At 41.7% G+C, this 51,025-nt stretch overlaps 2 protein-coding genes and 2 non-coding genes across 4 annotated transcripts; 2 read left to right on the top strand and 2 right to left on the bottom strand.

Annotated features, from left to right (window-relative positions):
- Positions 1–1,169: 1,169 nt before the first annotated feature.
- LOC122625701 (segmentation protein fushi tarazu-like) lies at positions 1,170–2,943 on the bottom strand. Its single transcript, XM_043805792.1, is given in 3 exon segments — positions 1,170–2,032; positions 2,180–2,612; positions 2,614–2,943. Coding segments are annotated over 3 exon segments (1,260 nt in total). The 3' UTR covers positions 1,170–1,535.
- Positions 2,944–19,079: 16,136 nt separating this feature from the next.
- LOC122625700 (homeotic protein Sex combs reduced-like) lies at positions 19,080–43,542 on the top strand. Its single transcript, XM_043805791.1, is given in 4 exon segments — positions 19,080–19,177; positions 26,092–27,074; positions 42,762–42,866; positions 42,869–43,542. Coding segments are annotated over 4 exon segments (1,335 nt in total). The 5' UTR covers positions 19,080–19,130; the 3' UTR covers positions 43,069–43,542.
- Positions 43,543–45,387: 1,845 nt separating this feature from the next.
- Trnak-uuu lies at positions 45,388–45,460 on the top strand. The gene has a single exon. It is a non-coding gene; the product is annotated as a tRNA-Lys (tRNA).
- A 784-nt stretch (positions 45,461–46,244) lies between these two features.
- Positions 46,245–46,317, bottom strand: Trnak-uuu. The gene has a single exon. It is a non-coding gene; the product is annotated as a tRNA-Lys (tRNA).
- Between the last annotated feature and the right edge of the window lie 4,708 nt (positions 46,318–51,025).

Below are 51,025 nucleotides of genomic sequence, written 5' to 3'. Positions count from 1 at the left end.
TTAATGAGTCGGATACATGGCACATGGATCCCTTTGCCTTTGATTCTGATTCCGATTCCGATTTCGCATCGGGAACCGGCATTCCTTTTGCGTGGAGTTACCCATAACTGTCACTGGTGTGCAATGAAAAATGACCAATCAATGTCTCACTTCAATAGAGGAACGCGCAGCGGCGAGGGAGGAAGAGAAGAAGGGAGCAGAAGCAGGGATGCGGTGGTAGATATGCCCTGAAGGCCGACCAGAATGTGACATTTTCTCTGGCGAAAAGAGTGCATTTTGTAGAAAATCGGGGGACAGCAAGGGGTCGGGGATGAGGAGGACTGAGCCGAGGAAATGCAGCTGCTCGAATTTGCACGATTCAAACATTAAATCGTTTGCTTTTTGTATAAGTTCAGAAGTAATGTTTCGAACATGTGCTATTTATCGAAAATAAATCAAGAGATCTCGTAAGCTTCTCAGCGAAACATTTTTGCAGGTTGCCAGTACTATAACACTAGTTCCATTTAAAGGTTAGGTTTTAGACTTAATATATAAAACAGCTTTTAACTGCTGCCATTTTATATATTACACAGTATGTAAATAACCAGAAGTTAAATTTTTGCGGCCAAACATTTTTGAATGTTATTAGGGTCGTAGCAATCGATTACATATCATTCCAAATCAGTTGAATTATACCCGTTACTCGTAGAGTAAAAGGGTGTACTAGATTCGTTAAAATGGATGTAACTGGTAAGAGGAAGGGTTCCGACCATATAAAGTATATATTTATATTCTTCAGGAGCAATAGTCCGTATGAACGTCGAGATTTCAGACATGCATATTCCAGAGATTTAGACTTATTTTGGCCAGGCATACTCTAATGCTCACGAGCCGCTTAACCTTAACTTTTTTTTTTGCCAATTTTTTATCTGATATGCCAAAATAATATTGAACTTTCGCGTTGGCGCTCATACCAGCTGAGTAACGGGTATCTGATATCGAGGAACTCACCTATAGCGGTTCTCTCTTGTTTAGCGGTCGAATTGCGCATGCCCCACATTGCGTAACACAGATTCCCAAATTATTGTTCAACTTGATTTGCTTAAATTGGATCGATTTACTATATATTTTTAAATAAGAACTATATGATAGGCTTATCATAACTGATATCTGTACAAAAACATGTGTCAGTCTCCAAGTCTTTTGGCATTATCACTCCCAGCTGAGTGTGTTGGGCTTTTGTTTAGCCGCAGCTAATCGATCGCTAAGAACCCATCATGGCCAGCCACTGGGTTCCGCGCGCAGCAAGGCTCCTTTTCCTTTGCGCTGTCTTGCCTCTGCCTTTTGCACATGCGCACTCGTCCTTGTGCCCAAAATGTCCTGGGCACAGTAGGGAGTGCGCCCTCTACTGTGCAACTCATCGTGTCGCAGCTTCGTTCTCGGCTGTGTCATTTGCGTGTCACCAACAAATGGTCGAGAGAAGTGCGCTTCGGTTTCGTGGCGGTACGGCTTTTGGTTTCGCTCTGGGGAAGAGAGTATCTGAGCATCAGCGGACCTCAGGATAGATGGTAGAGGTCCTGTGGATGTTGCTGGTAGCTGCACTGCTGTTGGTACTGCTGCGGGTAGGCATCGTACTGCTGGTGGGTCTGCTGCTGAGGGTAATCATTGAGCAGACCATAACCATGACTGTGACCGTGACCGTGGCTGTGGCTGTAAGCGGGATAGGCGGAGGTGGTTTGGTGGTGGTGGTACATGGGCACTGCCACTGATGGTGTCCCGGTGCTGGCGGTGGTTGTGGCCTCCAGTGGCGGCAGCAACGCGGAGTAACCAGCACCACAATGCTCCGGGGAGCTCTCCAGCGTGCGATCCTTCTTCGACTTCATGCGTCGGTTCTGGAACCAGATCTTGATCTGCCTTTCGCTCAGGCTCAGGGCATTGGCGATATCGATGCGTCGACGCCGGGTGATGTATCTATTGAAGTGGAACTCCTTCTCGAGCTCCAGGGTCTGGTAGCGGGTGTACGTCTGACGGGTGCGTTTTGAGTCTTTGCAATCTGTAAGCATAAACAAAAAAAACATTGGTCAGTTCATGACTTTTTAACCTGTGAATCGTTTGAAAATATCAAAAATATATACAAAAACATATTTTCAATATTTTATAGGTGTATTTTTAGGGGTTGCTAATCATGTGTGACGCCTACCTGATGCCAAAGTCTCCTCGATGTGCGACCAATTGAAATCGCCGGCTCCATTCGGGGCTGTCACAATTCGATGATTGATCTCCTGGCCGACAGCTGACGAGGATTTCTCCCCCGGCGATTGGGGTGGCGTGCTGATGCCTTCGACGGGCGGAAGAGTGGTGGGCGTGGTTGGTGGAGGGGTGGCAAAGTCGCCATTCTTCAGTTTCTGCGTTTGGGACTGGGGCGAGTAGACGTCCAAGTAGTCAACATCCTCGGAGGCGCTGGGCGTGGGCACAGCCACGTACTCTTGTTCGAAGCTGGGGGCGGGGCTGGCGGCGACCTTAGAGATGACGGCGGGGGCCTTCTTCACCTGCTCGACTGTGGTGTAGAAGTAGTCGGGGGTGTACTTCAGCTTTTTCACGGGGTTAGTGAGCAGGGCCCTCAGTGTGCTGGGGTCGCTCCTCCACGGCGGCGATTATGGAAGCAGCGTCTTCTTCGGCCTTACGCTTGGCGGCCTTGGGCAGCGGGGTGGTGGTGGTGGCTGGCACGGGCGGTACAGTCTGGGTGGTCACCTGCTCCTGGTTGTTGTAGTAGTAGCAGCTCTCCGAGTAACTCTCCTGGGGATAGTAGCCCTGATAGCTCTGGTAAGTGGAGCTGTTCTGATAGTAGGTGTTGCAGCCTGAGTTTTCGTAGTAGGTGGGCGGCAGACTGTGGGGGTGATACATGTTGTACATGTTCATGTTGTCGGCGTAGCTGTAGTGGCTCTGGCTGTTTGTGGTGGCCATCTCGGATGTGTATTGCTAGATTGCTTCTCTAACTCTCGATGTGCACGCAACGCTGGTGAGTTTGCGAATGTGCTGGTCCTGCGACAGATCCTGCATATATAGCAAAATCTGAGAGCTCTCGGCACACGCTCGCTGTTATAGCGCATAAATATCCCTGCGCATGACACTTTGCCGCCTGCTGTTCGCAGCCACCCCTCTGGGGAAATGGCCTTGCAGGCACGGAGAGGGGAAATTATCCGAGGTCCTGGCAACTTTATCCGTACGGGGCCTACCTGCTGCGTGGCTTATTACCTACCCATCGCGCCCATTATCATCGCGACTTATCCACCCGCGCACTTCTCCTCCTCGGCGACCTTGAGACGCTGCTGCAGTAATTACGGCCATGAGGTGCCTACCTATGAGTGCGCAGAGCGAGAGGGCGCGACTCTCAGCCGATCTCTCTCTAATTGCAATAATCATAAAGACATAAAAACTGTATACAGTATATGTAAACTGTTGATGAAAACGTTTCTTCGGCGCAGAGGCTATTTCCCCGACCCGTTTATGGTTCCCTAAAAATGTATCTGGATTTTTGCCAGCGCGCAAAACACCGAGGACTGGCTGGCAGTTGTTCCCGGAATCCGCTGCCCTTTCCCGCCGAATTTATTTCGTGGCACTGGCGGCCAAAGGATAACATTACGTCCGATCCCTGGGACCAGGACTACGCGTGGCCGAGGGTCGCGTGTTTGCGCTTTTTGTTTGCCCTCGTGGCCAAGCAAGTGCGCAACTCCCGATTTCCAAACTCACTCCTGTGCCCGGTATTTGCCTAAAAACCAACCAGACGCACTTCCCAAATGACTAGTAAACAATAAAAACGTTATGCCAACAAAAATATTACCAAAAAATGTAATATAATTTAAAAGCCAGCTGATCAGATCATTTTGAAACTTAACTAATATTATTTTATTTTTTACTTTGATTTCAAGTCTTATACATTAAATACTTTTTAACGTTATAGTTTCTAAAGGAGTTTATAATAGCCAAAAACAGCAACATTTTAAAAGTACAAGAACGGAATCCATCTTTAGATTGGCAGAACGAAGTTGCCGTAAACTTATTATAACATGATTATGAATATACAACTTGTACAATTTTCCAAGGTAGCTGAGTATATAGCCCTCCTATTTTTATATTTTTCTTTTGAAATACAAAACATTTTTGAAAGTAACTGGTTTGACCGCTATTTCGGGTGTATTGGTGGTCATGGAAAAAATTATACATCAAATAAAAATCTGAATAATTTCATAAAAGTGTGGAACCGAAAGCTTAAGGCGGCTTGCAGGCGATGGACAGGGCTTGGCAAAAAACTGGCACAGTGTACTATGCACGCTTAATCTCAACTTTTTAGATTTTATAGTTCCCGAAATCACAGCGTTTATACGAACAGGCAGACAGACATCGAAAAACGAACGACTAGCGCCCCTAAGCCTTCCCTCTTCCTTTTACCTGTTACATTCTTTTCAACGAATCTATTCCTATATCAAATTTGCTTAGAACCCGGAGAACCCAGCGCAGCTTAATTGACTGCTAAAAACAATCACTTCTGAGCCACTTTTGGTGATTACATGACTTTCTGATCGGCTTACGCGGCCTGGATAAATTTTATCAGCCACCCCCGTTGCACACCCCTAACATATCGATTGTTCTGACATATGTGTGCATGTGCGAATTCTACCCTTACCCCATCCACTGATATCCGCATGCGCTGGAAGATTCCATTGTTCTACAAAATTTATGGCGTTTTTCAGTTTGACAGAAGATACTGCAGCTCGCATCTCTCCGATGTCCTGTGATTGCTATATTGCCAATGAATGTAAGCCTCCTTTCCGCTTTTAGAGTAGAATTTGCAATAAGGGTGTAGAGTAAGACATGAACTATCCGACCACTTATGATAGCTAAAAACAGCTCTCAAAAAAATAAAATTCTTTCCAGACCGAATAAAAAACATTTTCATTTCCACTAATTAAAATAATGTTAAGGGCTAAATCTACTAGTTTTGACAAAGTCCTTGAATTTAGATGTATACTTTTGGATTATATTTTAAAAACTTGTTTTACCGTGCTTTACTTGGACGAAGTTTCAAAGATTATTTGGTTGAATTAGGTTTCATGGACATTGACCAAGAGTCTAAACTAATTAATGTAACTAACTTCAATTGAATGGTTAATTTTTGTTGAAATTAAATGATAGGCTTACGTGGCATAAAGCGTCTTAACTTTTTCTCTTCCGCCCGATTAGATTTCACAAATTCCTCTGTTAAGATAAACCCAAACCCAACACATGGCCATATAATATTTTGCGCACCCGGTTCTCCAAGGAAATGCAGCGGTCTCATGTCCAGGACCCAGGCAACTTTAATTGAGTTGTAAGGCCCACATGCGAGTGTCCGACCACAACACACCCCATCGCAAGTCCGCACCCAAACCCAACATAGAATGCGAATCCGGAGCTCGGCGCACGAACTCGTGCGTTTTTATTGTCGAATTAATAAATTACCTTGACAGTGAATCGGGACCATCCCATTGTGCCCGACTAGCTGCATGTCCCTTGTCCTTTATATCCTTTGGAGTTCGAACCCCTCCCCAATTTAGACCATCCTTCCTGCCGTCCTTTCGCTGAGCGCGTTGCACATTTTTGGCACTTCCACGGGGGTTACCAGCCAGATAGCTATCTATAGAGCTATTTTGCCGGCGGTTCGGTGGGGCGGTCCGGCAGACTTTTGATAAATGCACGGGAAGGTGAAACAGGCACGCGCCTGGAGGAGGCCAATGTGTTAATTCGCAGCCCTGAAATATATTCTGGCTGCTGTTGCAGTCAATCTCGTCGTTATTTTCCACCGAAGCAGCATTATCAGCTGCCGCGGGCCAAGCGATTCCAAAGTGACCAACATCATTAGCAAACTAAACTGCCAGAAAGTTGTATACCATCATCAGTCACAAATATTATTTATTATTAACTTATCACCATACCAAAATTGGACATAAATTGGAATGAGTGCACATTAGTATATTTAAAAGTTCCCGAAACACTTATTGCAAATATTTCTACCCATTTCCAATTAATAGTTGTTCAAGTAATTCAAAATATTTTAGCATTTTTATTAGTATAGAGAAGTCAAACAAGTTCGTAATGTGTCTCGTTTATGCAGATAATAGAGCATTGTCTTTTTATTGGCTTTTCGATTGGCGAGCCTGCTGATTGCAGCACATTAATACTTGAGGTTTCAAAAGCTTGTTAAAAGTGGCCCAATACAGCACCTGTTAAGAGTGGCAATGTATCCAAAATTCCGTACTTGTTCAGTGTCTTGTTTACACAGGTAATGACGTATTGTGTTTTTATTGGTCTATCGATTGTCCTGCTGCTTGCAGCACATTAATATTTGAAACTTCAAAAGCTAATAGAAATAGGCCAATACAGTGCATGCCAACAGTATGGCATTACATAAGATATCCCAATAGGAAACTCCAGTATCAGTTGGTCTCGGGACTTGTTTATTTTCCTAGCTTGAGAAAAACTACAATGATCACATGCTGGGGCCAGTTTCCTTTGAAGTTGCTGCTGATCTTCTCTGGGGGGATTTTCTCATTACAAACCAAATACCACATAAATGGGGAAGGGGTGATAAAAACAATCGACTATATCGCACTCATTATCAGAGTGAAGCAGGCGACGACCCGCTGGGAATAAAACAGTAAAGGGCTGAGAAAAATTATCAACAAACAAAACAAACAACTCGAGATTGGTGTAAATTCCCCGTACTATTCCGATACACCGTCTATATATAGTATCAGCGTCGATCAGTCTAATGTGGGTTCGGGGATCCCAGCGTGAGCTTTTCGTTGGCTCGGATCGCAGGCAATCAATTTGATTGCCTCAATCGGCGGTTAATTACTAGCGATGCTCGAAAATTATTCAAAATTTCGTTGGCGTCGTGGTATTTGTTTGAGTTAACAATTAAACTGCACGCAGATCGGATCGAGTCGTTAAGTCTGCGCTGGGGAAATCATCTTGATGAATTTGCCAGATGTCTGGATAAATGAAGTATTTTTCAGCTTCTAAAATTCATCAAAGACTGAAGAGAAAGCTAGCAGGATGCATTTCTTGGTGACCTTCAATCGAAGGTCCACCGATGACTCCTCCGGAGGTCATCTCAATGGGTGGATATAGCGTTTCGCCCTTGGATCGGCATCAATCAAAGTCAAGGATGATGAGACGCTGTGCTGCTTTCGAGATTTCCTCACTGTTTTGTGCAAATATTTTCTCAATGCGTCACGCGTCGCCTGTGTCCTTGGCTTCTGTTCGAGGTCCTGTGCGTCCTACATATCCTTGAATTGCCTGCGATGTCTTGAGCACTGTTGTGTTGACATCGAAAACATTAGGATCAGGCTGTAATTGCTCCTGTCACACTTATTCGAATTGTCCTGCCGCTTTTCAATAGCGATTATGACCCCGTAAGCTGAATGAAGTGGGAATGGTACATTGCAATGGTTCTGTTTACGGGCCTAGATATACATTTCAAATTGTTTAAATCTCAGCTTGGACCTCGTTAACACCTTCAGTGACGGACGCCCCAACTGAGCTCAAAGATTAATGGCTTTTTGAAAAATGTTAAAATGCCATAACCTAAAGTGTATATTAATAAATAATGTTACGGCTAACAATATTTTTTCATTTAAGGATACCCTGTGTAGTTATTTTATTATAAATTTCGATAATTAAAGCAGGACCCGCAGGTCCCAACATCATAATTTCAATAATTTAAATGACAAAATTGTAGAGATCATACAATTGGGTTTATAAAATGGTGTCACGGAAAAAGAAATCACAAAATTCACATCACCTTTTTTCCATTATGTCTAAGTCTATGATTTAACCACACTTCTTCGACAACATTTAATGATGATGAACAACAACTGAATCACATCTAAATAACTAAGGTAAGGAAAGCGCAAGCATAACTATTTTTTAGCAAGACAGATTTGCCGACACAGACATACATAGTTCACATCGTGGGACATCAACAGCTAATAAGGACAAAGGCCATTAACAATGATCGGAACGGAGGTCTCCGGGGAGTTCGGCGTAGACTGTCAATGCGATTCCGCTAACGAGTCGTACGCCGGGGAATCGAAGTCGCGCGCGCTGCTCGGAATTCGGCGAATTCGCTGATGGCATTGGATGGTGTCAGTTTGGGTCTCAGAGCTCGCATTCCGAGGTGAAGAACTAAACTGAACTGGACAGGAAACCGGAGGAAGGAGGAATGGGGCCCCCTGCGGCCTGTTTTATAGTTTTATGATGTGCCAATAATATTTCCGCCTTGGAAACCAATTGCGCTGCTCGTCGGCGAAGGATACGCGGGCAATTAAGACGCTTAAGGACCCATGACACGGTGCATTTACTATCCATAAACAGACGACTCAAGTCGGTCCAAGTCGAGTCGCGCGAGCCTCGTCCTCGATTTAGCGAAGCACCTCCAGTACCGGTACCGTCCTTCAACAGAACATCACTCTAATGCGAGACACACGCGTCTTCCTTTCCCAGGTAGGCCTTGATTCGTCCAAGGAAATCGGAGAAATCAGAGGTGGAAATGCCTGGTTCGTGGGCGGGGGCGGTGGAAGGGATTTTCGCTCTGTTTACCCAAAACAGACTTTCCTTCAGCCAACGCCCCCGTCTCGCAAGAAATTGAGCTGTGATGGCAGAAATGGTTACGAAAAGTATTAAGCTGTCAGAGTATAATCGTAAAAGGGTTTTAGTCGGGAAAAACCATTACTGTAATTGTTAATAAAATAAATAATATCAGTCCAATATTATAATTTTTGAATATATTTATATTATAAAAAACTAAGAAAGAAAATCTCGTATTGCAAGTATGTTTGTTTTGTCCAGCGTTGTTCCTTAATTAAATAATAAGCAAGAGGGAACTCGAGTATCAGATATTCCTTACATAGCTAGTGGGAGTGCTATGAAGGAGTCTCTACATTTTTGGCCGTCACCAAGTATTCTTTGGCATAGGGAGTATAATTGACAAGTACAAAAATAAGTTTTTGCTACCTGTTACATACTTTTTATTATAAAACCGGCTAGAACGCTATAGGCGAGTTCCCCGACTATCTGATACCCGTTACTCAGCTAGTGGAAGTGCGAAGGAGAAATTTCCACACTGACAGTTTCTGGCGGTTTGTGGGCGTTCGCGTGGGCGTGGCAAATCTAGAGAAATTTACAAGATTGACAAAAATGTAAAAAATATCAAAACTGCGTCAATGTCTCTGAAGTCTGTATGCCTAATCTCAACTTTCAAGCTTTTATAGTTCCCGAGATCTCGACGTTCATACGGACGGACAGACGGACATGGTCATATCGACTCTACTATTGATCCTGATCAAGAATATATATACTTTATATGGTCGGAAACGCTTCCTTCTGTCTGTTACATACGAATCTAAGGGTATATATTTATTCTACGAGTAACGGGAATAAAAAAGCCGCAAATATAAATTAATAAATGATTTACAACTTTTCAACATGAGTTGTATGCTAAAAAAATGTAATATTTTTCTATTAAAATCTAATTTTAATTACAATATATTTTAGCTTAAGTCCTGAATACATCCAAAACATTGTCTAGTGCGATTTGAATCAGTCCAATTCCATCCGCGAATCATACTTTCAATTTACCGATTTCGGAACCCTACACCTATTCAAAAAGTCGTTTACAACATACAATTATTTAAGTTCGCGGAAACTTGCACCATTTTTAGGTCTTACAAACGAAAGACTTGCCCGAAAATATGTAACGAAAAGTGTGTGGCGTAAATTAGGTTAGTTTTTAGGAAACATTCCAAAACAATGCAGAATAGTAATTTAAATTAGAGCAAACGGCGACTACGAAAGGGCATAATGCCCAAAACCTTTTGAGAACGCCGAGATAGTTCCTAATCCCCGGCTTTGCAAAATTGTTGTGAAATATTGTGTAAGAGGTGAAGGTGACGTTTTATTGACTGTCTTCCCGGCTCGTGGGCGGTACCGGGGTGAGGACAGGAACAATGCCAACAGGACAATGCTAACTAGAGCAGTTCCCAGTTAAACAAATATTTACCTCATTTATGCAAGCCCATACGTTGCATAGACTTGCATAACTCGGCGCGTCCTTGGGCTGTCTTAATTCGCAGGATACGCACAGATCCCGAGGAACCTGACCCTGCTACAGTTTTGAGTTCTGCGGCTACCAAAGGAGGCCTACTACGGTAAGAAACTCGAGCAGAACTCCTACGACCGCCGGCAGCGTCAATAAAGTTTTATTAGAACCTCCGGTCATAAAGCGATAAAAACATAAATTCGTTTAAAAACTTTTGTGCGTCGCGCATTTTAAATGGAAAACGAGGCCAGGGTCAAGAGAATCCTGGAGACACTACGGCAAAAAATTGTGGGTCGACCCAAAAAAATGCTCGATTTTTTTAACAATGACCAAAATGCGCAAAACACAACGGTGAATTCGGTATAAAACGCGTAGTTTTTTTTATTGTCCCGCGTATTCTAGTTTCCATTTTTTCCCTCCGAGCGAACAGAGAGTTTCTCGAAAGAAAACTAGAACTGAGGCACATTTTTTGTGTGCTTTATTTTTTTCTAGTTCACGGGTGTATTTTACGACGATTTTTAGCGGAACTGACTTTATGGCAGTAAAGGACGGGTCCATGGCCAGGTTCCAGAGATCACTGTAAATTGTCACAATTTTTTGTAGCAGTTCCGGCGAAGACATCGACAATGGACTCAAGCGGCGTAGATAACTTGACAACCTTAGGAAGATAATGGAAGTACAGCTAAGGACAGTCAACACCCGATGGGTGACATAAATTAAAAGTAGAGCAGAACATAATGACCAGTGGATTTTAATTAAACATTTTGACTAGAAAATCAAGGGAAGTAAATATTGGTTTACCTTGAGTACTAGGAGCATTGATTGAATATTTCCAATTACACCCATTACTGAAAGAAGAAAATCATTTCCGACATCATAAAGTATATTCTTGATCAGAATTACTGGCCAAGACGATCTGGCCATGTTCGTCCGTGTGTCTGTCTGTATGAATACTGGAACTATACAAGCTAAAAATTTCTTTTTAAGCATAAAATAATATGACCAATAATTATTAAATGTCACTACATGCATATGCTTAATAGCAATCTTGCCATTTATGAACCTCGACAAGATTACGTTCAAGTATTTTAAGAATACTTTAATGTTATTTTAAAAAACATTGTGAGTTTGGACAGTACATTTTAAATATTTTTTAACTGTTCAGCGAGGTTTTAATAAGTGCATTCCTTGTAAAATATTCGTTAGGCATTCAAATTAATAAAATACAACATATTACAACGACAGTTTTATTTGCACTCAAATTCTAAAATGAAATGCAACGTACAGAAAATATATGTAAAATGTATTTACGCAAGTACTATCTGCATGTATCAAAAACGTTGTAGATATTAAATCTTTTCTTTAAACAATCCTTGTAAGATAACAATAAATATGTTTTAGCCCGACAGAAACCAGGCCTTAAAAACAGCTAAATAACACATTGCCGGGGGAAATCAGTCGCATAGAAGCATTGGTGGTTGTTACAAAAACCTGAAAAAGTGCTTAAACTTTTTCAACTTTCTGATGGCAAGATAAGTATTGCTATCATTATGTGTTGCCAGGCTTTTGTTGATGCACATTCGGGTCTCGGCAAAATGTGGCTGCAATTAAAAACTGTTACGCCTCATGCTAATCAGCCCGGGAAATTTCGGTCGGAGATGGGTGAAACGAGGTCCAATCCCTTTACCAGTAAAGCAGCCAACCAGCCAACTCCGACTCCGAATTCAACTCCAACCTCGAACGAGAAACATGCCAGAGACTGGCAAAAGAAAGAATTCATTATTTCAGTTTTAATTGCTTTTTTCATACTTTCGAAAGTTACAGCGGCAGGCCAGATAGCCCATCCTTTTCCCTTCAGCCCCTTATTTCTGCGATTTTGCATGTTCGGGCCACATCTTTCACAACCAACAACTGTTTACAAGAAATTCAATTATGACTTTTAATAACCGACAGCTCGGGTCAAAAAGAGCGTTCAGCTCGGAATTATGGCAAATTGCATGTGACGCTAAGCGGCTGCAAAAGAATCCGTGAAATGATATTTGCACAAGGGCGGTGCAGATACGATCCTTAGGTGGGTTGGTATGGGGCTGTCTGTGGTGCCACCTTTCATGCTAATTTAAGGAATTATTCAGTTTAGTGATACAGAGAAGCTTACTTAGCTCGTCGAAAGTTAGTTTCGTCAAGAAACCATAACCAAACCTACTATATAACACTTTTATGAAGAGTTATGAATGAAAATGAATAAGTTGATTGCAAACGAACTTTAGTAAAGAGCTCTTGGTAGTATGTGATCAGTTTTTCCCTTGTTTGATTGATTGAGATACGTCAAACCAATCAAAAATATATCCGTTTTTCGTTTAAGTATTTACTTTGTCCTCAAGTATTATATGTAGCTTGTGAGATGTAATGTAATAAAAAAACGCTATTTATTTTTACAATATACATATATACATATGTAATACTTTCGTTTCGAAAACTAATTTTCCCGAATAAAAACTTAAGCTTACACCATTTTACCCATATAGACCCATGTTCGTATTGCATCAGGCTTGTGTATGTACCAAGGTGTCTCCGCTCTTGAGTTTATGGGCCTATATGAGTGCTGGGTCATTAATTTTGATCATACCCAAATATGTGTCAGTCAGTCAGTTCGCACACAGAATTTTCATTTTCAGACACACTCAAATTCTGCTCCTGCATGTACTTAAATATAACAAGGCGCCAACCTCCCAGCCTCACAGATTTTGCCTTTCACACCCCATGAAAACCCTAATTCTGAGCAGAGGAGTCGTTGGCCTCAGCTCCACGGCAATGGAGGTTGGAAAACTTCAGTGGGTTCGCTTGCACATGTGTTGGCGTGTGCGGAGGAATTTTCTAATTTATTTTTAGCGCCGGTTCAAGGCTTTTCGTGTTTTGTGTGCTTCACGTTTCAAGTTCGCCAAAGCAAATTGTTAATGGAAATTCACGCGTTCGGAATTATTGATTTTTCTGCTGACGCGTCGGAGGCTGGCTGAAAACTTTCTCCATTGACATTCGAATTGTCCAAATTTGACATGAATGGGACGATTAATGGCCAAGGTCGGTGTTCGATTTGACAGCTCAAAAGGGGAGTTTCGCCCCCCTGAAAAATTTAAATATGTTTGGGGTTGGCATTTGTTTCAAGTTTATATCGTACCTTAATGGTTATGCCAAGAAAATGTTACGGAATGTTCATACGGGATAGCGAAATAAGTATGTGAACAGAAGTCTAGAAGCAATTCAGGGATAATATTTTTCTATTTGGATCGATGAGAATGGAGTTTAAAGTTCAGCTGATTAGAACAAATAATTCCTTACATTCTACAAAATAGTTTTTTCAAAACCTCATATTCATCTGTCCTGGACACAAACCCACCCCTCTATAACTATGGGAACGCAGAGCAGGATGCACTGCTTGCAGCGGTCCTTACAGCAACATTGTTTCAGATACATTGCAGTAAATGTTGCAAATGCACTGTACACTTGCAACACTTAGCAACATTGTTAATATATTTAGTACTTTATTTAGTTTTGAAGGAAGCCTTAATTAAAATGGCTCCAACGTTTTCGGTATTATATTCTGTAAGCAAATAGCTTTACATCAATATCACTGTTGCGGCAAAAATTTATATCCACGAATATGAATAATATGATTCAATGATATTGAAATAAATTGATATTATAAAATTTAATTAAAAACGAGAGTAACATTTTTTTTGCTTTAAAATCAGCTTGTATAGTATTAATTATTGGTTAGGGAATACAAAAATATTAAACCATTAAAACCTTTGATAACATGGCAGATGCAACGCCTTTTTGTCCGAATCTTTTGCGCAGTTCAGCCGAAGCTGGAGTATCTTGAAACCGTGACGAAAGTGACTCATTTGCTAATTCCGAACTCTGCTGCAATCCTTCTTTCCCTTTAATGTGACCTTGATGAGGTGGACTAATTAAAGCGACGCTGATTAGCGGCGGCAGGAGGCCAAAAGTAGAGCAAAAGGACACAATAGAGACACATGTAGCTTAGTCCTGCGAGCAAGTGAACGCCCGCATTGTTCACACGCATAGTGTGGGCGAAGAAGGATAAAACTACGGAACTGCAATAGAAGGATTTCGCTGGCGGCGCGCCGCAGGACGATAATGAACACAAATGAGCCTCGGCTTCGAAATCCGAATTCGAATCGGGCGAAAAGAGTTTCGGCTAAGAAATTGGCAAGCATTTGTTAAAAACTACAACTGGAACATGTTGAACAATGCCAAGAACCTGTTAGAAGGATATCAGCTGAAAGTTCGACCTTGGCGCAGTATTTCAAGAGCAGACAGTTGGATTTTTTGGTTTCCTCTCTTTTTTCTGACTATGTATCTTTTGTTGCGATCTGATTGATTGCTGTCAGGATTTTTGCTGTGAACGAATCCTAGGGGCTGCTTGAGAATGAACAGCTGCATTTCATCACTTGGCGGCCATTTTAAATAATTCACTTCTTAGTTTGCACTTTAAGGATACTTTAAAGTTACCTTTAGGTTCGTAACAACTTTCCCCGCTGTCCAGAAGAGCCCCACAATTGCACAAGTACGTAGCTTGTACCTAAGGACATGCGCAACAATCTTCTCCCCCTTCCTCGACTCCCGCTCTCCCGCTTTTCTCCTTCCGAAAATCATCTCGTCCTGCAACAGCTGCGGCCAAAGCGAGAGCAATATACAGTTAAAGCTTTTCCCACTGCGGAAAAAGCTTCGTTATCTGGCTGGCTGGCAATGTGTCCTGAGGTTCCTTGTACATGTATTTCGGGGGATGTGTGTATGCGAATAAAAATTCAATCAAAATGGCGTTTTCACAGCGTCGGATGCTGTATGATTTGCTCTGTTTATTGTTGATTTATTCATGCATTCCCAGAACGGCCTGAAAATATTGAAAATTGAATCTTTAAAGGTTTGATGTAATGCTGTAGGACATGCATTATAAATATATGCATGTAACGTAGTAAATTGCACTTTTAAATATTTTTATGAAATTAAATAATATACTCTAATACAATCTTACGAAGCCTAAAGTCTGTTGAATAATTATCTCTTTCATCGATTTAGTTAAGTATCTTACTTTGCATAAAACATATTAATACTGAAGTATGTATAAATTTATGTATTGCAACTTTAACAATATACAAAAGACTTTACTATTTTTACATAAACTGGTCATAAGAATGAATTAGGTGGTAAATTTTCATTTTGAATAATATTATTATTAATATTAATTAAACTATAGAATTGATATGTAAGTGCGCCACACAAAATTTAAATTACATAACATTTTTTGAAATATTCACGTAAAGATCACATAGTTATACTTCGTGCCTTGCTGCTCCTTTCGTGTGTACCTCCTACTGCCCTGGCCCATCGCTTAAGCTCAGCTGTTGTCTCCTCCTAATGACCTCCAAGGCCCTTCTCCGCAGATCCACTCACCCAGTCTCGAGACCAAGAAATCCTCCCCCACCCCTGAACATCTTGGCCAGCCATCTTGTTCAACTAAGTAGCTCGCCTGACAGCTGAGCAACGTTTGTCATAATCAAATGTGAATGGACTGACACTGACACAGGGGCTCAGGAGACCGAGGACTGAAAACTGAATACTGGTAGCTGCCAAAAAGCAGAGAGAGGAAATTAATTTAAATTGGCCTTTAATGTAAATGCATCTCTCAATGCATCGCCAAGTGCATTGGTTCTGTAAGAGTTTGCTGCGCTCCAAATACAGCTTATATCCCGACTAACACCGACTTGTGTTTGCCCCCAAATGGAGGATATTTATCAACTACTCGTAGACACGGACGTAGACACGGACTACCCATCCTCCAACCAATTTCGAGAACCCCCATTTCCATTACGGATGCGTGAAGAACTCAAATGGCAAGGTATTAACGAATTGTCGTGAGTTTGGTTCGGGGAGGGGCATACATTTTTCTTGGATCGTTTAATTGGAAACTGTTGCTGTTGCATTTCCGTAGATGCACTGATACAAATTATAATAACATTGGTTCTAGCTTCCATAATTATTTATATATATAGCACCAAATAAACTGAAAATGTTTTTTTCATAAATAGTATTATTTATTTATATATTTTATAGGTAAGAAAAGTAAAAATTTAAAAAAAAAATGTGCATTGATTTTTAAGAATAAGAGTGACATACAAAAGTTACAAAGTCTTTCTTCGTGTTTTTTCTATGTCCAGATTTGCATACTTCGCGTTACGCGCTGTTTTCTTTAACTAAAAACAAACTGCAAACGCTGCTGATTGTTTCATATTAAAAATTGAGCGAGTGTGTGCGAGGGGCAACATTTACACTCGGAGGCAACATGCAAGCGATGATGAAAAATCGCCTGCAACATGTTGGATGCTGTTGGGGACCCTCCATGGATCTCGAATGGAATGGGATCCGCGCGGATGGTATGCTATGGATTGGGATACGAAAGTCTGGTTTTGACTGCCCGCTGGCATCGCCAACATCAACTCCAATTACAGAAGTACACGCAGGCGTCTCTTTTATGATTTATTTTTTAGTTTTTCATTTATTTTCCAACTTTTTTTTCTATTCTTTTATGCTTTGTAGAGGATATGCGGGCAAGTAATAAGATGCTGACATGTGTGTTTGAAAAAGACATTGGAAAACATATGGCTATAAGTTCCTAAATTTTGTATGTAATGTATGTATGAAAGTGAAATGTATTTACTTTTGAATAAGTTTATATACGAAGAACTTGCATTACCGATTTAAGTTTCCGGGCTTCAAAAAGATTTAGCAGGCTTATCGTAACCGTACATTAAAATATCATTTTTGTTATAAGTGCGTTTCAAGTAGACGTTTTACTTTTTTAATTTGTTAATATTGAATACACTCACTTAAAATACCTAGCACTGCTCAGAATTTTATAAAACCACCTTTTGCTTCTTCTTATGTATTACCTATGACCTATGCTATTTATGCGTTGATTTTGTACCGTTCATATGTTTCTGGGTTTGCAACACAAGCATTTTATTCAAAAAAATAAGTTCAAAACCAAATTCTCATTCAACATCTTCATTGGGTGTGTCTTCGCCAGCAACACGTTTTTATGAAAAAATTGGTAGTCAACCTTTAAAAAACGGAGACAAACTAATCAATTGAATTCAAATTCAAATGGCGCCGAAATCAAACATCATTTGTTCAGCTTTAAATGTGAACCTGGAATGTTGGTAGCAAATATGAAATCGACTTTTAATTAAGGCATTTAGCCAAACAAATCAAAATCGTTAAGCCCCGATACAGAATGAATCATGAGAACTTGAACTTGGCTACGGTCCAAAAAGAACCCGATCCGCAGCCCCGAAACCGACCAATAAATTTAAATTCAGAGACAACTGCCAACGAGCTCGTTTTAAAGGAGGAATGACTTAAGCATCAGGAGGAGACTTTGCATTTGCCAGGCCAATAAAAATGGAAATGAACGCAGAGCGGAACGTTTATAAAATAATAATGCGAAATAATAATGTGGCGGTGATTTAGCGGAACAGTGCCACGATTGAATACAAATAAAGTGGGGGAGACGCCTAATCTAGGATGATTTTGGCCTAATCTGGAGCGTGAACCATGGGCAGATGTGTCCTGGAGTGGCTGCCAACTACCTGTTTTTTCTCGCTTTTCTCCAATTTTCTCGCTTTTCCCGGGAGCGCGTTTTCCCCAAATCGAGGAAAAAGCTGGAGCGCCATAGGCCGGTTGCCGTGGCACCCTCGTCGCATAAATCAAGGCTGGGGGCGGAGTCTGCCGTGGGTGCAAGTGTGACAGCAATGTTTTCGAAAATGCGCACTGTCCGTCCTCTCGCTCGCACTCGTTGGCCGCGTCCTCAAATGATTTACAGTGTTCGAAACGCACACAAAGGCAACGAAGTAGAGGGTCGTTTTGTCGGCTTTTATGGCTCAAACGTGAATCGAACGTGGCGCACATCAGTCGCCAAGCACCGCGCTCGGTCTCTTGCAAATATAAAAAGATTCAGATACACGTACTCGTATTCGTACGCGTCTGCAACCCGCGAAGTTTTCGCTCGTAGGCCAGTCTTGTGATTCCATGGGAAGCTCTTTGGCGACGGCAAGGTGCCATGGTCTCCCCATAGCGTATATTTTACCGACTAACTCCTTTACATAGGAGCGGAATCACCTACTCACCTTAAATCATTTCTCAAAGTGCTTATCTTCGCAAATAACTAAGATATTAAAGTGCATTGCTAAAGGCAAATACAATTAATTCGAAAATAAAAAATATTCAGTGAAGTGCTGGCAAAGAAAACTTATTAAATTACTACGGCTAGTTCGTAGCCTCTGATTGGATTTCCCCAAGTCGTCCACCTAGAGGTAAGAAAATAGCAAACAAAGAAATACTACATTTTGTATGTAAGAGAAAAAAAAGTGTAGCTCTTACCGGTATCACTTTAAATCAAATTGAATCATTTACCATTTTACGTTTTATTTTAAAATTAAGATTTGTATTTCTTAAAACTTAAGTCCCTCTGAAGTAAAAAAAAGAATGGGTTCTAGACGTAAGATGATTTTAGAGTCACATAAGCATTCGTTTCAGTTGTCGTCATAATTTCAAATTTCTAAAATATATTTCAATATAAACAACTTTTCCTACGTTTGATCTTATGCCGAACAAATCAATATATATGTATACATATACATGTATATATATACATATGTAAGATATATTATACATATGTATATATAAATATACTATAATTATACTATAATAAATATACTATATTGCAAAAGGATCTCTATTCACTTAACTTCCTTCCAATACCTCAAAATTATAAATGTATGTATAAACCAAATGCACATTTAACTAAAATATTACAAAATTCATAATATAAGTAGATAGTAGGCTGCTTTTAATTCACCAAAAGCCCAAAATAAGTCCCAAATTCTTGATTTTATTCCAACTTGCCCGTCGTGGCCAAAACTACGGAGTTCGAATGTTTATGATTTGTAAACCGAAATCGATCTCACACGGACAGTGTCGGTGAGAACAATAAGAATTTATTCGCAGTTCGAAACATGTTTTTCGAACTCCGGAGTAACGATCTCTCTCAATAGGAACTTGTTCGAAAAGCGGAGAGCGGTGCTTTTCTAACAACCGCTCTTTCGAACTCACACACACACACCGATGTCTCGTATACGTATCCGTGAGATACACTTTGTGGCAACGAATTTCAGGTTTAGCGGTTGATTCGAAACGTTCTTCGCGTTCGCAAAGGTAGTTTCAGCACTTGCCCAAGAGCGAGCGAGACGGCAGAGCAGCGCAATGGCCGTTGTCTCTCTCGCACACTTTTCGAATAATGTACGCTGCACTTGGACGTCGATATGTAGCTCTATTTGCTCGTACTCGCAGATACAATTGGACGGGGGAAATGGAGAAGTGTGAGTGAGCCAGAGCGCTGGCGTATCTGTGTTTTTTATTGATGCTCAGAAATTTGAATTATGCCCAGGCAGTCAAAGTGAGACATTGGCGCTTCGAGCACGTATCTGCGGATACACCGGAATAACAAAAAACAAAAACACACAAATAAAAAATAGCTTAAATAGCTTGAACGATCCAGCACTCAGCTGTGCCGAGTGTTAGATTTTGGGGAAAAATGGATGGACTGCAAAGTGCTTGCATCGTGGCTGGCTCTGATGGACAGTCATAAATTCGGCGTGAAATTCGCGCAGATACTTAGATACTGATATACGAGAACTGTGACAAATTGCGGGTGTGTGTTTGTGATACCAAAAGCCGTCCAAATTCGTAGCTTTGCCCTTTGCGACCAATTACCCAATAAAATCATCAAAAACATTCGCCTGCAGGTAGAACGCAAAAGTCTAGCCAGTTCGGCCTCAGGATGCCATCGGATTAATTTCCCAGATATCCTGCTGGTTGTGACAATTATACCTTTGTGATCGTCCACGGCGATTTCCGCACTCAAAATAAGTGAAATTCGTGGTTCAGTGCAGTGAAAATCAGATCAAACTCACTTCAACGGAGGTGAACGCCGTCGGCTAACTAAAATTGTGAGTAAACGAGTTTTACGGCTGAAAATATTTTGAACGCTTTGGAACAGGTGAAAACAGTCATTGAAAGTCTAAAGGATATTTATACGCTTTTAGTTTTTGTTTTGTATTTTTGGTGTTTTTTTTTAAGTGTTAACATATTCTAAAGCGATTTAGAAAAATATAATTTTTAGAAAAAAATTATCTATAACAAATAAATAATTAAATGTTTTTTAAGTAAAGTTATTATTACCAACTTAGATTTTATTTTTAATCTTGGTGAAGGTTACAATTTGCATATTCGAATTTTATTGTAGCATCCCAACAATAGAAAAATTTTCAATAAAACAAATTTTGTAAATTGGAATTGCTTTAACTCACTTGAATATTCTTAAAAGCATTCGTTAATCATATTTATATTTATAATTATTTGGGCTGATTGCTTCCTAAGATATAAATATATATATATACATAAATATATATTTTTATCGCCAGTTACCGAACCCCGCTTTGTTACTGTATTCTGTGTTTTAGCAATTTTTTATAGGGTTGCGTGTGCGGTATCAACGCAAAGAATTTTCACTTCATTAAAGCGAAATGCAGCCGCTTTTGAAATAATTAAGAGGCACAAAGGCGAAATGTCACAGCGAATGAAAAATGCCTAACAAGCGCCGCAAATAGAAGGTTAATCCAGACACATAGCGTTATATACCGAGCCCAAGTAGGGATAGGGATGAAGAAATACCCACAATATATGTATGTAGGCTTGGCTACTATCCGGGGAACTCGAACTCATGCTGGCCAAGACGCCATGGGGCGAACCTGAAATTATGTAAAATAAAAGAAGACGCACTGGGCTGGAACTTCATGGGACTTTGCCAATGACCGAGGGAAGACGATGCTCCTGGGCAGTATTCCACATCCCGGCATGGCATCCCACATGTGCTCTAGTCGTAAGTGGATGAAATTCCACTTGATGTAGGTCACTTTCATTCGCCCATCTCGCCAAGGGTGGGCCAAGATCAAAGAGCTGTGGAACTGGCTGCTTCGATTGCATAATATGGGCACAACACTGAGACAGTTGCAGGCCCTTTAACAATCCCACTCCGAATTGCAGTCTATACTGCTAATTGGAGGGAAGAGGCCAGTCCAAAGTTCTTCGAGTGTCTTCTGCAGCGCTGTAATTTATTTGGCCTGCGCCTTGCGGAGACATTCATCATGGCCTAACCCCGGCTCTTCCTGACGCCCCCTCAAACATTTCAACTATACTTGTTCATATTTATAAATCAAAATCTCAAGCACGCAAGCTGAAAATTTGTGCCAGAGTCGTTGATCTATTGGCCGCAAAAATGGCAGGCACTTCTGTCAGGAATAGAAAACCGTACAATAAATGCTAGAGTAACAAAATGAAAAGACACAAGACCTCAAGACACACGATGAATACGAGACAGCTTGAAACAGCATTAATATATTTCAAGCCATTTCCTTAGACATAAAACAAATTTATTGAACCTTACTAGTTTACTCTTCATTATCTGAAGCCAAATCTAAAAGTAGCCTTAAATAAGTCAATCCGCTCTCTACCCCAATCCGATTAAACTCCTCTCCAAAAATACGACTACAAGTCAAGGCTACAAGACTACAAATTTATGGGTAAACAGTGGCCAAACCATGATAGATTACAGAATGGAGATGTCCTTTGCCAGAAACAGGACTACTGTAAGGATAATTCCGACTCGAACATTACGCAAAAGATCATAAATTATCGGAGTGGAATGAGATGACAAGCTGAACCACAAATGGCCGCTTGCAGCGAGGATCGGAATCGATGATTGGTTTTGAGTTGGGAAAACAATTGGAGAACTCATAAAAATTATGAGAGCCATGACAAACAAACAAACAAACCACAAACAGCAACTGTGACGAGGGTTGCCACGGCAGAAGGAGATGCATGTTTAGGGAGTGAGAAAAAAGACACAAAAAGATGAAGAGGAATAATATTTATTACTATTTTTATGAGGTGCTTACAAATTTTTATGACTTTTTAATGGGTCCGCACACTGTGTCTGCCCCTCTCGCTTCCTCTTGGGCCTCCATATGGGCACCGTGAGCGGGACAACAAGTGTTGCCAATGAGTGTGACTGCGCGTGCGCAAATACCTTTTATTTATCTTTTTTGTTCTGCTCTTTTTTTTAGAGTTGAACTCGTGCGTACCGCAGATTGAGGTACTAGAGCGGCGTGTTTACATGCACACAAGCTACGCCCCTGTTGACAACAAACGCTAAAAATTATGATTTATGGCCAGGGCTCGTTTGGGTACAAAATCCGTAATGGTGACGACAAACAGCTCAGTGACATTCGTAGGAGAAATAAACGCTGTGGGTGCTGTGTTCGCCCCATAATTAAGATGGTGGCCTCAGGGCCGGTGACGTAGATGATGACGATGATGGAGTGCTCAGAGTTCCTCGATTGTTTGCTAGGAGAGTCTTTAGGCAAAAACGGATTAGGATATGCCTGAAATTAGTCGGGCTGTCAGTAGAACTAGTAATAGTGTCAAAGTTTTTGAATTTAGTACATGGCTAAAAGTAAAAGGGCTTAGTTAAAAGCGACCGAACGATTTTTCAGTCAAATATACATTGCAATCAATACAATCAATAAGTTTATATGGAATGGAAAAATGCGGTGTAAAGGTAGATAAATAAGAATCAAGAAATTATTATTAATTCACAATTGACCACTATACACTAAATGCTCCTCATGTTAAATGATCCTAAAATGTACACATTCTTTTATTCATCAGTTCTTGGTCTAAGGACTTTTTTTAATGCTATTTTTTTGTTTTTTACATTGCTCGAAAACAATCGATATCTGGCAGAATTGTTTGTTGACTAATCCTAACTTCGTCTATTGATTATGCAAAAGTTAATCATCTTAATTGGGCAGATGCTCAGCGGCTTGCTCACAAAAAGTTCGAATAGAAGAGTCAAGACCCCCTAAAACATAACGTCAATGTCTGGAATGAGGTCCGGGAAAGAAAACCCTTTTCAGCTGTCGCCCTGAAATAATTCCCCAATTGATTTATGGCATCGCCAGACGCATGTGCAACTCAATTGCTGTTTATTTACTCTCACTCTGGCCGACTCCTACCCTCCCCTGTGGCTTAGATAGGGTCTTATGCTACCTGTGGAAATGTGAAATGGAAACGCCGGGGACGGGAAAAGGAAATTCGTTCTGCGGTTTAAGTATCGGGGCAAAGAGAAATTTCACTCCCATTTGGAGGCATATTAAAAGTGTTTATATAACAAGGGAGGAACAAAGGAAAACTCTGTTGCCCGAGTCCAAAATGTCGCTGAGTTTGATCCCGAAAGAATTGTCATAATTTATGGGTTTCTTATGAGCTCGACCGACGATCGCCAATCTAAGACAATGTCTGCCCCTCCCCTCCCCTCCCTCTCCATCTCTCTCTCTCTCCCTCTCCTACTCCATCTCTTTTTCTTCCCCAGCCCCTTGTCTCTTTCGGTGCCCGCAAAATTCGTCTGCGTATTTTATTATTCATGGATTTAATTAACACCAATTGAACCGCTTGTCGCCTCAGCGCCGACTTAAACTATTTGGAAAACAATTTTCGAATTCGTTTAATTTATGGCTTCTGTTTATATGCCCCTCTCACAGTTTTTATAATTTTTAATTTGCTCAAAAGTGAATTGTTAATCGAAAGACGACTCTTGTTTGGTTTTCCAAAATGCATCTGGAGTATAAGAGTTATTACATGTTCGTATGATTGTAACAAGTGGGAAAAAATTAATGGGGAATTCTCTAGCAAGTTCCCTAGGTACATATGTATGTCCCTATGTACATACATATATTTATATACTTTTTATTAAACTATGAAAACTTCAGCAAAATAAAAAAATTGTTTTATTTCCACTTGCAAATCAATTTTCATTATGAACTTTGAAACTTGGGCGGCTGTGGGTACTTTTGGTTTGGACGCTTAAAAGTTGTGGTTTTTCACCCAATCAATTTTCACCGCTTTTACTCGAATTGCCACCAAATCGATTCGACCCTAGGTTGTTCAAATATCTGCCAGTCAAAGGTTCAAAGTCAGCCAAGACCCTGATCCTATAATTTCGCTGATTTCGGCCTTGTTCGGCTTAAACACGGGCGCTTGTCTACAACTATAATTCTCATTTGCCAGGTCGAAATGCTTTTCTCCAAAGCACCGTTACCGGGTCCTAAAGCCTATAATCGCTGGAGATCGAGAAGAGCTTAGTGGAGTGGGGAGGGAGAGGGGGGTGGCAGACTCCTGAGGGCAAGCTTACAACATTTCCTTAATTTGTGTTTTTGTTGTGTTTTCCCCAAGAACCCTGCTCATCAAATAAATCTCTGTCCAAAGTTGAGCATTCGCTCCTTGGGTTCTTGGCCAGTTTCGAATGGCGTACGGCATTTTAATTTAAGCCCAAGTTGAGAGCTCCTTTCATTTGGCCAACATGCTAAAGGGTTAAATTGCCCACTGAATCAAAATTATTGGTTTCAAGCCTCTAAAAAGGGCAGCGAAGTGCGGGGCTTGCATTTGGTGCATTGTTTTTGGCCCATGCTCTCCGTTCTCTGCTGTTGTTGCTTATTTCGATACCCTTCAAGCTCGGTATTATCTGCATACATAAACTAATTACAAGAATTGTCAGACTCTCAATACAATTTTCTCACATCCTCAGACTAGGCTTTCAAAGGGACTGGGTAAATGTTATATTTAGATCGGCTTGAAATGGTTTTCAATCTTTGTACATATATTCCATACTAGATTAAAGTGTATTTTGAATTCGGCTATTACAGGTAATTTTGCCATCTTCGTTTTTAGTTTTGGGCATGTTCATGTGCAGCGGCCGCGCTTGGCTCTTTTGCCTTATTTCCTTTTTGCACTTTTTCGGCTCTGGGGCGATTCGAGAGCTCCTTTCCTTCAGCTCCTTTGGAAGCGGAGGGTCAATGCTTTTGTTTGCTATCTGCGCAGCGGAGAATACGAGTTTTCCGCCATTGAACAAACATGCCCAAGACCAAGCCAAGACTGCAATATCTGCGATGGTTGCATCGCGAGGAGTGGGTCTGGCCAGCAAGTGCAGCCGCAAGAAGTTTCCGCCAAGTGTGTCCAGAAGAGTGGGCGGTCCCTCGGCATTCCTCGGCCAACAGCTCTGGTACGTGAATATATATAGTATCCACTGCGGAGGCTAAAATTGCATGCTTAGACAGACCCAGCTCTCTCCATCAGCGGAAAAGGGGAAGAAAAAAACTCTTTACCGTTCTCAAAGAAATAATAATAATAACCAAGTAAAAGGCAAGTGAAATTATCAGCGGTTAAGGAAACACTTCGGGGGAGTAACCAATCAAGAGCAGTAACTGGGACAGAGGCTTTCGGGTTAAGTTTCTACAAAATCCTGTAACCAGCTTCCTTAGCTCGTCTGTTCAACGGGTATTATTTTTTCCGTTGCCCATAAAGTTGAAAAAAATGTGTCATATTTAAAAAAAGAGGCTTAAAACACTATCCTGGGGATAAAAATGAACAATACAAATACATATTCACGAGAATCTATAGCCTCGGGGCTTGTATAGCGATCCCTTTGAAATAGGTTGGAGCCTAGAACTGGCTCTCACTCGAGTTATCTTTACTTAAATGGAAATTCTTAATCCCCCGCAGCTTGCCAATCGCAAAATGAGATTTCAACGCAAAAAGTGAGCAGCAAGAAAAAATATTTTGGTATTTTCAGAGTTTTTTTTATCAATAATTGCAATTTTTTCGATTTGATCTACTCTAAAAATATGGCAAGGGTGTATTAGGCATCAGCAGCCGTATTGTTTTGTTTTAATAATTTTAAAATGCAGTCCCCATCTAATACCCCATCCTCTCATTTCCAGACTCCAGTCCACCACTTCGACCCCTGGCTTCAAAATGGATCCCGACTGCTTTGCGATGTCCTCGTACCAGTTCGTCAACTCGCTGGCCTCCTGTTATCCGCAGCAGATGAATTCGCAGCAGAATCACCCGGGGGCGGGCAACTCGAGTGCGGGCGGCAGCGGTGGCGGGGCGGCCGTTAGCGGGGCCGTGGTGCCCAGTGGCGGTGCAAATGGAAGTCAGGGCAGTGCGGGGGCGGGCACGCCGGGAGCGAACGATTATTTCCCAGCCGCGGCGGCCTATACGCCCAACCTGTACCCAAACACGCCGCAGGCCCACTACGCCAATCAGGCGGCCTACGGCGGACAGGGAAATCCGGATATGGTGGACTACACGCAGCTGCAGCCGCAGCGACTGCTCCTGCAGCAGCAGCAGGTGCAACAGCAACAGCAGCAGCAACATGCGCATGCAGCGGCAGCAGTCGCTGCCCAGCAGCAGCAGCAACTCGCCCAGCAGCAACACCCGCAACAGCAGCAGCAGCAGCAAGCAAACATCAGTTGCAAGTACGCCAATGATCCAGTGACGCCGGGCGGAAGTGGGGGCGGCGGGGTTCCCGGTGCTAGCAACAACAACAACAGCGCCAACAGCAACAACAACAACAGCCAGTCGCTAGCCAGTCCACAGGATCTGTCCACCAGGGACATTTCGCCAAAACTGTCGCCCAGTTCAGTGGTGGAGAGCGTGGCCCGATCACTGAACAAGGGCGTCCTGGGCGGAAGCTTGGCGGCCGCCGCTGCCGCTGCCGGTTTGAACAACAACCACAGCGGATCGGGTGTGTCCGGAGGTCCTGGGCACGTCAATGTTCCGATGCACAGTCCGGGGGGCGGGGACTCGGACTCCGAGAGCGACAGCGGCAATGAGGCGGGCAGTAGCCAGAACAGCGGCAACGGAAAGAAGAACCCGCCGCAGATATATCCGTGGATGAAGCGAGTGCATCTCGGGACGAGTGAGTACTAATTGTGATATTAAATTACGATAACAGATAGCAAAGCAATTCCTTAACCAAAAATCTCAGAATACGTTATTAGCTAATTAATTAGAAGAACCGTTATTGTTAAGCAATTTGAGCTCATACACTTGTTTTTTAATATACAAAATTACTTAACTGATTCATGGCAACTTAAGATCGAATTAGCTAGAATTGAGCTCCATAAATCAACATCCATCCACCGATAACTCACCTCAATCGGTGCGTCATTCAGTGCTCATTACCACTTCTTCGAGACACTTGCCTCACTAACTGGAAATGGGTGTTGCAACTGCCAACCAACAATCTTCATTGGGCAGCAAATCTTGCCTAGTGCTTAGCACCAAATTGTCTGGCAAACTGAGCCCGCGGTGAATCTTGTCAAAATACATAAACAATAACAACATTTCCCTCGCACTTACGCTCTCCGGATTTTCTCCAGATCGGATGGAGGTGAAGGAAAGAAGAAATGCTGCGTGAAAAACTCGACCGCGAAAATCGTAGCTCGTGAAAATTGTAACAACGTGAAGCGATCCGATCCCGCAGCGAAGGCCGGTCGACTCCACAATAACTCATAATACCGCCGCAGATACAGATACAGATACGGATAAATACATATATACTAGGTATCTGGACAGACAAATACTGCGGCTTGATATAAATCTCAGCACCTCGCGCGGTTTATATTTAAATTTAACAGAACAAATTTCCACCCGAAACTTGTTGGGCTGGAAAATGTGAACGAAAAATGGTTCGGTGATTTTTCATCGTGTCTCTGGCGCGCACAGAGATTTTTCTTTCTGCCACCCCGCCTCCGTCAGATTCCCATATTTCCACCTTTTCTGACCCATCGACAGGGCAACTCACGAAGTTGTTTCGGGGATCCAAAGTGTAATCAAATTATTGAGAAGATTCTCATACTCGCCAGTGGTTGGGGGAGATTAATTGGGTTGCAAATAGTTTGACATTTGCATGGATCTGCCTGGCTGCAAACTTTCCTGCAGCTCGTTTATTATATTAGTTTAAAAATAATTGAATATTTCTGTTCAGGTATAAATCATTACATTCAGGTTTTGGGAAATGTTTTGGTGAGTCTCAGCGGCTGTCTCATAAATCAAATAGCGCACTCATTACCTCTTGGAAGTATAACGAATGACACTTGAAATTATTCAATAAAAGAATTAAATATACGGAATTCCTCCCGATGATAGGGTTAATTGCTGGTCAGTATCTTGCATTTCCATATCTGCTTATTCAACCAGCACTTGACAATCCGAAATCACAACATGTCAGCCAATTAAACAGACGCTTAAGTGCTTCCACATGTACCTCATATTAATAGATAGTCGCAACGCCAAGTCAGCGGATACAGATTCATATTGACTAACAACTTGGCTGATTTTCCATTTCGATTCGCGGAAAAACTTGTTCTCCATTCGGCTCCAATCAATGGGGCACATTGTTATTATTTATGTATCTGTTACTCATGGCAGCCAGGCAATAACAACAAGATCGGCGCGCATTTGTTATGCAAATTGCGGCAAGTGGAAGCGTGGAAGGAATTGATTGCAGCAGGCAGCGAGGTGCAGCAATGAAGAGCATGAACTTCAAGAGACATGAATGAAGTACGCTCAGATGCAGATACATTTGCAGTTCATATGTAAGAAAGACGCACCCAAAGATCTGAACGCAGAAAATCGTGTATTTCTGCCGGGGGAGAGCTCATGTATCTGGGCATCTGCGTCTGGCTCTTCCATTTTCCTTGAGTTTTCATGCATCGCCGAGATTTAATTACTTTCTTAATCATATTCGGTTGAGGGCAATGTGAAAGGCAACCATCTATACAACTATGTTGTGCAGCTATATCTTTTAATATATAATTAAAAGAACAACTGTAGTTGATCATGGAGTCTATTATGTAAAAGGTGCATTGAAGCCGTGCAATTATGTGTAAATATTTGGTCGGGCTTAATTTTTTTTTTACCAGGTGTATCTTTAGGAGTAAAGTTCTACGTGCAGTTGTACCTTGTACCTTGGCAACCCTGCACTTAATTGACCTCTTTTTTTTAGGAACACAAAAGTCAACAGCCTGATGGACAATTAGCCTAGCCACTTTTATCGTCCCAGAGCACAACTTAATTTTCGACATCAAATGTCTTTATTAGACTTATTGCAGGGTGTGTTGGCATGTGCAGGATGTTCTATAATTGCAGCCGAGCTAAAAATCACTATTAAAAAACGATGTTGCAGGTGCCAAGCAGCGCAAATGCCAATAATAAGGGCAATCTTGAGGGTAGCATCTAAAAAACAGGCGCTGATTAAAGTCCAGTAAATATAACAGCCGCCGCTACAGTAAAAGCAACAACCAACATCATGTTAACAATTATGCAAATTTCGAGTGCATGTTGCTCGTGTGGAGAGGGGAGTAGGGACCGGGGCCCAGGGACCAGGGGGAGGGGCAGCGCCCGGCTGATTGCATATAATCACGTCAAGTTGTTACTGTGGCAACCATTTTATAATGCAAAGAAAAACGCCAGCTCAAACGCCATCTTCAGCCTTCGAGGCGAGGCTGTCTGAATTCTGCGAAACACTTTTCGCAACTACACTTTTTAAGAGCTCCTGGCATCAAGTATCTGCCAATAAGCACATGAAGCTGCATGTTTGCTTAATATCGCATGCAGCCTTGTGAAGTCGTTTGGCATTCATTTGGGAAATTCATTCCCTAATTGACAAGACCGAAGCTGGCAGACCTCCAAGCAGATCATCAAAAGATGTCAGCCAGTGGATAGTTGCAACACATTTAGATTCAATACAGATTCAAAGATACTCATGCTGCCTGCCGAAATGTCAAGTGCCTTCTTAGTCGTCGCTCCCTTCTTCCATATGCATATTGACAATTTGTTGACATTTCTATCTGCACTTTTCCTATTCAAAAAGGCCGCTCCCCAATTAGTGGGCTGCTTTTGATTTAAGCAATCTGCTAGGCTACACATTTCCCTAAAGTGGCCCCAGCAGAGCCGTAAGTTAGCGGCTAATTGCACATAAAAATATATCCAGACTTGCATGCAACTTTTGCCTTAAAAAATTTCCATAAATTGCTCACAATTCGTGTAATTACCGAGTATCGTGTCAATAATGGTAACTAACCAGTAGAATCAAAACAGAAGCTGTACCAAAAATGGAGACTCCAGAAAACTAAATCTAACGTGCTGCAAAACGCAACCAGCTAAAAGTCTATTTTATAAATCTAAATTGCAAATATCTGCAGTTCTATTTCCCTTGCCGATCGTGCCGTTCAACCTGAAGGCTTTGGCCACTCGATGCCGCAGATGCCAGGATGCTACACAAAATTAATAGTTTGCAAACGAGTTGATGCAAGATACAAGATACACGATGGTTGCTGCTAGGCAGCAGAATGCATCAGAAGCTGGAAATACACTGATCCAAATAAAAATAATTTGAAGCGTAATCCGGATTCAAGACGGCTCCGTTCCTCTTCTAATAGATGTTAGACTCTAAGCATTGTTTAGGAAAGGGAGCGGCGACATTTGAAATATCATGCTTTCTTAAGCTTCAAATAAGTCAGAATTTCTAAAATCATTATATATTGCTCAGTGTTTTCAAAATTTTAAATAAATATTAGGAGAACTGAATCCAGTATTGTACATTTTTGTACCTTGTACCTTTCCGACTGTGGGTTTTTGGTTTTAGTTAACACGGTTTTTACAGCTGGTTTCTCCATTTTTTTCCCTTCAGTAAAACCTACTCAAACCTTTTCTGTTCGAAATTAAGTTAAAGCAATTGTATTATAATTAAATATAAGAAATAGCTGCTGCATATATATGTATACCCATACATAAATTGCTTGTTTTAAAAAGTTCTTGAATGGGGACTATATTTTTCTCTGTATGGGAACTGGGGTTAAGTTCCCAATCTCGGAAATGGACCGGGATCTTGTCTGGGGTGTCGTTGTCTGCTGGGGGACCTGCTGCTGCAGATCCAGCTCTTGCCGCCATGCTGCCTTTGCGCCTGCCAGTCAGAATCCGGCGATGGAGAAGCTGAAGATCCAGAGCCAGGAACGAAAACGCGCCCGACACTCGCTGGTCAATTACATTTTCATTAACTTGGGACACGACTTTTCAAATAGCTTCGTTTAATCATAATGATTGTTATTACTTTTATTTCGGTGCTGTTCGCGTTCTAAGGTCCAAGAAAATGAAAATGATTTTTATAATGCCCACCGCGCGAGGTGAATGCAAAATGCCAGACATCGGCGCAAGGTGCTGAAAGTGCAGTAGAACATAAATTATTTCGCCGCTCCTCCGGCTCTCAGATGCCGAAGATGGTTCTTGCCAAAGCCGAAGCCCATTATTAGGCACCTCTGCAGTATGCAGTATGGACCGCTATTATGAGCCTGAATGCAGAAGTGCCTGTCGGATTGTTTTGCACCAAGCGTCACTTTTTGGCACACGAAACACAGAGTGTATTTTGCTGGCGATTGTTTAAATGAATTTGGTGCCCCATTCAGTTTTCGAGGGATGCTGCTAAGAGAACTCATCACTCTGCTTGAATTGAAATTCATTCGGCTTTAAGTTGGTCAGATACGGGCACTGAAAGGGAAGCAAAAGCCACAACCAAGAGCTACATACAAAATGTAAAAATATTGATCAAGATTGCCTCCGCGGAAGAGCTATTTAATTTCTTTAAATGAAAATGTTATATTTGAATGTAAATATAATTCATTTTATTTATTTAAGCCACACTAAGAGATATTTATGTTACATTTTTATGTATTCACTATAGTAGATGGTTTTATTAAATATTTAAATTAAAATGGTGAATAAAGCAATTAACATTTTTTTTATACATTTGTTATTATATATATATCATTCGCTAAAATGTAGTGCAGTGTGAATGAAATTATCCGCTCCTTAGCGACTAGATTCAGCTAGATTCTATTCCCCCACATCATTTAATTTGTTTGTAGGTCAACTCTGGTGCAGTTCTATATATACATACCTAGTTCGCACCGAAAGGCATTGTCTGCCTTAAAAATATCACTCACTCATCGGATAGCTCAAATCAGTCTGTGAAGAAAACGCTTTTAAAGCTCTTCAACTCACACACAAGAAAAAGATGAATGATGACCCGAAGAGCTTGTTGTTTATGAAACTTAGTTGTCCATTGATGCCTTCAAGTGGCAGTCGGCCACATTTTGGCCAAAGCTAATAAAAGCGCATAAAAGGGGAGAGAAGAGGGTGTACTCTTCGAGGGAGACAGTAACAATGGGGGCCACTCGCCGCAACAAAGACGGCAATATTTAAAGAGCCAACAATGGCGCCACTAATGACTGATGATGTGCCAGCGCTGATAGATACAGATACATCTGTGGATGCAGCTCAGGAACACACATATATAGAAGTAGATACGGTTTTTACAGAACCATTCGCTTGATAGGACATTCTAATGAACTTGCACAGCATCTGAAAACTGTTTACTATTACTCCATTGTTTAGAGAACACTGGATTGGTCAGTGCATATATCTATATCTGCCAGATACTCAATTGCCGGCTGGGAAGGGGGGAATTAAATTGCGAATCAAGCAAAGTAATTGCGATTGAATGGTGAAAAAGTGCGAGCCATAAATTCAACGTAGTGTCACGGCAGCGCTGCAATGCGAATTTATCAAATTCAGTCGCAAATTGGCGACATCTGCAGATGGCCATGGATTGCCGGATCCCCATCTCTCCAGTATCCACTTCTCACCCAGTTACCGTTTCCCCTTTTCCTTTGGCCTTCTTCGCCGAGATACGCATAGAATATTAATCTCTTTGCGCATTAACTTAAATAAAATGACGCAATGGCGATAAGCGAACAGGACACAGTGGGTCGTAGGGGGATATTTAGTGATTAAATTTGGGAAATCCGAGGAAAACAGCTGGAGAGTTCCTTTCCTACCCTACTAATTCTAAGATATTTAGATAGGCATTGTTAAATATCTTCACTAGCACACGCCCTCGCAAGCTGTGCAGAATAACTTAAAGATAAAAAACTTTAAATAACGTAATCTATTTTGGTGCTGGAATAAACTATAATTAACAATGCTATTTCCTAAATTTATATTATTTTATTCAAAACGTTGTACCACTTCAACGTATTTCTTTAGTTCGTTAAGTTATCCACATCTCAACTCAGCTGCCCACTGTCCTAAAGCTTAACCAGGAACTGGCTGCGGACTTAGTACATTGGGACTTGGTCTCGGCCGCAGACCTTTGCTGGGTAGCAAACAAAACCAAAGTTAAACGAAAACCATCGCAAATCGCATACAATCCGAGATGAAATTGTGAATTATTAATGCAGGCGGTAAAACTATTTGGCTGAGTAGACAAACCCACAAGTGAGCCGGGTTTTTGGATCCCCTCCCGGCTTTAGCAGACTGCGGGCTGAGGAGCGTGTGCTGCCACCTCCTCCATTGAAAATTGAGTTACACGCGTGGTTCGGGTGTGTGCGAATGTATCTGGCAGATACATATGTATCTGCTGTCTACGGCTACGTGCCCACGAACTGGCTTACATTTCGCAGATTAAAACCGTGCTGCCGTTCTGTGCCACCTGAGCCAATTCGATTTAAATGTCTGGCACTTCCACTTGGCTTTTCCTGCCATATTTTGTACCAGGCATTGAATTGGTGCTTTCTTCCTGTGCATGGCATACTAAATGCCGGGGGTTCAAGGTCAGCTCCACGTCTTTACCGGTCTGTGTGTGTGTTGTCCCCCTTTTGCAGTGACAGCTCGAATGCATGGCAACAATTGCAATTTGTTAGCAACGTTCTGGCTGAGGCCCAGGATCACTTTAGCTTGGGCTGGCTTTACTTTCAATACGCTCAAGGTTGCACCGAAAAAAAGTATAGACAGGAATTTATATAAACAAAGAAAAAATTACTGAATCAAAAAAAAAGTAAAAAAGTGACACAAGCACCTGCCTTTGCTGTATTGTAAATAAATATTTCTTTTTGTTGACTGAAAGTTTGAAATGTATTAATTTTATTACTTTGTTAAAATTTTAAAATACATTTGCTTTGAGATTCTAAAGACTCTCAAAGATCTACAGATATATTTACTCTAAATGGAATATATAATTGAATATATAAAACGGTAATCGTTAAAAATATAATATTTTCAACGGCCTATATTAAACGAATATATAACGTTTCGTGATACAGTCTAAGCAAATTGAACCAAATAGTGAGATATTTCGTCTTGTGCAGTAACAGATACAGATACATTTGCTGCACTTCGCGCTTCATTAAAAGGCGGGCGGCGACTTCAGCTCCCAGGCCCTTTGGAGCTCCTTCTCCTTCTCCAGCTCCATTTTCAGTTCCCCACTGACGACAGCAAATTTGCACTTCGCTCGAACGGGCAAAAATAGGGTGAGTCGTCGGGGAAGGAAGAGTCGAAATTAAAGATTTTAAAGACACCTTTGTAGCAAGTCTTGAAAACTTGTTCCGCGCCCAGACTTCACCATCTTCATTCATCATCGCAGCCTCGGTTTCAGCTCCGCCGTGACTCGTTTTCGGGTTTTAATTTCGTTTCTTTTTCATTTTTGTCTGCTTTTTCGTGTTCACATCTTCTCTGACATGTTTGCTGGGCAGCCATGTTGAATACTTTTGTTTTCTAAAAGCGAAGCTTGCAAATACATCACTTTTTTCGTCAAGTTGGTTTCAAGATAATTTGGCAGAGCTTGCTGTGTATCTTGTATTCCCATTTAATTAACTATGCGGCAGTATTAAACGTGGGTTGAGAACTTATTTATACAAGAACGGTAGAAAGAGGCAATAAAAAAACAATATAAATATATAAATTCAATAAATGGCAGAAATAAAAAATGCTTACAAAACAACACACAATCTACAGCTCTATTAGCAGAAATTCGAATATAACTTTCCGTTTGATTAATGGATCTAAGTAGATCGGATATTGCCTTGTGAAGTATACTTAATCTGAGCCCAGTGCCTGGGCCACTTTTAATGGCTCAATTTCAAATCTGTTTGCTTAGGTTTGCTGTTATGCACCCAGAGCCAATCAGATAACTGGACTTAAATATATCATAAAAATTACACATTAACTAGCAAATTAAGTAGTAGAGAATCCGGGGGCAGTACCTCAAACTTAAATGTAAATTGTTTGCCATCCGTCTGACGAATCGCAAATGAATTGCCTTGCCTCTCGGCACAAGAAATATGGAAGATATTGAACCTAACGCCATTGACAGCAGCTTTTAGCCCGCTCCCGCCGCACTTTGCATTAATAAAGAATTCATCACAATTACAACAATTGCCACAGGATGCAATTTAGAAAGGAAATTATTAATGGAAAGTCAATGAGTGCGACGCGAGTAAATCAAAATCGCGGAGCAAAAAATTCTTCAACGTGCCCGTGATTGATTACAGAGCTGCGGTCGGATGTTGGGGCCTGGGCCTGGACCTGCACTGGACCTGGTCCAGAACCAGAACCAGAACCAGAACCAGAACCGAACCTAAGACCAGGACTTGTGGTCATCAGCGCAGTCAAAGACCCCGAGCAGTTAATCATGGGGCTGCGGGAAATGAAAATGAGCGAGAAGTCCAGAAGCCAGACGACGACAATGCCGCATTTTGTAGCGCGTTCATTCAACTGCAGACGACAGGACACTCATTAAAAATGGGTGCACCGCTACCGAGCGCAGGGTATCTAGATCAAGAGGGGTATCTCGGTTGACGCGGTCTTTTCACGGGGGAGAACACACGAAAAAACACAGAACAGGTTTTCAGCGCAGCTCGGCTAATTTATGTGCGCATGCGCGACGCTCGCTCCCTATCGGGAGCCCCATAATTAACTGAGGTAGTCATTTTGGATTCGAACACGAACACACTCCCCATTTCGGATGTGTATGGTGTGTACATGGTCAGCATCTCCTTCTGGCGGGAGAGAACTCTTTAAATCAGAGATAAACGATAATTATCTGAGCGAAAATGCGCGCATAAATATTTGCAAGAAGTCACATTAAAAGTGTATCTAGAGATACGCCAGGCCTGATAACCATCGGCTGGTTCCTTGGTAAGTTTTATGTGCCTCTCGGTCCATTGGCCTGCTCGGACCCTGGGAGCCTGCGCCGCGCCATTAAAAATTAAAAGCTCATTAATTATGCAGATAATTCATTTATTATATTTTCACACAATACAAGCTACAAGCGGCATAATTTGTTTCCCAGCTCATTATGCCAGCGCAGGATTGAGGAATGGTGTTCGGGGCTGGCAACTGTCTCGAATTGAAACAATTATGGAAACCTCTCCAAGGGTTGATTGTCTATTGCCGGGGATATAGCAGTTCGAGGGGGGGACAAGTGAAGGGGGTTGTCGGGAGCGTCACGTGTCTCCCGGGGGCGTTTGCTTGGCTTAATCCCCGAAAAGCACTTAAGTCCTAAGTGTCCAATCAACAGGTTGATTTCGATGGTTAGCTTAATTGGCTTTTGATTCGCTGGAGGAAGGAACTTAGAGTTTATACAGAAGGATTCATTACGACTCTGCGGGCCCACGAAATAGTTACGCTGAGCACCAAAATGACTTTAATTTGAATAGAAATCAACTATTTTAGAATGTTTAACAAATATAAAACATTTATACTTGGTACTTTCAAGTAACTTGAATGTCAACTAATTACGTGGAATTCAGTACAAATGCGTGGAATGGACGTGGAATGCGAACATCCTTTAAATTCACTATCCAAAACGGCATTTGGCATGTAAAGGGATTTCATTCTATGATTGTTTAACTTCCTCATGTATAAAAGCCAAATACATTTTTTCTTCTTTTTTTTTATATTATATTATATTATTTAATACAAGAGATTACCATAATTTAATGTAATTTTAAGACTTGCACGCCTTATGTTGTAATTTTTTTGTAATGAAAGATCTGAGAAGTCTTTGCCACCGGATACCATGTGCTCCACTATCTGGACAAAGTTCTTCCATTCCCTCGGTTACCTTCAGGGTTCAGACCGTTCAATTTGCCAACGAACCGCATCAGATGTTGGCCAAAAAGTCGAGAACTAGAGCTTGTGGCACATGATGTCATTTCAGTTGAATGGCTTCGAGTAAGTGAAGAAACGGCGATAAAAGAGCTGGAAATGAAATGCTGGCATTGTGGCGGCTGTCGGGCTGACGAAACTGAATGTGTTCGTGTTGACAACAACACGGAATATAAATTGAAAAATGCTTTAAAGCGAAATAATCAATTTACTTCTTGACATAATTTCCATTTTTCACGAAACCAAGCCAAAGGCAGCCACGCGAATGCCCAAAAGAATGTGGGCGGGGTGGTGGTAAGTGGGAGGGCGTTAAGCAAGGCCACGCACAATTCGCACCACAAACCAGAAACAAAAACAATACAAAAGTTTCCCCCAGGGTCACCAGAAATTGGCTGCATCCCATTTCTTGGAGTGTTTTTAATATTCTTGCCATTTTTCTGACCGCCATCCTGCGACTGCAGCGCTTCCTTTATTTGAATTGTGATTAATGATCAGGCTGGGCTGCTGTTTTCTGCTCCTATTTTGCTTAGGAATTGCCCCACTGTCCATCCCTCATCCGCAGCCACGGTGTGACAAATATATCCAGACAGAGGCAGACAGGAGTTGTAACTACGATTTAATAGTGCTTTAATGGTCTGTGGACATCGATGGACACCGAAACACCTGTTGTCTAGCACGTGCTGTATGCCACAAAGTGGGTGGAGTTAGATCTAGAGGTAGGGGTAGAGGTAGAGGTAGAGGTAGAGGGGGATAACACTTTCATTATCACAAATGTCACATCATTTGTCGCCTGCCCCCAACAACGACACACAACAAAATGACTCAAACCGCCGGGCAGCATCATTTATCACCTAAGGAATGCAACGCGCAGCGCAAGAAACAGCCTGCCGAATAGAGGACCAGATACATTCTCAGATAGCCCGGCGACCGAATACTTGATTAATTTTCTTTTTCCGAAAGAAATTAACCCGAGCGCTGCACATGCCCCATCGCGACCCCGCGGCGGCCCCTTTGACTGCTCCATCTGCCTTCAATAGTATGTATATCCCTCCGATCGGGTCGGTCCCAGGGTCCAAGATTTATCTCTTCCAGCAGTTCTCAAGCGTGGCACCTCTGGCTCTGTGTCTGATTTATTTCTGGAACTGTTCGAGTTCGAAGCATATTTTTGAGGGAATTCTAACTTTCAGAGAGCCGCAAAATAGCTCGGAATTCTTTGTCAATTCAAGCGATCTTGGCCGAGATCACTTTTTGTCTTTAATTAGTTCAATTTGTGACGGAATTCTTCTCTGACTCGTTCGTCTCTTATGAGTAATGACCCGCGGCTGGAATTGTGACATTGATAATGATTTTCCGTTAAACGACTCATTAGCCAGGGGTTCCTGAGTAGCCAACGATGATCGGAAGTGCGTTGATTAATGAACCCTCCATTTGAACACCAACCTGATTCAACAGATCTGCACAGGGAATGAACTCGTCTGTTTGTTAATATTATATATAAAGTATATGTATCCCAACAAGGGATTCGTACTGCTAGTCAATCCATAAATAGGAGACTCGAGATAATATTGCCATGTTTAAAGTTTACAATTCGCTGTATAAGTACAACAAGTTCAAAGTTGTTGTTGCATGATAAGATCAAAACTGAGGCCGCCTGATGATCACGCTCTCCTCGCTTCTAAATAATACAATTCCATCGGGTCCCAGGTGTTGGGATCTTGGAGTGCCGCACACGTTGCTGACTAAGATGACGATGTTGAAGCGAAGTGTTTTTTTTTTCGCCTGACCAGACGCCGGAGCGTTGACAAATGACCAGTACAAGTGTTTGTGACAAGCCGCAAGTGTGTTTTTGTCGTATTTTCTTATTTCTAGCAAGCAGAAAACAATTAAACTTCGGCTCGAAAGGCATGGTGTCTGACCTACGCCAAAGGTTTTCAGCTTAACTTTAAACCTGCCAGAGATCGAGCCGTATGCTAATCCCGTGTCAATCACGGACTATCGGGGAGTATGCAAAGAGACTCTGGCGAAACATCATGTTCAAAGGGAACATGAACATCCCGGCCAGACAATGGCAATTTGAATTGCAGAACCGATCCCGATGACACTGCGATCTACGGAGCTCCGAGCCCGATCGTCACTTAATAAATTCTGAAACAGATTTTGCATGCAGGCCGAAATGGGATGCACCAAAAATCAAATTTCCAACTGATATGTTAAGCAGCTGTCAGCCGAAACTCGCCAAGTAGCCAAGTACACTTGACGTCATCGTACGCGAAATGCAAATGAAGTGACCAACAACTCAGGGATCTTCCAGTCAAAACGAAGTGTTAATGCTCTCTTAGAAAAAGTGTAGAAAACTCTGTGTTGCTGAAAAAAATTCGCTTAAAATAATTGATTGGTAGATACCATTTCAGAGCATGGCTTTATAAAATATTTCAGGTTTTATAATTTTATAATTTTAACCTCACATGTAACGTCAATACCCAAAAATAGGGTATTAGTACAAAGGCAACGCCACAAATTCACACACAAGTCGATTCTTCATTCTTGGGGCGTTCTGTTTCGGAAATATGTGCACATATATGTTTGTACATGCAAAATCCAATATGTCTATATAGTATTTCACAAATGCCCAGACACAGACAAAGATACAGCACGAGTCTGAGGCGCTGGCATCCCGATCCGAATCCATGCCCTCCCATCCCATTGAGGTGGCAGGGAAATGGGAACAAACTTGTAAAACGCTTCGAATGTTCGCTCATTGGCGCTGTCAAGAGATCTGGCCCTTGGATGCTCCCCTTGCAAGTGATATAAGCACCAGTGATATGACATGCCAGGTGCCGTTGGATTCGAATACGATGGGGCTGCTTTTGGATAATGCTCTGCCCTGTCAACTCGTTGGGTGCTTTCGCCTTAGATATTGCGCCTGGCCATGACGACAGTGATGCGCTACTTACTCGCATGTAGTTAACCAAAAAATAAAGAAGAACATGCTATGTATTTAGTCGGAAGACCACGAGAGAGCCAACAGAGATCGCAGTGTTGACATTCGGCTGGGACTCAACGGGTTGCGGATGTGTGTTGATCTTTAGTCGGAAATCAAGAAAATCTGAGTGGGAATTAGTGGCTGATGATGCCTGTGATGGTGATCTTCAATGGAGGGAGGATGATTTGGGATAGTGGGGTTGATGCAGACAGAGCAGAGATGCAAATTTGCTAAATAAAGGTTTTTGGTTTTTTGACACATATTTCGGCAAACTAATTTTCTATTTTATAATGCACAATTAGTTATGCATATAATATTCAATTCCAATTAAAGTTTGAATTTAATATCTATAAAGCTAGGATACTAAAAGAAAGTAAGCCCATTTTCGAGAAACATTCTTGCAGATACATTTCGCCATGCTAATACTTTCCCCTCCATTCAGCCCTTGAGTGGTGCAAACAAATTGCTACATATGACAGCAGCATTTGACAATTGTAAATGGTTGGCGGCAGTGCAAGTGTTCATCCTGTCTTTTGTTGTCTCCCTACAAGGCAGACTATAGTAAATAATAAAGAAAAGGATGTCTGCGACCCTTGTGGTGAGCTATGGCCACAGTGTATATTGATTTGGCAGGACGCATAGGCAAGGTCAGGATTCTTGCTTATCAAATAGTAAAGGGCACTCAAAAACGTCTGCACATCATGCATCAGTCGGAAGTCTGGCAAGTTTTGGAAAAGTTTACACCAAAAAATAGAAGACGACGTCCTCTAATGGTAGACTAGAAATATTACTTGCGGTATCAATTTTGATGGCCTGACTGACAGTTGCAGCATATCGAAATGGGTCAAGACTAGTGCAATTCAATTTGTGGCCACGGCCAGCAGTTGGCCAACTCGAAGGAGTCCCTCTCCATCGCCGACTGATCCGGATGACTGATGGAGCCGATGCCGGTTGTCTGGTTACTGTCTGCTCGCTGTTTACTTGGTCATTAGTTTAAGCCCGTTCAGGATGGCAGCCAGCTGGGGAAGTGCAGGAGCTTTGATGTCGGCGCTATCCCTGCGCTTTGGCCACACTCAAACTCGCTTTAATTAAATGAGCGGTAATTAATTTCAACTTTAATCAGAAATTCCATTTAGATTTTGCCGCTGATTGATGTGACTCGACATCTTCCGCCAACGTCACACCGAAACCACTAAACTGTGACAGCAGCAACCACGGAGGAAAACTTTTGGAAGTGTGTGGGCGGTTTTCTTTTTTTACGATTTTATTGTTAAAGCGGCAACAGTTTCATTGTGTATCTTTAAGTAGGCAACATAACATAACAACATTTTTATAAAAGACAAAGTTCGACGGAAGCAAGTGCAGGCGTAGGTCTTTTGGATATCAGCTACTTTTTAAGCTTTTTAAAGGCAAAATATAAATACTTTTGAAAAATGAAATAATAAAATTTATTACCAAATAAAAAGGAGTTTATTACCTTTAGCTTTTATTAAGAATAACACAACCTGACCTCAGCAGTAAATCGAACTGCCTTTAATTTAGCAAATATGCCGTGACCCATGTAAGCTATGAATCAAGCGAGACAACAATTTCCCAAAATCAAAGAGCGACGCACTAGCAAGTCAGCGGTTGCCGTCTATCACATTGACTGACTGCCACACATTTGGCAGATATAAATACTAGAGATACAGATACAGATACAGTGTCTATGGCAGAACTGGCTCCGTCAAAACGCAACTCTTTTTTGGAAATCCAAAACAAAGCGGGCGGGCCAATTGAGTTGGCCGTAATAACACGCCACGGCAAATGGCTTTTAAAAGTCTACTTTGCCACAGCACGCCCCCTCATTACGAACGACGCGCTTTGAACGCCCTCGTGCGGTTCGCCTCGAATAAAAGAGAAAAACCCGATCCAGATGACAGAATAGTTTTCGGAGGCGACTTGCAAAGAACGGAAATTGTCATTATCTTCCGACGATTGCAGATACAAGGATACAAGTTTTCATCAACCGGGGTGAGATACCTTCGCTGAACTCTTTGGGCCAAACACAATTCCAGGCATGAACTTTTTCGGGTGCCACCAAATGGCAGTTTGGCACGTCATATTTATGAAAATGAAATGCGCAACGTTGCAGAAAATCACAATATAAATGAGAGAATTAACTGCCTTGAAGCGGTGAGAACGCCAGGGGGATTGGGTAAATGGTGGTGGTGTCCACTTGAACGTTTGACGATTGCCTAGAAACGCCTTAAAATAGTTAGCTTCAGAAACAATGACTTTCGGGTATTCGCAGGTAGAAAGGTTGGAAATGATTCTAAATAATAAGAAACTTGAATTTATTGCATTCAAGTGCTTTTCGATTACATATCTACATGTTTAAACTTCCTGTTATTAGGTCGGTATTCGGGTATAGGCTCAGTACCATTAAAAAAATAATCTTTATGGTATAGTAGTCACCAAGCGTGATAAATATTTGATTGGAGCTTTAACTACCTTATTCAGAAACTTGCTTACAAATTGTTTGTTTTTATATTAATGGATTGTTTTGCTTCCAAATAAACCACTCTTTTCCTGTTTTGCAACTGTACTAACGAAGCTTTTCCTTGTTTCCTCTAGGTACTGTGAATGCCAATGGCGAGACGAAACGACAACGGACCTCATACACCCGCTACCAGACGCTGGAGCTGGAGAAGGAGTTCCACTTCAACCGCTACCTGACCCGCCGCGCAGGATCGAGATCGCGCACGCCCTGTGCCTCACGGAGCGGCAGATCAAGATCTGGTTTCAGAACCGGCGCATGAAGTGGAAGAAGGAGCACAAGATGGCCTCGATGAACATCGTACCCTACCACATGGGTCCATATGGCCACCCGTACCACCAGTTCGATATCCATCCGTCGCAATTCGCGCACCTGAGCGCATAGGACGCGTGGCACTTTTCGGGTACTGGTTAGAGACTCAATCAGTTGTATCAGGAACCATATCAGACGGCGGCGGCGGCCTCGGCGGCCAGTGGTTATCAGTCGCAGGACGGTGGTCCAGTGGGTGGTGGCTCGGTAGGAGTGGGTGGCGGTGCGGTGCCGGGCTCGCTGGCCAACGGTGGCAGCAATGGCAGCGGTCCCAACTCCCTCTTCTCCTCCGCCGCCTCCAGCTCCCAGGCTCCCGACTGTATCAAGTATCCGCAGGAGTTCTGATCTCAGGTTATCATCAGGCAGCAGCAGCAGCAGGATAATTTCATTGATCGGAATCAGGAACGGGACCTCAAGCAGCTTTTGGTGTCGGACTGTGAGCCCGATCCAGAGCTGCAACTGGAGTTCAAGGCGGACATTGTCGAATGCAACTTGTTCTGCTGCTGAGCTCTGTCCGCCTGCCACGCCCCTGCCGCCTCATGCCTGCCGCCTACCGCCTACCGCCTGTCGCCGCCCGTCGATCAACCAACATCCAGTGATGTTTCTTGTTTGCAACTGATTCGTGTTAAGCTAAGAAACGAGCCACATCCGCTTGGTTCGTTTGGGTTTATGATACTGGAGGTGGAACCCGGAGCAATCGCCATTACTCTTTAAAAAAGAAATCATCCATTTTTAACTAATATTTGTGATACGCTGAGTATAACATATCAGGATCAGATTATTCACGTCGATTTGAATCAATAACATTAATATTTGATGTTAGTTTGCTGTTGAAACATAAGCATATGATTGATATAACTTGTATATGTCGAAGTTAGGTGTTACCCCTTACTCACTTCCTACACCTTTCTGTGCGAGTGCTCCAGGGTCCTTCCAGTATGATGAATCTCTTTCTCTAAGCAGTATTCGAAAAGCCGTTAGTTTGTAAGCCTAGCATAATTTAGCACGTAAGCTGCACGATGAGCATACAAAGCTATCGAGTTGAACAAATCTAATATCTGCAATAATTTCAAAGTGATTTCTAATTAACATTAGGTCTTCGTTTGTATTGGCCCAACCTTGATCCCAACCAAACCCCCACCCAGCACCCTCCAGGAAGTCCTAAAGAGTGTACTTAATTCCTAGCTAGTAGAGAACATAACTCTAGTTACCCACATAAGGCTTTGTTTAGTTTGTAAATAGCAGAGCGCCCCAGATCGGGGATCGCCTTTTTATGTTTGTGTTTCGTCTTGAAGAGAAAATTTGAAAGTATCTGCAACTGTTTAATTCAATTTATTTTGAGTGTTGGCGTTTGTGTTGTTGAAATTGCTCTAGCAGCTTGAAAAATGCTTTACTAATTTTATCAAAAATCAATCGTTTTTAATTGCCACTGAAGAACAAATTCGGAAGATAAACAGGAAGTAAAATATTTCAAAAGTAGCATAGAAAGTGCTATAGTTAATCAGAGTTTTTTATTAGATCAGCAGCCGATCCTTGCACTTTATTTATTAAAAGGCCTCTCAACAATGTCTGTAAATTTAATTCGGTAGTTAATCGATACAGTAAACCAACGAATTTGATTAAAGCGTGAATTGTTAAATCCTAAAGCTGGGTTTCCTACCCATAACCGTAATGTAAAGTAATTATTTATGCTGTACCATTCGCTAAGCTAAGGTTAGTGCATTCTAGAACTATCGGTAGTATATGTCAACCTAGCTCGTAAGCCTAAATTATGTATATCGAATTAGCAAGACAAATTTTAGAAAAACAAATCAGATTGAGCAAGGCAAAGCGAAACGAACAAAACTATGGAAAATGAGAGAATCAAAAAAATATACCTAGCACAAATTAATTAATCGTTTTTTGTTTCCACATTTTGTATATTTGTTCAATCTTAGTTTGTACATTTTCGATTATGTGTTCAATGCAATTGGTTGGAACCATACTGATTTTCGCAACCAATTAAAATGAAAAACCATTTGAAGTTTTGGGTTAAGGGGCACTCACAGTCCGCCAGGACAAAGTGGGCGAAAATGTTTAACTGCATTCCATGTAAAATAAAATTACGCAACTAATTTTTAATGAACTTCGCATGTATGTATACCTTAATCTGGGTTCGATTGCAAAGGAAACTATTAAACAAAAATGGAATCGAAAATAAAAACTGATACAACTTCAAGAATGAAACCACAAAACTATACAAATATAAAAAAAGTATGTAAACATGTATGAATATGGCATAAAAAAATAAAAACTATTTTAAAGTGCAAACCTTTGTTCTTTATGTGACGATCAGTGATCGACTATAATCTTGTATTCTTATTAATAATGTTTTTAGATGAATGACGTACACGTGCCCGGATAGCTCAGTCGGTAGAGCATTGGACTTTTAATCCAAGGGTCCAGGGTTCAAGTCCCTGTTCGGGCGGCAATCTTTTTTCATTTTTTTTAAGTTGTCGATTTGAAATTATAAATTTGTAGTTTCACAATTAATGTTTATTTTAAAATATATAAACAATTTAAAAGACAAAAGACAAATAAATAGTCAATTTATTGGCTTTGAAAAATAAAAACAAACGTGTCAACGTTGCAAAAAAGGACCCTAAAAGCAAGCAATAAATTAAAAAAAAAATTTTTTGCCGCCGCAAAAAGATTGTGGTCCAACCATATTGGTTGGGCTGATAACGGCAGTCCACTCCGGTACGCTATCCCACTACTGCCTACCACGGGAACTCTTGGCTGCTGGTTTTCACCCCTGGCCCGGTTCATCCTCCTTAGCCAACCTGAATGCCACGGACTCCTCCATGGCACCCATATTGATGGCAAGCTTAGTGCGGACGTTCCGTCACATGAACTGGTCCGCTACGCAGTAAATCCCAGCCTCAGGCCATCCCACAATCGGACCTCACAGAAGCGTGATTACAGAAGCTGCCAACCTTCCAGTCGAAACACGTCCATCTGAAACTCAGTGACTAGCCTCCGGTTTCCATTCGATTTCGATAAACTGCTTTATCGATGCACCACTTAATCGACGCGAAGCAGGCGATGAGCCGCGTTGCCAACTGCGACTGATAAAAGCAGTTGCCCCAAAACCAAATACCTACTGGACATAATTGTTGCATCTCTTTTTGGGACTTGCTGGTATTAAAATAAAAATGACTTCTCATTCACGAATTAAAAAAAAATAAATAAATATTTATAAAAAAGAAGATCGCCCGAACAGGGACTTGAACCCTGGACCCTTGGATTAAAAGTCCAATGCTCTACCGACTGAGCTATCCGGGCATTGCACAAGGCGCTGACGAACTTCCCTGGTATCTATAAGAAAGTACAAGCGAACAATTTAAATAGGATCCTTGTCCAACTCTATTAAGGCTCGGTACAAAAAAGGCCCAGCTGAGTACTTCGCACTCGCCTCCTAAGAAAGCGTATGCAAAATTTCGCACACAATCATTTTCGTTCTAGCTGACTCCAAGAACTCAGTAATCTCAAGAGGAACTCTCTAATTTCACAAGTCCATATACAATGTGGCACGCCGTTTTGCCATAAATAACCAAATAAAAGAGAACGATATAGACGATTTTATGGACTATCAGATACCCGTTACTCACCACTGGCAATCCGCGAGAAATTCGAAAACTTTTTTTGGCAATTCGATGCAAATCGATAGAAAAACAAGAGAGAACGCTATAGTCGAGTTCCCTGACTATCTGATACCCGTTACTCAGCTATTCGAAGTGCGAAGGCGAGTCTTCAACACTGACAGTTTTTTTCGGTTTGTGGGCGTTAGAGTGGGCGTGGCAAAAAGTTTTTTGGCAAATCGATAGAAATTTACAAGTCAAATACAAAAATGAAAAAATATCATAACATTTTTCAAAATTGTGGGCGTGGCAGTTTTGGGCGGTTTGTGGGCGTTAGAGTGGGCGTGGCAACAAGTTTTTTGGCAAATCGATAGAAATTTACAAGACTAATACAAAAATGAAAAAATATCAAAACATTTTTCAAAAGTGTGGGCGTGGCAGTTTTATGCGGTTTGTGGGCGTTAGAGTGGGCGTGGCAACATGAATCAACAAACTTGCGCTGCGTCTATGTCTCTGGAGTCCGTATGTTTAATCTCAACTTGCTAGCTTTGTAGTTCCTGAGATCTCGACGTTCATACGGACAGACGGACAGACGGACGGACAGACGGACAGACGGACGACAGACGGACGGACAGACGGACAGACGGACGGACAGACGGACATGGCCAAATCGACTCGGCTACTGATCCTGATCAAGAATATATATACTTTATATGGTCGGAAACGCTTCCTTCTGCCTGTTACATACTTTTCAACGAATCTAGTATACCCTTTTACTCTACGAGTAACGGGTATAACAAGAGAGAACTCTATAGTCGAGTTCCCTGACTATCTGATACCCGTTACTCAGCTATTCGAAGTGCGAAGGAGAGTCTTCAGCACATACAGTTTTTGGCGGTTTTGTGGACGTTAGAGTGGGCGTGGCAAAAAGTTTTTTGGCAAATCGATAGAAATTTACAAGACTAATACAAAAATGAAAAAATATCAAAACATTTTTCAAAAGTGTGGGCGTGGCAGCTTTGGCGGTTTGTGGGCGTTAGAAAGGGCGTGGCAAAAGTTTTTGGCAAATCGTTAAAAAATTATAAGACTAATACAAAAATGAAAAAATATTGAAACATTTTTCAAAAGGGTGGACGTGGCAGTTTTAGGCGGTTTGTGGGCGTTAGAGTGGGCGTGGCAACATGAATCGACAAACTTGCGCTGCGTATAGTCCCTGGAGTCTGTATGCTTAATCTCAACTTTCTAGCTTTTGTAGTTCCTGAGATCTCGACGTTCACACGGACAGTCGGACAGACGGACGGACGGACGGACGGACAGACGGACATGGCCAGATCGACTCGGCTACTGATCCTGATCAAGAATATATATACTTTATATGGTCGGAAACACTTCCTTCTGCCTGTTACATACTTTTCAACGAATCTAGTATACCCTTTTACTCTACGAGTAACGGGTATAACAAGAACGCTATGGTCTAGTTCCCCGACTATCTGATACCCGTTACTCAGCTATTGGAAGTGCGAAGGAGAAACTTCAACACTGACAGTTTATAGCGGTTGTGGGCGTCGGGTGGTCGTGGCAAAAACTTTTTTTGCAAATCGATAGAAACTTACATGATAAATACAAAAAAAAATAACAAAAATAACAAAAACATGGGCAACCAACCTGCACTGCGTCTATGTCTCTGGAGTCTGTATGCTTAGTCTCAACTTCCTAGCTTTTGTAGTTCCTGAGATCTCGACGTTCGGCTATTGATCCTGATTAAGATTATATATACTTCATATGGTCGGAAAAGCTTCCTTCTGCCTGTTACCTATTCGTACTCTTATACTAACGGGTATAATAAAATAAAATTGGTGGCCAAGTTGTTTTTTGACATCTATAATATGAAAACTTAAAACAAATTTTAACGTGTATGCGTGGCAATTTTATGAAACATAATAAATTTCTATATATTTTGTTCGCTAGAGCTGGAATTTGCTACAAACATATGTACATACATACATGTAAGGCATAAAAGCCTGTTTATTAATATAGTTAGATTTGTAGTAGTAGCTATAGACTTAACTACTTGACGACTTGATGACGATTGACCCTCCGACACACTAACTTCTATGCTGGGACTTGATCCCTCGACGACTTCTTTTACTAATCCACAACTTCATTCAATCTTTAAAATCTTAATTTGCTGATCTTCGTACACCTTGCACTCGCTAGCTTTTCCTTGACGCTTGTCCTCTTCTTCCTTTGTTCTGGTGATGTTACTTCGTATATTATCGCATAGCAGGCACGTTGATAACTATCGATACCCAACTTTACTTTACATTCGACCATCCTGATATTCTGAGTCTGACGCAGACGACGCCGCATCTTCGTTTCCACTACATATTTCCAAAGTTTCATGGTATCAACGCTGTTAGAAGTAAGAGCTGGTCCTTCGCCGAATGCTGCCTTCTTTACATCGTAACGCCCATTTCGCTTCACCTTGGTTACTGTGTATGGACCGATGAACGAACTGACCAATTTTTTCCCAGCCACAAATTGTGTTCGCTTAATAGCAACCAGGCCACCTTCTTTGTAGAGACCTTCTTTGACTCGGTTCTTGTCGTTTCCTCTTGTACGTTTTTTGGGCTTCTTGAATTTGTCTTCGTGCCTCCATTCTCATCTGGTTTCTTTCTTGATCGAAACCATTGGCTATTTCTTCCTCCAGGATCGACAACACATTATCGCTAACTTTGTTGTGAATTTGTACTCCAAATAGTAACTGGAACGGACTCTTCTTTGTGGAGCGGTGGACATGCGAATTTTATAGCTCCTTGAACTTGCGCTACAAACTTGTACCACTTGGATGGATCTTCAGCGGACAATTTAGATTATGCCTCTGTTTACACGTTCAATTTGTCCGTTTCCGTTTGCTAGTCCTTTTGTAGTCCAACCGGACTACAATTCAATTCCATTTCTCGTTATATGCTCTTGAAATTGATTTGACGTTAACGCAACTTCTCTATCGCTTATGAGACGAACTGGGTGGCTAAAGACTGCTGACCATTCGTGCAACTTCTTCACGACCTCGTCGCTTCCAGTGCTTTTGGTTGGGAATAACCACACAAACTTGGTGAATGCATCTACGGCTGCAAAGATAAACCGATACTCCATCCATTGGTCCGAGATGATCAACATGAAGAGTATGCAATGGCTTATCTCCCTTGTCAATACAATACACCTGACCTTCTTTCTTTTCAATCTCTTGTTCATCAGAATACATTTCACGCAGTTGTTGATGATTTGACCTACATTTTTCTCCATATGCAAAATCCAAATATGTTGCTGCAAGGAATGCATAGTTTTCTGCAGGGGAAAATAGCCAATATCATGTGCTTCCCTTATTATTTCGTTCTCCATTGATTTAGGGACGACTATGACCTCGTTACCATCCACTACTTTGAAAAGTAATCCCCCTTTTAGCTGTAAGTCCTTGTAAGGTTGCGACTTGAGAACTTCGAGAACTGCTGAGATATAGTTATCTTTCTGCTGAGCTGCCTTTATTTGTACTGAGATCTCCGACGCTTCTACGAAAACATCTAGCCGATAGCGACTCAGACTGTCGACGTGTTTCATTTTATCTCCTGCACGTTGCTCAACTTGGAATGTGAAATCTTTAAGATACAGAATCCATTCAGCTACTTCTCTGGGTACATCCTTCTTCTTCACTGTCTGAGAAAACGCTGCGCAATCGGTGAACAGCTTGAACTTGACTCCCAGTAGGTAATGGCGGAACTTCTTGACAGATAAATACGCAGCTTTAACCTCTAGAATATAAATGTGGCGCTTTGAATCTGCTGCTGAAGTTTCTTGCTCCAATATGCAACTGGATGAAGTTCGCCTTCATATCTGCATTATCGAGCATTATCATATCGAATATCTGCATTAATATGCCGCCAAACCCATTCATAGAAGGGTCAGTATGTAGTTCGGTTGGTGCTTCCCGGTTATACAACTGCAGACAGGTTCATTCGACAGTATATCCTTTGGCTGGTTCATTGCGCTCATTTGTTCGGCCTTTGTTAGCGGTCGGGCTATTACTGCATACCCTGACATTGACAAAACGGTTGAACACAGCAGGTGAGTTACAAAATTCTAACAGTGCTTTGCAGAACTCAGATAAACCCTCCTTGGTGTAGCAACGACTAGACCCTTCGATCGGTACATGTAAGAAGCTGTTCTCGAGATCCATGACAGCGAATACTTTTGCAGATTGCAGCTTTTCTAGCACTTCATCCATTAAGGGTACGGGGAAACTATCTCTAAGTACCATCCTGTTTAGCTCACGGAAATCAATGCAAATTCTGTTCGTTCCGTCTTTCTTCTTCACTATGACCACTCGGCTTGCGAAATTTGACGTTGACTTCCGA

This window comes from Drosophila teissieri, unplaced genomic scaffold (genome assembly GCF_016746235.2).
Source record: "Drosophila teissieri strain GT53w unplaced genomic scaffold, Prin_Dtei_1.1 Segkk57_quiver_pilon_scaf, whole genome shotgun sequence".
Lineage (NCBI taxonomy): Eukaryota > Metazoa > Arthropoda > Insecta > Diptera > Drosophilidae > Drosophila > Drosophila teissieri.
This window is presented reverse-complemented; position numbering and strand designations above follow the sequence as displayed.